The 58,020-nt window shown below is 36.6% G+C and overlaps 1 protein-coding gene across 2 annotated transcripts; it reads right to left on the reverse strand.

Annotated features, from left to right (window-relative positions):
* Positions 1-311: 311 nt before the first annotated feature.
* Positions 312-57,125, reverse strand: mindy3 (MINDY lysine 48 deubiquitinase 3). 2 transcript variants are annotated; one of them, XM_051130956.1, is made up of 16 exons: positions 56,905-57,125; positions 56,381-56,747; positions 56,024-56,103; positions 54,306-54,366; positions 52,867-53,043; positions 52,549-52,600; positions 52,198-52,312; positions 51,710-51,783; positions 49,305-49,384; positions 48,983-49,053; positions 45,083-45,163; positions 24,522-24,594; positions 20,457-20,529; positions 17,243-17,330; positions 14,316-14,387; positions 312-1,286 (listed from the first exon to the last, which is right to left on the reverse strand). In XM_051130956.1, exons 2-16 carry the CDS (start codon positions 56,472-56,474, stop codon positions 1,137-1,139), a joined length of 1,341 nt encoding a protein of 446 aa, XP_050986913.1. In that variant the 5' UTR covers positions 56,475-56,747; positions 56,905-57,125; the 3' UTR covers positions 312-1,136. The 2 variants fall into 2 exon arrangements, with proteins under 2 accessions (XP_050986913.1, XP_050986914.1); XM_051130957.1 differs by having other exon boundaries at positions 56,381-57,125.
* Between the last annotated feature and the right edge of the window lie 895 nt (positions 57,126-58,020).

Consider the following 58,020-nt stretch of genomic DNA (forward strand, 5'->3'; position numbering starts at 1 on the left):
TTCCTTTAACTTATTAATATTGGGGGCATCCAAGTTATTTGAGACACACACACACATATACATGTAGCAACTTTCCTGTAGTGGACAGTTATCATTCATAACATCACTACCATCTCATCTGCAGGTGTAGCCGCACGTTCCTAATGCTGTGGCTTCTATGCCAGGATCTTCTACTGCTTTCCCTACTGACAGCATAAGAAAACATGAAATCTGATTGACAAGGTTAGTTTTTCAGTGATTACCAATTTTTACTGTTATCTTATAGTCAGGAGCATTTCATCTTACACAAGACAAACACTACAGCCCAGACATGAAGAACAAAAGTGTTTATTTTAGTGAACCATCAGGGTCAGAATAAATAAAGGGTGAGCGTTTGTCAGTGTTATTCTTCTTCTCTTTCATGCAGAGAATCCCTCCTGGAGGGTTGTAACTTCAAAGTTTAAATACTAAAATTGCCCTATTCTCCCACTGTCGTTTGGTGCCCAGCATGGGGTTGTAGTGCATTCTTTTGTAAACCTGTCTAAACAGACTTCCTCTTAGGGCTGAGTGCTGCAGAACATGGCAGCTCCTCAGCTGACCACTGACAAACACAAATACTTTATGTCCAACCAGAAGCTTTGGTCAAATGATCCCTTAAATATTTACAACTACCAACAATGAAACTTCAAAATAAAAAAAACAAAAATAAATATTAACAATTCCATAAATTACTCATAAGATCATTACAGATGGTGTGCTAATTCAAAGATTTATCATTTCAGACCAGTAAACAAAATCATGTGGAAAGTTAACAAAAATAATATGAACACCTGCAAAAGCAAATACATTTGGTATTCACAACAGATGGCAACAGAAAGTAACATAATTTAGAAAAAAAACAAAAACATTTTTTTTTATTCAACCCCAGGGCTTTAAACACAAAATTAGCCCAATTATTAAGCCAGTTGAGATGTTTAAAAAGCAAACAAGAGGCTTTGTGTGAGTGCCAGGCGAAGAGCATCGTCTCTCATTTGAACTTCAGGCCCCATGTTGGCCTCCTAAATGTAGTGCAGAGAGAGTGAGGAGTCCTTTGAGCGTTCCTGAAGTCAGCGGGCTGTGTAGCCAGGGGTTGGCAGGTGAAAGGTGAGAGATGAAGGTTAATTGAGGGAGGGCGACCTTTCTGTGGTCCACAGGAGCTCGATGTAGGGCCATTTGGTCTGTAGACAGCGCTTGACCGGGGTGTCGTCCGTACGTACCATGGGGTCCTCAAAACCCATGACCAAAGCGGTGCCCTCGACGTAACTCACCTGGCACAAAGAAACACAAAGGGTGAACATGCAACACATTTGCGTATGTACAGTCACTCAAAATAAAACCATGGACCTTGTTTCTGGGAATGCCAATGTGTCTCTCTCTGTATGAGTCTCATTAGAGACCTGGCCTCTTGCTATGACATCATCAGACATGAGACAGTCAATGGCTTCCATATGGAGGGCGTCATATTGCCAGGAAGGAATCTGCCTTTGACAAAGTGTCTTGATAAACATGCATCCTCATTTTTTTGTGTCTCTTTTGTGTTGCTGTTGTACATTGCGGGACAAACCTGAGAATCCACAGGTTTCACAGGTTTCATTAATGGCAATACTGGAGATCCATTGACCCCTGATGACCTTTAAAATTAGGAATTAAGCTGTGCTGTCCACAATTATGAAGCCTTGGAGTCAATCTTTCCACATAGAGACAATCATCGCCCTTTAGGCACCGCTTAATTCAACCCAGTCTTGAGTAAAAGCCATAAAGCTCCATGGCGCTCCCTCTGGTGGCAGCCACAAACATCTCTACACCAACATCACCAGCCCATTATGCAGCGAGGCTCAGACATGCTAACAGCGGAAACCAGTCTGTCCAAGCCATTGGGAAGCAGATCACACACACTTGTAAGACTCCACTTGTCATTTTTCTTCTGAGTAGCCAACTAACCTCCGCTCAACCTTGTGTTTTTAGCAAAAAAGTTGCTTTTGTCATCAACCATGAGTGTTTTTCGGCTTTCCCAGAGTTAAGAGAACCATCCATGAAAACAAACACACACTGATGCTGACTACAGGGAGATGTTAGATTGATTTAAAGAGATAGTTTACCTAAAAATGAAAATTCTGTCATTAATTCCTCACCCTCACGTTGTTCCAAACCTGTAAGACCTTTGTTCATCTTCAGAACACAAATTAAGATAATTTAGATGAAATCAGAGAGCTTTCTGACCCTGCATAGACAGCAACTCAACTGAAATATTCAAGACCCAGAAAGGTAAGGACATTGATAAAATAGTGAATGTGACATCAACGGTTCAACTGTAATTTTATGAAGCTACAAGAATACTTTTTGTGCACAAAGAAAACAAAAATAATGACTTAATTCAACAAATTCTTCTCTTCTGTGTCAGTCTTTGATGCACGTTCACATAGGGCTGGGTGATAAAGTGAAGACGATAATTATTGCACATTATAAATTTCCTCAATAAAAAATGTTCGATATAATGTTTATGCGGCAGAGGCGGAACGAAAGAGCGCTAGTCATTTGAAGCGCGCCATTCTTACAGTTTATCCACTCGGGTCAAAATCCAAATGCCTGCGTGGTGCAGAAGGCTTTTAATCTACAAATCACAATCATTTACCATAGATTTACTGTAGTAGCACTAACTGCATCATGGTATTGTGTCAGAAATGTTGGTATTCTTGTTGGATGTTATTATATAATTAATGTAGACCTGTATTAAATGTATTGAAAGGAGTGATGGAATATAGTTACAGTATTTTTTGTGACTAAGCTATAGCGTTTATGCATTTATACTAAATGTATTTAGACTACTGTTTTTCATATTACATTTTTACTATGGTACTGAGGTGCTACATTTGTGGTTTTAACTGTGAGTATCATGATCTAAATGTATGCTACCATGGAAGACCAATGGTTAATAATAATAATAAAAAAAAAACCCTCAAACAGTCAGTATAATTAAATTTCACCATTTCAAAATAAGGTTGCTAGAATTTTTACCAATATTACTGATTTTGATGATGAACATAAATCTACATCTGCATCCTAACTCAAGCTACTATTAAATGTGTACTTCTAAGAGACAAAATATATATATTATTATTAATATAATGAGGCAACACAAACCTGTTTCTTGATTTAAAACAATTTGTCTCATTAAAACATAGAACTAAGAATTTTTTTTTTATTTTTTATTTATTTTTTGTAAAGTGTAAAAAATTCAAAAACGTTAAGTGTTTGTCATGTTCTAAACATAAATAATAGTTTAAAACCACAAACAATCATCTGGTTTTTATAACTTTTACATTGGAGCAAAAATCTGCCTTTAAACCTAAAAAAATAAAAATGTAACATTTATCATGATAATTATCGATAGACTAATCGTGATAATTTTTTTGTTCATGTCGCCCTACATTCACAAGAGTACACAACACATTCTCGTATCTTCGTAAAATTAAGGTTGAACCACTGATGTCACATGGACTGTTTTATCAATGTCTTTACTACCTTTCTGGGCCTTGAATGTGGTAATAAGAGGGTGAGTAATTAATGGCAGAATTTTCATTTTTGGGTGAACTATCACTTTAAGACCAGCCAATAGGCAGGTGAAGAAAAGGACGTTAAGAGATGATCTCTTCGAGATCTTTCAGATCTGAATTTTCAAAATCTTCAAACCACCTTACTGTACCACTTCAATTACTTCCATATTTCTCAAGCTCCCCATTTTACCCAAGCCCATCAATCCCTATTTTACAGCTGTACTTTTGCTCTTGGCAATAGAATGCAATGGAAGGAAGAGCGACATCCTCCAGCTGACTAAACTGTGAACCATTACCAGCCATTTCAAGGCACAATAAAGCTCTACATCTTGTTAGAACTATAAGGCACACATTCATCATCACAGCCAGTCAACTCTTGTCGCGTGGCCCAGCGGGTTCTCCATGTTAGACGGAACATGCCTTTCATAAAACTTGTCAACACTCTATGTATGTTTACTTGAAATAACCCAAATATTTTCACTGGTCAGCCAGATTGCATGTTCTAAAGGTTTTTGGCCTGTTCGGCTGAAGATAACAGTCTGCTGCTGGTTAACTGGGATTGGGTTCAGCTCTAATTCTAAGTTTTTAAATAAACATTTCTTTATATTCAGACTAAAACAAATGCATGTGTGCTCATAATCAGTCAGAGAATGTCAGTCCGACTGTACACACAAACTCAATAAAGAACTGACTGATCCAATATAAAGCCGATAGGCCTAAATAACACCACACTATTTAATTTACAAGGAGTAAATATAACATGCATAATTTCAGCAATTAAATTAAATTGTAATTATAATTAATAATATTTAATGAAAGAATCAGAAATGAATAATCTGAAAATGATACACTTAAAAAATTCATCATATGAACCTAAAAATAAATCTAAAATAATTCTAAATTAATTGTATATTTATAATTTAATGTATTTTAAATATGTTTAAATAAGTTTATTTTAAATTGTATTGAATGTGTCATACAGGTGCATATAAGGGTAAACTATGACAGAATTTGTATTTTTGGGTGAACTGTTCCTTTAAGACTGCTGCAGCCCCAACAGTAGCTGAAACAATTAAATTATCTGAAATATCTAACAAGGAATGAGCCACAGTGTTCAAATCCTGTGAAAACCTGCATATTTAGCCAAGCAAACATCTTATGAATGTGTACTGAATTACATCCAGCAGTAATTAATTTAATAAAATAAACTTTTTGTCAAAGTGCTCTGATGATAAAAACACAAAATTGTTACTGAATCATGCTGACAGCAATGCAAAAGTGGTCCAGAATGCACAAGTGACATGAAGCAGGAGTGCTGGAGGAAGACGGAATGAGAGCAGATCCCTTCGGATGATTGTATGACTTGAGCAGAAAGGCAATCTGGCTTTGGCTTCCAAGTGCCAGTATGGTCTACGTTATAGCCAGAGGAGCTCTTTACATTTTGCAAGGTGTTTGGTTCCTGAGAAAGGGCCCCTGTGAATATACGAGTGGCACAGAGGAAACCTCAACAACAAAGGCTGCACACTTTACTGCTGCTACTAATGCGTTTGCCAGAGTAATGAAGAGTAACCTGTGTGTCCTCAGGGGTCTGATGTGGCAGTTCCTACCCATTATCTCTAAACTTCTGTCAATCTCCTTCTCACACACACGCACTTCCGTTAAGCAGTATATGGTCACGCACACACTCTCTGTGATCAATGAACGTACAAGGCGGTCAGGGGTGCGTTCTCTAGTGCTAAAGGATGGCATGTGTAAATGTCATTAGCACTCTTTATGGGGATGTGTATGGAATACAGGCAATGGTTCACAATGGTTAGAAAAAGCACTTAACTACCGGTGGCAATATAGAGAACATGGGATGAGAATAAGCACCTGGAACAACATCAGAGTTAATATTAAAAGTATATAAGGAGTCTTTGTTTTAAAGGAGAAGTCCACTTACAGAACAAAAAATGATAGATAATGTACTCACCCCTTGTCATCCAAGATGTTCAAGTCTTTCTTTCTCCATATAAATGAACTGGTATGGTGCCCCGATTTTGAAATTCCTAAATGCAGTTTAAACGCGTCTTCAAACGATTCTAAATGCGGTTGTTAATGGATCCCAGCTGAGGAAGAAGGGTCTTATCTAGCGAAACGATGGGTATGTTTTAATAAAAATAATACACTTTATATACTTTTTAATGTCAAATGCTCATCTTGTCTTACTCTGCCTGAGCTGTTTGACAGGTTAGGGTATGTCGAAAAATTGCCATCTCTTGTTCTCCCTCAACTTCAACATCGTCTTAGAACACTGTTTTACCTTTTTTGTTAAGGGTGTTTGATCTTCTTTGCATGTTCACTTTGCAAAGACTGGGTCGGTACTTCTGCAGCGATGTAGGATGATTTTGAAATGATTTTTTAAGTTGAGGGAGAAAATACGATTGGAGTTTTTCAACATACCCTAAATGTCTTGAGCCAGAATACACAGAGTTTCAATGAGAGCAAGACAAGACGAGCGTTTGAGATGATAAAAAAAAAAAAAATAAATAAATAAATAAATGTATTTATTATTTTTTTTTAATGAAAATAACCGATCGTTTCGTATGAAAATAAAAGATTGTTTTCGCATTTGGGATCGTCTGAAGCTGCATTTAAACTGCATTTTGGAAGTTCAAAATCTGGGCACCATAACAGTCCATTATATGGAGAAAAATCCTGAAAGTTTAACTCAAAAAACATAATTTCTTTAAGGCTAAAGAGAGAGAAGAAAACAAAAAAAAAAAAAAAAAAGACAAACATCTTGGATGACAAGGGGGTGAGTACATTTCTGTTCTTGACATGGACTTCTAGTTTAAGTGTTTTTTAAAAACTTATTTTAACTAGCAAAACAAACTACTAGCAGGGGTGTGCGATATATATATTGTCTACGACAATATTGCATTGTTTGTCATTATCGAGTATATCACAAAAACACAGAGTGTGCTTGCACAGACTTTGTGATGTAGACTACTGCTCTACTGTAGACTACTGCATGATTTAGACTATTAAAATACGTTTATTTTCCCGTTTCGTAGAAGATGGCAGCATAAGAGAAACGCTCCCCAGTCGACAATTATTCTCCCTTAATTCAAAGACATTTGATACGAAGTATCATTATAAATAACATGGCAGAGGGGGAGAAACACATGAAAACGCGGGGAAAGTCGATTCTGAAACCCGAAAAAGATGGTAAAGCTGACGAAGATGGTGAACGACGAGGGCAGACAAATGAGAGAGATCAAGATGGCGATGCAAAAACGTCTTCGCAAATTACTGCCGCGATACAAGAGAGTATATCGGCAATTCACAGTCAGATTTCTGCGCTACGCTCTGATCTCAAAGATGACATGACTGACTTTCGTCAGAAAATAAGGGAGGACATCAGACACGACCTGACAGAATTTAAAGAAGAAATCAATCGAAAGATGAGCGAAGTGACGAAAACCCAGCAATCAACATCGGAAAGAGTGAATGAGATGGAAAAGAGAATCGCGGATCTGGAAGAGTGGGCCGTGGATGTGAGAGACGCGGTCAGCAACACTTTGAAAGTGCAAGAGAACTTGCAAGCCAAGTTATCTGACCTGGAAGGCCGCTCCCGACGCAATAATCTACGCATCTATGGGATGCCAGAAGGATGCGAGGGAAGCAATGTGAAGGAATTCGTTGCTGAATTTATTAAGTCCGAGCTAAACGGTCTACAGGACATTGACCTACAGATACAGAGAGCTCACAGAGCTCTTGTTCCAAAGCCCAGTCAAGAAGCACAGCCTAGATCATTGGTGATCTGCTTTCTTGAATATCGTGTCAAGGAAATGGTACTTCGAGCTGCATGGAACAAGAAAGATTTACGCTACCAGGGCCGGAGAATTTTTTTTGACCACGACTACGCGACAGAAATTCTTCAGCGCCGCAGGGAATACGCGGAAATAAAGAGAGCTCTCAAGAACAAGCAAATACGCTTCCAAACACCATATCCAGCGAAGCTGAAAGTATTCCTCGACAGCGGGATCAAGGTTTACAACAGCGCGACAGAGGCTTCGCGAGACCTGAAGAAGGAAGGAATCGCACTTGACCTAACTGAGCGCACTGGACAACCCAGCCGTCCGCTTTGGCAGAGTCTGCGATGGGAAAAAGAAACGTCAGCAAGGAGTAAACGCCAGCAGAATCGTCAGTCACAAATACGTGAAAAACTGAGGAGTTATCAACACATTCCCGGCTCGAAGAACGACAATGTGACTTTGTGAATTCAGGACTAATGGAGAAGTAATAAGTGGATATATCCTTTAAAGTTCTGGTAGCACAACGGGTGAAAGACAGTATGTTAATATGTTCACCTTAATATTTAAAGTCTAGTATTTTAGATCATTCATTTTCATTCATTTCTTAAATCGCCACTCTTGATTTTAAACCTCTAGCCTCGTCATGGGTAACCCCCTCCGCTTACTGTATGAGATCATATACATTGACGTAAGGGGACTAAATAATTCGGAACTTTCTCGTGATTGTTTACTAAATTTTGTTTATATTACGAGCTAAGAGGCCCTCACTAAAAGTGAGGATTTACCCTCTGTTGAGAGGGTTATAATTGTATAACCCTTAAGGTGGAAATCCTTGTTTAGAACTTCGGAATGATTTTGTTTTCAGTTATAAATAGTTTAGAAGTTGTTTTGGTTTTATATCACATTGTTCTGACTCTCATGGGTACCTTCAGTCAATACATAAAACTATGTTTAAGACATATCAGGAATATAAGATAATGACTCTTAATGTCAACGGGTTGCATAACGTGGTAAAAAGGAGCAAGGCCATAGCAAAAATTAAGAGAGAGAAAACAAACATCATATTTTGGCAGGAGACACATTTGTCCGATTTGGAACATGAAAAATTAAAAATATTGGGTTTTAAAAACTGTTACTTTTCATCACATCAGTCTGGTAGAAAACGAGGGGTAGCTATTTTGATACCTAATTCACAAACCTTTGAGTTTATGTCTGAACTTAGAGACAAAGAAGGAAGATTCATATTGGTAAAAGGAAAATTAGATCAAAAAATGGTTACTTTATTTAATGTCTATGCTCCCCCTGGCAGTGGGAAACAATTCTTTAAGAAAATATTCCAGTTGATAGCCTCAGAAACAAATGGTACGTTAATATGTGGAGGAGACTTGAATATCCATCTCCAACCTAAACTGGACCTGTCTAGCGTAAAAAGAACAAAGATAGTAACCTCACAGGCGTCTATGGTGAGGAAACTAATAAAAGAGTTAGGCCTAATTGACATCTGGAGGGAGTTAAACCCTAAAGGTAAACAGTATACATATTATTCAAATCCTCACTTAGTTTATTCCAGGATAGACTATTTCTTCACATTTAAATCAGACCTTCATATAGTTAAAGATTGTAGTATTGGCGTGAGAGATATATCAGATCATGCTGGTGTTTATCTAAAATTACGTTTAGATAACATGCCAAAAAACAGAATCTGGCGTTTAAACACAGGAATATTAAATGATACAACAGTACAGGAGGAACTGAAAATTGAATTTGAGCACTACCTACTGAACAATGATAATGGAGAGGTTTCACCTCATGTGTTATGGGATGCCTTTAAGGCAGTTATACGGGGGGAAAATTATCCTCTTGACTTCCATGCGGAAAAAGGCTAAACAGAAGAAGTTACAAGAACTACAAGAGAAAAAATAAAAAAATTAGAAGATGAGCATAGACAGAATAATAATTCAAATCTGCTGAATCAAATAAAGATGCTGAGAGATGAAATTAATAAAATATATGAAGACGATGTAGAAAAACAGGCCAAATTTACTAAACAAAGATTCTATGAAACTGGGCCCAAAGCCATGAAACTTTTAGCTTGGCGTCTCTGCAAACAAAGAACAAAAAACATAGTAAAAAATATTAAAAACCCAATTACAGGGAAAATAAGTAATTGTATAAAGGATATTCAAAATTCTTTTGAACATTTTTATAAAATTCTTTATTCTCAACCATCTCAAACAAATTCGCAAATGATTTCAAATTTTCTTGACTCATTGGACTTACCATCAATTGGCTCAGAACAAAACAAAACATTAACAGCAGAACTAACACAAGATGAATTAGATAAAGCAATAAATAGTTTAAAGACAAATAAGTCTCCCGGAACTGATGGATATCCATCTGAATGGTATAAAATATTTCACTCTGAATTAACACCCTTACTTCTCAGATCATTTAACCATACACTTAAAGAGGGAGAGCTTCCGCAGTCTTGGAAAGAGGCTATCATATCGGTGATACATAAACAAGGAAAGGACAGTAAAGAATGTAGTTCATATAGACCCATCTCAGTTCTTAATGTAGATTATAAACTGTATACTTCAATCCTAGCAAAAAGATTAGAAACCATTCTACCAGATTTAATAGACCATGATCAGACCGGGTTTATTCAAAACAGACAGACCCATGATAATATTAGACGTACACTTCAAATAATGAGTCATATTACCAAAAACAAAATTAGTTCAGTCTTTCTTAGCCTAGACGCAGAGAAAGCCTTCGACTCTGTGAGCTGGCTATACTTATATCAAGTGCTACATAGGTTTGGTTTCAATGAGAAATTTATTAATTCTATTAAAACATTATATTCGGCTCCCACTGCAATATTAAAAATAAATGGTCATTTATCTCAGAGAATTACCTTGGAGAGAGGAACTCGACAGGGATGCCCACTGTCCCCATCCTTATTTGCGCTATTTATTGAACCCCTCGCCCAATTAATCAGAGAAAATATGGACATACAGGGCATAAATATTAAAGGTAAAGAAGAGAAGATAAGTCTTTATGCTGATGACATCCTTGTTTATTTGAGCAACCCTGAAAATACAATACCCAGGTTGTGGTCCTCTCTCAAGGCATTTGGGAGTCTCTCTGGCTATTCTTTAAATGTTACCAAAACACAAATCTTGACATTTAATTTCTCACCCCCCCAGGCTTTAAAAAAGATGTATAATTTTAAATGGGATTCTAAGAGCATTAAGTACTTAGGGGTAAACATACCAAAGGATCCTACTTCAATATATAAATACAATTATGTCCCCATTAACAAGTCAATAGAAACAGATGTGAATAGATGGACATTACTGCCATTAGATATGAGCAGTAGAGTAGAATCAGTTAAAATGAATATAGTCCCTCGTCTATTGTATTTATTTCAGGCCTTACCAGTTGAAATTCCCCAAAAGCAATTTAACAACTGGGACAGAATAATTTCTAGATTTATTTGGAATAGCAAGAAACCACGGATTAAATTTAAAACTCTACAGTTAGCAAAAGAAAAAGGTGGACGGTCCCTGCCATGCCTGCAAGACTACTATATTGCTGCCCAACTGAGAAATTTGGTGTGTTGCTGCGATTCAACCTATACTGCCAATTGGAAACAATTGGAAATCTTGCAAAGCCCAATCCCAGTTCAGTCACTTTTAGGTGATATCAATAAATTTAAGGAGATATCTGAAAACTTAACTCAGTGGACAAAATGTGGTTTAGAACTATGGTATAAATTGATGAGAAAGTTCAAACTAGAGTATCAGATGAGAATATTAACCTGGATTGGTTATGATTCTCAGTTCCTCCCCGCTCAGATGGATAAAAGGTTTCAAAGCTGGGCACAAAAAGGAATAACTGCTTTCTGTTCTATTACATCAAAGGGGGAAATTCAGGATTTTCAGAACTTAAAGATCAAATATGATTTGGAAAAACAGGATTTTTATAGATTTTTACAAGTTCGACATTATTATGATATGAAAATCAGAAGAGTTACAAATGACTATTCCCCTTTGATAAATATGTTTATTAAAGTGTATAATACAAATACTTGTGAAAAACGATTAATATCTGGCTTATATAACTGCATTCAAGATATTAAAGGGCATTCTACTCAGTATATCAAAGAAAAGTGGGAAAAGGAAATGCAAATTTGTATTCCAGCTGAAGAATGGTTGAACTTATGGCATTCACAGTGTGTGACTAGTAATTCTAGGGCTCTAAGGGAATTTTGTTGGAAAAATACAATTCGTTTCTTCATTACGCCCAAAGTAAAAGCAAAACAGAAAGGAATGACAAATCAGGGCACTTGCTGGAGGCAATGTGGGACATTATTGGCTGATCATGTACATGTCTTCTGGTCTTGTCCAGTCTTGAATCTGTTTTGGTCAGAAATACATTCAGGCATAGAGGAAATATTGGAAATTAAGATTGAAAAAACAGCTTATATTCTATTTCTTGGCAATATACCTGATTCAGTTAATAAGATGAACAAATATTTACTCAGGATTCTACTAGCAGCAGCAAAAAAAGCAATCACTCGTCTATGGCTTCAGCAGCCTCCCCCAACAAGAACTCAGTGGGAACAAATAGTTACAGAAATTTACAAGATGGAAAGATTAACATTCAGACTGAGACTGCAAGAAGAGACTTTTAAGAAGCATTGGGGAAAATGGACAATCTACACATCAAAACAGAGAGAAGTCAGATAAATCCCAAAGTGGAATATGTGCACTTATTATTGTAAATATATGTAACTAGGATCAATGGCTGCTTGGTAGTACTCCTACAGAAATAAGTATCATGTCTATGAATGTACGACCACAAATATTCTCATATACATGCTTACAAATATTTGCTTATTTTGTAACCAGTTGACCAGGCTGAAATTTATTCAATTTATTTTTCACTTATTGTGTTATACTTTGGAAAAATATTTATGTATGTACCCATGAAGGAGTGTTGTTTGTTTGTTATTGTGTTGAAGTTTATAAAAATAAAGTAAAAAAAAAAAAAAAAAAAAAACAAGTGGCTGCCCACATTCGCTCTGCATATCCTTGATGACCATGTAAACAATAACATCATGCTCATTTATTGCATCTCATTTCAGAGGCTAATTTAAGAAAAGTAACCGTTAAATCGCAAAGTAAACAAAGAAATGACAGCATTTTTACATCCCCTCTTGAATAAGACATTCGTGATAACGTAAGCAGCCTGAATGTTCATGTGACGTTTTTAGTTGTGTAGTGTAGACAGAGGCCGTTTCTGAAACGCAGTAAAAATGGAGGTGAAGACGAGGATCATTTTCATTTTAAAACAAAAATTCACTAGTGTAAACAGGGCCCAAGTGACTTACATTTTGAACACAACAGTTCGTTTTTTTTTCTGAATTTCGACAACGAAAAGAGTTTCTAACAAAGCCACAGCAGATCTGTTTTGCATCTCTGAGCAACACACGACGGTGTTTCATTACTGAACTAATCAGTCATTTGAACAAATTGGGGACTCAAAAATTCACTAGCCACCTAGTAGGGATTTCAGGTTTCCATTTACAGTATATTTTTCCTTCCTCCCCTCCAAATTATTTCAAATACCAATATTCAACTTTTTTTAAAACAAAGCATTAATTATGCATTTGTAACTGCAGGTATACTATATTTATGCCCTGCATTAAACTGTGTGAATGCATCTAAATGCCATTTCAAATGCAGATTCTGTGTCACCTTTGCATTACAAACACAAATTTTGTTGACATCGATTTCATTTGATTGGTAACAGCCGTATAATGTCTTACTATATAAATGTATTAATATGCATACATTTAATTAGGTTAGAAAAAAATATGGTAAAAATTCCCATTAAAAAAAAACTTAATTTCTGTTACTCCAGAAGTAACCACCCCATGAATACGAAGAATATCAAAGGCTTTGGGCATTTAAACCTTTTACCAGCACAATAACACGCTCAGCAAAATATTGCCTAATTATCGTTATCAACAAAATTCCAGAAAAACATCAAGATATTTTTTTAAATCATTATCACACTCCTAACTACTAGTTTAAATGCTTTTGTGTAAATTCAATAAAATTAATTTCTAAAAGAATATACAGATGCAATAAACCATTAAAATATTCAAAAATGTATAGTAAAAAAATGTTAATTTTAATTTGACAACTAAAAATGTAACTAATATCAAAAATAACAATGCACAAACATTCAATTGCTTCCTCTTGCTTTTTAAAAATTCTATCAGGTTTTGCCAATTTAATATTGGAGATGCGTGAGAACCAGAGATGATTCTTAATGTTTTCTTTTCTGTTCCACAGAAGAAAGAAAATCTCTTATGGGGTTTGTGGAACGACATAAGGGTGAATAAATGATGACAACTTCATTATTTCTGTAGCTATAATTGCTAAAACTAATATAAAAATTAGACCAGAAAATAAAACTGAACAAAGACTAATAAAACCACAGAAGAAACTAAACTGAAACTAAAAGTCAAACCTGAAAATAATATTACACTAAAATGCATTTGACCATGTGTTTTTTAAATGATGCAAATCATCTTGCCTGGTTTGACTTTATATAAACACAAATGAAAATAAAGAGAACCAAGAGCCTGAGACATTAGTCCAGTAAAACGGTTTCAGATTTTTGTGGCTTCAATATACTCTGCCCAGTCTCGAAAGCTGTCGACACTCACAGGAATGACTTGGAAGGCTAGTAGGAGAGCTTGTAGTGGTGTGGGCCGTAGGACGGGGTGGCTCACAGACTCCACATCCCAGGGATCAGACAGGATAAGACTGACCCACCAGGGCTTTCATGCCAGCATGGGTAATATGTGCTATTAAAGTGTGCTTGCATGCGTAGGCATTAGAAAATGAGCATGCGTGTGTTTTACCTTCTCATTGTGGTTGGACTGCTTCAGGCCATTATAGTGATACACAGGAAATGAGTCTGGGATCACAGAATCCTGGAAAAGTGAGACGACACGTGTCAGCGTGGACATGTACATCATCAGGTCTGTGGAACATCAGCAAACAGCTCACTGTGACATATACTGCCTAGATCTGACTCCATCCATAGGATGCCAGAAAAACTTTTCCATGAGTTGAGACAACTTAACCAAATATCCAATTCCAACTCAAACACATCAAAACACACTCCATAAACTTGAACAAGAGAGCCTAAAACAGCGGTTCAGTAAATGGTTTTAGACGTAATGACATGTTCAAAACTGGCTGATACATTGCTTTAAGTCTAAAACAATCACATACACACACCCCCCCCATGCAGCTGCTGAAAAGACCTGATTGCAAACCATTGCCAGAACTCTGCAGACCAACTCAAACCAGCAGCAAAACCCAAGCACAGAGTCTTGACAGGAGCCAAATACCTCTGTCTAGCCCCCATACCGCATGCCTTCCTCGCTGCCAAAACTACAACAGCGGGCTGTGTGTGCGTGTGTGTTTGAGTGGGCCTGAAATAGGGTTAGAGTGTTTGATTTGATGGTAAATTGAGGCCTTTTTGCATGTATCCCTAAAGCCCTAATCTATTTAACACAGAGCAGTGCAAGTCCATGCCAAATATAACCATCAGCTTCTCCCCCACCTCTCTCTCTCTTTCTGAGGGGCTACATGTACATAGATTTAATCTGGGGCTGATTGTAGGTTTATTTGAACGTAATGAAAAAACAGCAAGAAAAAGCAAACAACGTTGAGCAAGAGCAAGAATCAAGGGGGAGAAAAAAAAAGACCGCAGGATAGCCATGATAAGAGAAGTAGCTATGTTCTAAAACACAGTGAGCTGCCTAGCTGTCTGTTGCTTTCATAGGCATCTTTCTAACCAATGAACCTCATAAAATACTGATTTTAAACTACATAGGCAGCCACTCTGAGTACCACACAAATACTCAACTCACAGTTGATACAGATATTCAATCGAGTTTGAGCTTAGCATGTTAAAGAGATAGCTCACCCCAAAATGAAAATTCTGTCATTAATTACTCACCCTCATGTCATTCCAAACCCATAAGAATTAGTTTATCTTCGAAACACAAATGAAGATATTTTTGATGAATCCCAGAGCTTTATGACCTGCATAGACAGCAACGCAACTGACACTGCCTGTTCAAGGCCCAGAAAGGTAGTAAGGACATCTTTAAAATAGTCCATGTAAAATCAGTGGTTCAGCCTTAATTTTATGAAGCTAGAAAAATAACTTTACTCAACAATTTCTTCTCTTCTGTGTCAATCACACAGAGACTGATGCAGAAGAAAAGAAATTGTTGAATAAATCATTATTTTTGTTTACTTTGCACACAAAAGTATTATCGAAGCGAAAAACCTAGGACTAGTTCTCAAAAGCAGGTTTTGTTTTTTTTTTTAATCATTTAACAAATGGTTTGTTTGACAGCAGTGGTTCTAGAAGCAAAGCTGTTTGGAATGAGGAGGTCTGTCGTATCATACGAATATTGTGCGTATGTGTGAAAACAAACAAACAAACAAAAAAAAAAGAAAAAAAAGAAAGAAGCACAATATACAATCGTTTACGCCTTTGAAAAATGCGGCATCATCCCCCAGGAACTGATTACTTTCAAATTTCTCACAAATCAGGGTCATGAGTCAAACAGGCCCACTGAGTTATTTTGATCGACCTCCGTTAACCTTGTCTAACAGGTGCTCAAAGTTCATCGGCCAATGGCGGCCATGTTTTTTGAGATACGCAAATGTCCTTATAGTCACTTATGGCACACTGGACCAAGACCATGCTTTATATGGTTTATCCCCTCTTACAGCGCCACCAAGTGGCCAAGCTCTGCAACTTTTTTCACGTGACCTCAGATTTAGCTCTTACATGCGCTTTGTGAGTCTGGTGAAGATACCTCATTCTGTTCAAAAGTTATAGCAGTAGAGAGTCGAAAGTCAACTTTTTTTTGGATAATTATTGATATTCACTCTCCAGAGAATCTTCCTGCACTTGTTTGGTTCTGATCGGGTGAAAGACTAGTTCACAAAAGTAGGTTTAAAAAAAAAAAAAAAAACACCCCAAAATTTTAAGGGTGACTGATGGATCCGAGGCATAAGCCATGCATTCCTACAACATAAGACACTTACGACAAACAGTTTAGGAGTTTGATTTTGTACTTTTGCTGCTGTAGCGCCCCCGTCAGGCCAGTTGGCGCAAGCCTTGGTGACGCTGTGAGTACTACCATCCTTCCATCCTTCCAAACCGTAAGTCCCTATGACTTACGGTTTGGTCCACCCAATCAGTTGTACGTGGAGATTGACCATTCTAACAATTACAATAGGGTTTTCAGCGTTATGTGCTTGAACAACTAAAAAAATAAGGCATCTTAGGTGGCAGCTTGATGTGCATTGAAGACTAACAAAAGAGTTGAGAACAATTTGTTGAATAAAATCTTTATTTTTATTTTTTTTGCACACAAAAAGTATTCTTATAGCTTTATAATATTACGGTTTAACCACTGATGTCACATGGACTATTTTAATGATGTCCTTACTACCTTTCTGGGCCTTGAACATGTCAGTTGCTTTGCTGTCTATGCAGGGTTAGAAAGCTTGCGAATTTCATCAGAAATCTCTTCATTTGTGTTCTGAAGATAAACTAAGGTCTTTGGAACAAAATGAAGGTGAGTAATTAATGACAGAATTTTCATTTTTGGGTGAACTTTTTCACTTTAACAAGGAGGAGACAATTTATGATCGTCTCAAAGCCTAGAGAGCTGTCAACTTACATGGCAATTTGCTTTTTGTAAACATGTTTAAACATTCAACCTCAAATAGAGAGACACGATGCATGTATTACCTGATCAGGGAAGAACTCCTGTAGAAACTGACCTAACAGAATAATACCCAACCCCTCTGGATCCAGCTTACTCTTCATCAGATTCACACTATGAAAGAGAGAGAGAGGGAGAGAGAAAGAGTGAGAAAGAGAGATAGCGATGAGGGACCATGAAAGGATGTAGCTTGTGTGTCCTCACATGGCATGTTTTCTGCATGTTTTGCTCATTGGCATCCTTGAGCAGTGAAATGTGTTGTCTGAGGCTGTCATCAAAATGAGCTATAATCATGAATTATGATCAGATACTAAACATATAACAGTGAGTAATGCTTGGAATCTGACTAATATTGTTTTAAAAACAACCTCAGCGATGTTAAACCGGGGCAGACTTTTCCTTTTAAAGTCATACAGCGAGACTTGATAACATTACTAACTCTCTCCCACACAAAATCAGTAACCAGAGGATGATAAATGCTCTCTGATGTGATCACAGGTCACTTTAACATACACATAAAAATTGGCAATTGCCAAAACACTGATTACATTGTATGTCATTTCAGAAGAGGCCAAAGGATCAGACTTCATCGACACTTGACCAAACTGCTTTTGACAGAATAGGGTACTGTGTAAAAACAAACACATGACCTAAACTTTATTTAGTCAATTTAACTTTAATATAACAACCCCTTTGAGAGGCTGAAGTTGTCTTTCAAGTTGTCAAAGGTTGATGTAAGAAAGCAGGTGGTTCAAAATTACTCAGATTTCAGTGGGAAACTGTTCAAGAGGTGAAGGTTTCAAAGGGACTATGGTGGGTGTCTTTAAACTGGCTTTAGATGGAATGTCGAGACTTTACTCTCTTTTCCTCCTCTTTGCTCTACAAAGAGTAATGAGTGAATTTGAATGGCATGTGAACCCAAATTATGCAAATAGTGGGAGCAAATACAAATGTCACCTTGCTATGTTAGAAGTAAGTGATATAATGTTTGCTTTTCATAATACATTTTAACAATAAATAAATAAATAAATAAATATATATATATATATATATATATATATATATATATATATATATTACATTACACACACACACACACACACACACTACCAGTCAAAAGATTTTAGTCTTTTCTGCTCACCAAGCCTGCATTTATTTGATCAAAGTACAGCAGTAAAATTGTTAAATATTTGTATTATTTAAAATAACTGCTTTCTATTTGGAAATATTTTAAAATGTAATTTATTTTTGTGATCAAAGCTAAATTTTTAGCATCATTACTCCAGTCTTCAGTGTCACATGATCCTGCAGAAATCATTCTAATATGCTGATTTACTGTTCAAGATTGTTTTTAAATTATTATTATCAATATTTAAAATTGCTGAGTATATTTTCTTCAGGATTCTTTGATGAATAGAAAGATCCAATGATCAGCATTTATCTGAAATAAAAAGCTTTTGTAACATTATACAGTATATACAGTTGGAGTCAGTATATTTTTTTGTAAAGAAATTTTAGAAATATACACTTTTATTTAGCAATAAAAATGTATGCTTCAACTTAATTAAAAGTGATGATAAAGACATTTATAATGTTACAAAAGATTTCTATTTTAGATATCAAAGAAACCTGAAAAAAAAAAAAAAAAATTTACTCAGTTGTTTTCAACATAATAATAATAAATGTTTTTGAGCAGCAAATCAGAATATTAGAATGATTTCTGAAGAGTCATGTGACTGGAGTAATTATGCTAAAAAAAAAAAACTTTGAAATCACAGGAATAAATTACATTTTAAAATATATTCAACAAGAAAACAGTTATATTACATAGTAAATATTTCAAATATTTCAAAATGTTACTGTTTTTGCTGTACTGTCGATCATATAAATGCAGGCTAGGTGAGAAAAAAAAAAAAATTACTGTACAAAAACTTTTGACTGGTAGTGTATTACAATGTAAAAAAAACAAATTATATATATATTTAAATATAAAAAAATATATATAAACATATAAAAATATAAAAAAATATATATATATATTACAAATATAAAAAATATAAGGTAAATATTAAAGGAGAGTCCACTTCTAGAACCAAAATTTACATATAATGTACTCACCCTCTTGTCATCCAAGATGTTCATGTCTTTCTTTCTTCAGCTGTAAAGAAATTATGTTTTTTGAGGGAAACATTTCAGGATTTTTCACCATATAATGGACTGATATGGTGCCCCGATTTTGAACTTTCAAAATGCAGTTTAAATGCAGCTTCAAACGATCCCAAATGCGGTTGTAAACGATCCCAGCCGAGGAAGAAGGGTCTTATCTAGCGAAACGATTGGTTATTTTCATTAAAAAAAAATACAATTTAAATACTTTTTACTCTCAAACTCTCTTAATCTTGTGTTGCTCTCCCGAACATCGCTGCATAAGTACCGACCCAGTCTTTGCAAAGTGAACATGCAAAGAAGATCAAACACCCTTAACAAAAAAGGTAAAACAGCGATATAGGACGATTTCGAAGTTGAGGGAGAACATGAGATGGGAGTTTTTCGACATACCCTAACTGTTATGAACTGGAAAAAAACAGTCGAGGCAGAGTAAGACAAGACGAGCGTTTGACATTAAAAGGTATATAAATTGTATTATTTTTATGAAAATAACTGATCATTTCACTAGATAAGAACCTTTCTGCCCTGCTGGGATAGTTTACAACTACATTTGGGATAATTTGAAACAGCATTTAAACTGCATTTTGTAAGTTCAAAATCGGGGCACCACATCAGTCCATTATATGGAGAAAAACCCTGAAATGTTGCCCTCAAAAAACACAGTTTCTTTACAGCTGAAGAAAGAAAGACATGAAAGACACGATCTTGGATGACAAGGGGGCGAGTACATTATCTGTTAATTTTTGTTCTGGAAGTGGACTTCTCCTTTAAAGTGTTTGGGGAAGGTACTTTTTTTTTTTTTTAATGCTTTTTTCTTACACAATAATCAGTGAAAACAGTTGTGCTGTTGAATATTTTTGTGGAAACAGTGATGCATTTTTTAAGGATTTTTTTTCCAACAATTTAATGCATCCTTGTAATTAGGTATTACTTTCTTTCAGAATTAAAAATTTAGCACTGCTTGAACACTGTACTGACCGATCAGCATCCAGGACTGATCTTGATCTGTTTTATAATCAAAAACATTGTATACACTCACTTCACATACACTTACTACACACACAAACTTACTAGTCTGGCTCGGAAACGAGATCCAACGCTTTCATAACATCTTCAAGCAGTGTGTCTGGAATGAACCCATTATCTAAAGATGAGGAAAAAAAGAAAAGAAGCAGATGGTTAGAGCTTCTGCGAGTCTTTATCACCACCCACACCACTGGTGTCTTATGCCCAACATAAAACATGAGTTTAATCTCTCTAATTAAAGCCATTCTACCGACCACGCGCACATATGCGCATAAACACGCTCAGACAATGGCTGATAAATGGATGGATGAGTGGTGTATGTTGTTTTTCCTCCTCTCTGGTCTCCAAGTGTCAGACAGGATGTTTGCAGAGCAGCTGGTATGCTAACTCTTTTCCGTTCGCTATAAAATGAACTCTCTGCTTAAACTTTCCAGCAGTGACTGGATTAAGAACAATAAATATCTGTACCACAGCATGAAATTAGATACACTCAGACGTTTTGAATAATGCATTAGAAACTTAGGCTAAAGTAGCTTCTATACTATTGACATAAAAGGTATTCACAAAATATTACTTTTGTAATGCGATATATTTCTGAGTGGGAAATAATGTGGGGTGGCACCATCCATCAGGGTTTAACTGAATCATGAATGTCAGCTATATATATTATTGCCTAATATAATTTGATTCACAACGCACCTTGGAGTTGCTTTTTAAAACAATCCACTGATTAATAGTAAGGAGGAGGGCATTTATTAGCAAAGTAAACAGGGTTAATTTTAGCATAAAATTACGCTACGTAACCAGACTGTCTGAAGCATTAGGCACTTTTCCTTTCTCCTTTGGACAAATGAAATGCATGTGAAAGATCTCATTTAGTGCTTAAACTGTCTGTGTTTGGAGTCGTTATAAACACATTCAAAGTGCTAGTAAATGAAATTGAGCTAAAATACACAGACGCTCTCTCATCACGCGCACATACACAGTATTGTTCTTATTAACACAAGGAACAGGAATGTTGTTTACGACATTAAAAGGCAAGGAGATGCCAAGCAAGACCATCTAATCTTGTTCTTGGTGACACTTTGAGTGTGTGCTGTAAATTAGACGCTTTAAATCAAAACTTTGGAAGAACACTTACTTTCTCACTGTGACACATTCAGTGATATATATACACACAATCCTCGTCTACCTGACAGATATGAGTGCAGTGGGCGAGCTCTGCTCCAGGTTCTCATTTCTTCCATCAAATGCCTTCTCTACCTATTCTCTATACTATCATCAGGAGTCTTAGGTTTGATACAAGAGCGATAAATATTAGTGGAAAAAATAAGGGAGGCAAATATAAGTTCATGCAACAGATTCTGGGAACAACACAAATAGGATCTACAGGCAAAGATATACTACACTACATATGACTAAGGGAGCATCAGTGGTTTGTTCAGAAAGCTGTATTGCTGACTTTGCAATCTGAGCACACTGACTATCTTAAATCATAATGAATCATCATGTGAGATCTCAACAAATAAAACACTGCTCGCCGTTAATCATATATGGGCCATTCTACAGAACTGGTGCAAACTGCTATCCCACAACCAAAAAAAAAAAAAATCTTAAATGTTTACTAAGATCCTTCCATTATTTATTGAAACTCACAATAATATTTTATTTTGTCAGTAAGCTTAATAAACATGAAATCATCATTTATTGAGTACTTTCAATTGGGAGGTGGCTGTCCCAAACCCTAACCCCTAAATTTCAACTTATGAAAATGATATTAAAAATCTCTTTTGTATTTTTTTCCACTGTTGTTTCTAAAAGTGTCTTCATGATTCTTAAAAAAAAAAAAAAGGAGCTCCCTCTCTCTCCTTCTATATTTATTGTATTAGTTCTTTGTAAATTATGAAAATTTATGTTATAAAAAAAAACTGTGATCACATTTTTCGTGTCACTACTGAAACACTGTATTTTTTAGTCCATTGGCTGAGACTGATTTTAACTGCAGAAGTTACTAAATTATGATCAGGAAATATTCCTGTGTCCCACTCTCTCATGGTAAGTAGATAGGCCCCACCATTTTGAGGTAAATGTGTTTAAAAGTCTGAATTGTTTTTTTTTTTTTTTTTTTGCAATTTTCTGGGAATACTGTTCAGAACTGTGCTAGCTAACCATGCACTGATTAGCATCTTTGAGCTAGTTTCAAAAGTATCTAAAATTGTCACTACCGAAAGAGTCATGACCGAAACGTCATCATCATCATCATCATTTCGGTAGTGACAAAAGGGAACACATAATCCTTCATTTAAGGGAAATAAACAAATTTTTGTACAGTTATGCAATTTTTTTTTCTGGAGTGTCTATTTACATTAAGTGCAAATAGCCCACCTTGTTGGCAGAGGCTATTTTGTCTAACTCCACCCACCAATGTGTGATTAGGCTAGTCAACACTACAAAACACGGCTGTCAATCATCAGCTCCAGTGGTGCAGAGGATAAAGCCCTTGTTCTACTCTTTTCAACACGATCGACTCTGGTTCGAATCTGCCTTCTGGCAAGCCTTTCTTCTCCCTTGTCAAAACTCATATCATATCGGAAAGGCAATTATTTTCAATAAAAATGAAGGAAATAATCGAAAAGTTGAACAAGTATCAGTTAGGGTTAGGGTAGGTGTAGGGAGGGCTTATTGTTCCAATAAAGCAGCATCCATTTAATAAACTGAATAAAAACTATCATTTACACTCAATACGTAATTACTGCATACTGTTTTAATGTACTACAATATTGAGGTGCAGATTTTAAGTGTAAATAGAATCTATCGTTGAGAAAATATGCTATTATCACTTAGTGTAAAATTTTTTTTGTATTTTACTGTTTTAGTATGCAAGTTAACATTCTGTAATGTGATGTGGTCGCTACTGAAAATGTGCAGTCACTACCGAAACATGGGATGTTTTGTCAGAAATAAAGTGTACTGAATTATTAACTAAGATGTTATGCTTTTGGTTCGATGTATATTCAAACTAATACATACTTAACTTGGAAATCAGTATGATCAATTTTTTGCCTTTTACAAAAGAAAAACTGAATTCAAAATACAACAAATCTCATAAATTTCACATGAAATATTGTTAAAAATGTAACTGTTATTGATTTACCTTTTTAAAAAAAATAGCAAAAATATATATATATTTTTAATGTAGATGTAAGCAAACTCTTAACAGGTTTTAACACTCTTAATATGACCCTTCTAATGAAACTATTATTACTGTTTCGGTAGTGACAAATATGGGGAGTTGACAAATATATTACCAAATTTTCTGAAAATACATTTTGAGAAATAAATGCACAATTACTAGAAGTGTGTACCTTGGATATTATACAGTTTGCATACATACAATTTTTATTTGGAAAAATACTTTTTTTTTTTTTTTCCTTCTCTTTCAAGACACTTCCAACTCTGACGTTGGACCAATTCTGTAGAATGGCCCATACAGGACATAGTGACATTCAGTCTAAAATCATTACTATACTAAATATCAGATAAACTGTGGAGTCTACACAATGTTCAAAATTTTTGGCTTGTCAACTGAAGCTCGTTTAAACAGTGGCAGTGAAACCGTATGTTGGTGGATGTGAGGGAGTGTGCGAGTGTGTAGTCTGGTCTTTCTGACTGATAACTGGTTGTGTAAAGAGATAGTGTGGGAGAGTCATCAAAAAGAATGAAGGGCTTAACCTTAAACCAGAAAAATTTTGCCACCGAACAACATAACTGATTCACACTCACACTCCCTTGTCGGAGAAAATTGCTGCTCTTTTACCCCACTGAAATAACGCCTTAGTATCAGATCAAATGTAGTCTTTTCTTTCTCATTTCCTACTCTCTCTTCAGTTACAGTAAAGTATAAACAAACACAGTAAGCGTTGGATCTTTGCACTGGCTGATAAGCTGCAGAGATAATAAACTCGCTCTGGGTTTTGTGGAGCTAAAGCACATCTTCCTCTCGGTGAAGGACAAGTTGACTCAGCTGCTGGGGTTGAGTTGACATTTTGAGCTTCTTCTCACTCACAAACACACATAACAGATAAAACACTTCCTTTTTAATCATTTTACCTTCTGGGTCAAATGTCTGGAAGACTCTTCTGGCCTGTTCTGAAGGGGACTCAGGGGCCACCAAAGCCATCTCCTAGAAAGAGAAGGAAATATGAAAGAGAAAAGAGAGTTATGGCATGGGGAACATCATTTGAGAGAAGCTAAATACTTCTATTTCAAATTTAGAGATAATGAGTCAAGCATAAGGTGATTTTTTTCTGAGAGGATGAGGGACAGCTGACCTCAAATGACCTGAGTGTGAGCATTCACACGGTGATGCAATGTGTTTTATAGGCCTTTGCTGAAATACACGACAATAAAAAAAAAATCAGAAAATGTTTATATGAACCGTACTTGCTTCAATTAGATTATGTTTGTGTGTGTTTGCAAAGGGACTGAGTGTGCGATTATGTTTTGGGTGTGTGTATGAGTATAACTGATCTAGAGATAAACTCATAAATGGCAAAATTGCCCTTCCATCAAGCAATCTCACAGATCTTTTAATGAAAACAATCTTCTATCTCTCTCCCACACGAGCCAAACTCACAAACAGGCTGCGAACTTTGCTGATTAATAGAAAACAAACCAAGATCCATGTGTGTTTGTTCATGTTTGAGTTACAGCGGGATCACTGCCCCATCAATATGTGTTGCCTGATGGACTTGGGACAACAAAACACATCTGTATGTGTGTAAAAACGACTCAAGCTGGAAAATATGCAGAGTCAGCATACACAGCTGAATCACGTACAACTAAAAACAGTTCACAGAGTTTTCCTTCTACATTCCAATAATGTTCAGGGTGCCATTTAGTTTAATCAAGCTTCATACCTAGACAGCATTTTTGGGAATCATAGATGCATTTGAATATTTAATACAATCTTCATCTACTATGAAGCATTTCAATCTTCATTTTGTGAACAACCATTTAGTGATCAGTGAGTTTCAGCTTAAAAGTGACATATTGTGAAAATCTGATTTTTTTCCATGTTTAAGTGCAATAATTGGGTCGCTGGTGCATCCACCAACCCAGAAAATGTGAAAAAGGACAACCCAGTTTTTTTTTGGTACCATTCAGATTTTGCTACTCTCGTGACGTAGGAAGGAAAGAGAGCTGTCACTGTGTTTTTCGTAAGTGATAATGGTGTACCAGTGCTAACGCCATGTCAAAAGTTTGAGCAAAGCATGCTAACTGTTCTGTCATTGGCTGCACAGATGACTATTTAGAGTTCTAGCCTCAGAGGAGACTAGACAGCCGTGGATTTATTGATTTATTTACTGTATATTACGCTGCTACCACAGAGACTCAATATAAACATGCAATTTCTTTCCCAGCTGTTTACCTTCACAGACACAACCGACTGTTTTTGTAACTTGTGTGTTTTTAACATAAACTTGTATGCATTTGCCAATTTAAGTGCAATAAGACATGAAAGAGAACTTAGTTTAGTACTCACATGCCGTGTGACAGCTGCTTTCTGTGTGAGTACGTTTAAACTAATATGGTTTAAAACGCATAATTTCAATGCGAGAGACATGATAATCAAAACCAAACATGTTTTTTAGCAGAATATCTGAGCTATGAGCTGTAAGGGCACAGCACTCTTCTGAAAAAGGGGGTGGGGAGCAGCAACTCATTTGCATTTAAAGAGACATGCACGAAAATGGCGCATTTCTACTTCCACCCAAAATAGGCATTTTCAAAATGATATAATAAATGATCTGTGGAGTATTTTGAGCTGAAACTTCAAAGACACATTCTGGGGACACCTGAGACATGGGCCACGTTCACACAGCAGCAGAATACGGTTGTCAGTCCTGTATTTGAGTCCTTAATACGGTTATGTTCACACACAGTACAGTTATTTGCGAGTGTAACAACCGCGTTCTATAACCAAACTCACACCTGTAGATTTTCAGGACTCACAACTGCATTTTTGGAACACATGCACTGTGTGAACAGAACAAGACCGGATAACTAGTTGTCCGTCACGTCATTCAGTGTGAGAGAGCCGCTCAACCTCACTAACGTGGGTCTACCGTACGTTGCATACTTTAATTTGTGGTTTCAGTAACTTACAATGAGCTGTGCATCATCTGAAAGTTTTATATCCAGTCTCCGCTGGAGTTGCTCCAGTTAGTTTTGTGTTCTGTGTGAGACTCAAATGCTCCGCACCCAAATTTAAAAGCTGTGGTTGGTTAAGGAAGGTTTGATGAATAAACTTGCAGCGTTAACTGGACTCTTGTCGTGCCAGAAAGGGATAAGACTTTCATTTTTGGTATTACTTTGTTCACTGTTGCTGTTGTTATTCGAGATGCTTCTGTAAGCTGCTGTGTGAACAGGTAATTTCGAGACTCACACCTGTAAGTTAATGTGGTTGTCAATCCCAAAAACTGACAGTCTGAATGCAGCCTTATATTACATCTTGTAAAAAAGGGAATAATAGGTCTCCTTTAAAAAAGCAGCTGCCTATATTTTTTGGAACAGTGTTTGAGTGCTTCAAACTTCTGACCTGCCCCCTCATTTGAACCCATTCACTTTAAGATCTCTTCCTCGCCATCTGCGTTTCACAAGCTCTGATTCTCATTATTAGAAAGGAAGGTGGTGGATTAAGGGGTTAACTAGTTCTCACGGTGACTGAGGATGAGAACAAGGTCACGTTATCAAAACTCGGCATGGGAAATTCGTCAATACTCTTCAAATGGGAAGCATAATGAAAGCTAGATGAGTGTGTGAGTGTTTGAAAGAGCTCTATTTTGTTTAAATGACAGTGTCATCAAATGATTGCCAGTAAACTTGCGCTGGTGCTCATACACACTGGCATATTAATATTTTGCATACTAAGAGATCTGATCACACCACTAATCTAGGGGTTTCTGTGAAGCAGAAAATATGGATAGAATCACGGAACAGTCATTAAAATTAAATTTACCGTGTAACACAAAATGTCTCCGAATTTGGCAAATTTTGGATTAATAAATCAAAAGTAGGGCTGCAGAATTAATCACATTCAAGTAGCGTTAGGGACTACTGTCTGTGATTATAAAAACCACAAAAAGACTGCTGTTTAAATATGAACTCCACATGTTCTGTGTGTCTCAGAGTGAAAAAGAAGTTTTCATAGTATTTCACAGGGCTTTACTAACTCGAAGCTCGCCTCACACATTTTAAGCGAAGTACATAAAAGATGGCTCATTTCATATGGCTTGCTGAGAGATGTGCCATTACTGAAATAACGAGAAATAAAATCTATGTCTGTCAGACTCAGAATACCTTGGCACACCCTGGCAACTACACTCTCACATTAAAAACTTCTCACGTTTTCTTCAGCATAGTCAAATATAACGTGTTTTACTGCAATTGAGAAGAACAAACATTAGCGATGAACATACAAACATGGTCACGGAAGAGTGAATATAAACACAGCCCGTATACTTTCACAGTATGGTTTCAGTGTAACACTCACAAATATCTCCTCTTATTTCACAGAGTAAATATACAGCTCACAGTCACACCACGAAAGAGGGACACAGCAACAGAGGAGATAAAATGAGAAAAAAATGAGGTACTAAAGAATGAGAAAGTAGATGACAGGGAGAAGTTGCAGCTGGATACTGTTTGTCTTAATACCACAATCTGAGCTAGTACTCCACACAGTCAAACCGGACACCTTTCCACAGTCCAATGGCAGGTAGTCAACACAAAACTAAACTTTCAGAGCTCTTGCCTAAGGCCATGTGGAGGTATAAACCCTCATTCCTCAGGTAATGAAAAAGATTTGTTAGTTTTTAACGTATAGCAGTTGCACGAAGCTCAGCGGAGACAAAAGACAGAGAAAAATGGAACTAATTAAGTGCTTAATTATACTAGTGAGAAGTTTTAATAGGTAAAACATCTGCAATGAGCAGTTAAACTCTTAAAGAGTTTAACTGCTCCATAAACATGGGTCAAACAATCTGATAGCGTAACGCAATTCTGAGAAATTAAGTCAGTATTGTGAGATATAAACGTGCATTTCTGACTTTTTTCCTTAGAATTGAAAGTGAACCTAAAGATACCGAACCTCAAGGCATACGCTGTTACGTTGATGCAGTGATACGTTCACAACTTGATTGGTCAGGTTGAATGACTTATATTTCGTGACTGAACTCCAAACAAAAGGAAAAGGCGTATGACATCTAATTACCCATTCAGTGATCGGTCTGCTCAGTGCCCCTTAGGTGAAATACACCTAATGCTGTCTGCTCGACTCAGCTCGCTCATTGTTGCATGTACATAAGATTTTATTTTCACCACCTGCGAACTTATGAAAAGCTCACAAAAGGCTCTTTTTCTCTTTTTTGTTGCTCCACGTTTGCTCTCTGCTCATTTTGTTTTGAATACACCGCTTGTTCCCTTTGTGAAATCATGTTGCATAGTGTTGCATCTTGTCATTACTTCCTGTTTTTGGTTTGTTTAGAACAGGGATAGGCAACGGTGGTCCTGGAGTGCCAATGACCTGCAGAGTTCAGGGTTGGAACTAAACGCTGAAGGACATCGGCACTGCAGGACTGACGTTGCCTATCCCTGGTTTAGAAGTATTTAGTTCTTCATATTTCATTCTTTTTAGCTTTTTAGCTGTCTCGGTCCACTTGTTTGGTGCGCACCAGGGTTTGGATGGCAGCGTTCATACATACTCAAATGAACTGCACCAACAGAGCAATCAAACCAGAATTCGTTTTAACCAAACCAAATATAAGTGTGAACACAACCTAACTCACAACTGAGAGTTATAAAGTCAGAATAGAACCTCGCAATTGCGAGATAAACTCACAATTCTGACTTTGTCAGAATTGCAAGTTTTAAATCCTTGAATTCTGAGTCTTTTTCTCGCATTTGCAAGTTTATATCATGCAATATTGACTTTATAACTCACAGCTGTGACTGTATTTCATGCATTTTGAGAAAAAAAGATCAGAACTGTGAGTTTATATGTCGTGATTCTGACTTCATATCTCAGAAATGGGAGTTTTATTGTAATTGAGGAAAAAACTCAGAATTGTGAGGTCACTTTTTTTTTTTTTTTTTCCTCAGTGGTGTTTCATTAAAACACAAAGGTTAAAAAAAATGTAAGGGTTATTATTTAGTATTGTATGGTATTTATTTTAAAAGGTCATTCTTCTTTTTTTGGACAGCTTAAAGTCATTGTATGGTTTTATTGTACGCCAAAGAGTACCAGGAGAAAACTGTTTTAAAAATATTTTTTAAAATGACTTCGGATTATTGATTTGATAAATGACTTGATGATTATTTTACAATGTATTACATTGTTATATTACACTGAAGAAATGTACGGTTACTATTTAACAATTTAATGCATTCTCCCTGAAGTATTAATTTCTTTAAAATATAAAATCAATCAATCTTATCGCTAAATTTTGAAGGCTAATATATAATGTTTTTTTTACTTGGTTATGAAAGTAATTTTGTAAGTAAGTGAATGCTGTATATTAAAAGTTGTAAATTACACAGGAATTTAAATTAAAACATTGTTAATATTACAAAAAACTTTTTAAAAATGAACAACAATCTGTGCAGTTCAATTGCCATTTGTTTATCAGAAATTAATAAACAACCAAAAACTGCTTGGTGAATATCAACTGAAGTAAACAGAATTTCTTATACATATTATTTTTATGTTTTTTATATCATTTAAAACAATGCTAACTTGAGGTTGATTCAATGTATGCAATGCATGCTTTAACTGTATGCAAGATCAGAAGATCAGAATTTCTTCAAAATTCCTTGTTTTCTTCATGTTCCACTGAACATAGAAATTCAGGCTGGTTTGGAATGACATGAAGGTGACACAGGCCAGTCATTGTGGAGAACGTCAATGAAGCAGAATGTTTTGTTGGTTAGAAATCACAACATGCTTGCAAACATCATCCTTTTTTGTGTGTGTGCACTGACATCAAGTATATCAGTCATGACACGTGTTTGTGCACATAAACCCTCCACATTACCGTCTTCACACACAAACATGCGCTGTGGCTCCACGCTAATAGCAAATGAGTGCATGTCTTGTTATAAAGTCTGACCCCTGGTGACAAAAACAACATGCTGTTCCGCTGATGTTTACACTGTGGATTCACAACAATGCAACCAGTCCTTTAATCAACCCTGCTTAGTCAGCGTTTCTCCGTTGCTCTCTCACACACATTCTAATAGAGGGGAATTACAGAGCAGTGCGTCGGGTAAAGACTTCAGCTCGAGGCGGGATGGTTCTGCGCGATGAGTGATCTGACCCAGACGGACGCGTGGAGCCACGCTAAAGTCAGATTCTCCACACAGACCTACTATCCTGGATGGTTTTACATTTCAGGGACAGAAAAAAATAAAGCCTCATTTATTAACCCAAAAAAGAAACAGTCTAAAATGGTTTTAAATTACACTTAGTCAAGTCACACAGGTGTTTTCAGCTAAGTGCTTTGAGCATTTCTGTCCAGGAATCAGTAATATTTCCAAATGCACTCTGTGCACTTAGATACAGTGATATTATATATGCCCGTTTATCAACAGGCTCAGTGAGCAAACTTTTTCAACATATCTGTAAAGCAGACTCACAGGTTAAGAATCCTGAGTCTGGCTTTCATTATTTTCTTGAGACCCAAATACACGCGCACACATACGCCGTAGAAGGCAACAGTCAGAGGTAATGAGATAAAGAAAGAAAGAAACAGAGACCTCATCCTCACTTCTAAGAAAGCCATATGATTAAACAAAGTATCAAATCTGTGATAAGGAGAGCCATATACAGATGACAGATGAGAGGAAAAGAGTGTGGTCCACTCTATTTTTGTAAAGCTCATAAAAAAGCACCGTTTAACCTTAAAAGGGGATGTGAGATTGTTCATTAGACTGAACAAGCGTTTTTTACACTCCTGTCATCCACACAAACAGCAGGCTAGCCTGATACATTCCAGCTCTAGTGAGGTAAAAATTGTAAGGTGAAATCCAAATCAGATTCAAGTTATTTTATCGTGCACTATCTCCATTTCACAACTTAACTGTAATAAGATTTAAATGGGCGTTCATGCGGACACTGATCACTTAAGAGTTGTCAATTTTAAGTGAGTTGAGTTTCAAATTTATCCAAATGTGTAGCGACACAATGAGGAAACTATCAGTGGAAGTGTAGACAATGACGCTCGTCTTGTTATGCCCTAACGGAGGGCTCTATGATTTCTGTGATGCAGAAAACGCAGACGCATTTAAATGGAATTTGTATAATGTCACAGAATGTCACCAATTTTTGAATCAATAAATCAAAAGTAGGTCAGTGCACTTAAAAACACAATATGCACTAGTGTCTTTGAATATTAAACTGCAAAAAAGACTGTTTACTGTAAATATGAATCCTGCATGTTTGTGTGTCTCTGCCTGAATGAATGGCATAGACGCGTGGTTTCGTTTACTACGCACATACTGAAGGGCATGTGAAGCATGTGAAGGCCGTTTTCAGCCTATGCCGCCGCAACATTCATGAACACAAACAATCTCTAGAACCACTCTAAAAGTGAGTTCATGAGAATTTTACAGTTTCTTTTGAAAAAAAAAAAAATTTTTTTTTTTTAAAACTATTGTCATATATACACACACAGATACTTCAAGGTCTTCACAGTAAGCCGTCAAAATAAAAATTTGGTTTAACTTGAAGAAACTGTGACAGAAATATATTACTCAATATAATGGTAGTACTACTACTAATAATAAAATGATTAGAACATTATTTTATTAGGAATATTTACAAGAAAAATTATTTACCAGAATTTATTTACCAGAAAAATGTAAAAATAAAAACAACAAACAAATAAATAAATACATTTAAAAAAAAAAATAAAATCAGTTAATTAGAGATGCTTTTGATTATTACAATTTAATGAAACCATAAATGGAAATTCAGTTAATAGAAAACACACACAAAAAAAACTAACTAAATAAAATAAAAATAAATAACCATTAAGACAAAACAGAATCCAGAAAAAACAAACAAACAAACAAAAAAAACAAACAGAATTTGAAAAAATAAAAATAAAATAATAATAATAATAATAATAATAATAATAATAATAATAAATACTGATTTCATTCGGCCCTACCTAACATAGCTGATTTCATTTAGTTAGCATTGTTTACAAAAATACAAACAAAAACAAAACAAAACAAAAACAACAGCAAATTAGAATGATTTCTGAAGTATCATTTGACACTAAAGTCCACTGTAATGGCTGTTGAAATTGTTTTATTTAATATGATGTTGCTAACATTATTTTGTGTATTTGGTTTAATTTTTTTTGTGTAAATTCGGCAACACTAAAGCTCCAAAAGTATCAAAAATGTATTTGAAAAACTTCTGCATCGCTTTTTTAAAAATAAATTTGATACTTTTGCCGTTGCAGAAAAAATCTACTTGATTTTACAAAAAATCTATTGTTTTTACTTCTACTTTTTTTTTTTTTTTTTTTTTTTTTTTTTAATTTAAGCCCTTATTTGAGATTAATGTGTGTGCTTTTGTTTGCTTTTTGTATTTGCTGTAATGCAATGTGTTTACAACATTCAAAAAACACATTTTTGTTGCTCCTCTCTGTCCCGGCTTTTCTGAAATGCGATGAGGCATTTGTTGCAACCATTGAGGACATAATTACGGATTATAATGACTTATATTGTCTTTTTATGCACTGCGCCATGGGGACCATACTATGGGTACATAAAACCATGTCTGCATTTGTGATCGCAGAAATGACAAACAAGCGCTACTCTACACTGCTCAAAACTCGTGTTTGAATAGTCAGTAGCAAATTATTTAAATATGAAAAACATACAGGCTGTGAGTCAGAAGTGCCAGACTGTCCTAGCAAAGTTGGAAGGACAGCAAACTCTCCCAGGTTCAGTGAACAGTCCTCTGTAAAATGCGCTGCACACACGCAAATATTTGGGTTGCACTGTTCTGGAACAGTGTTTAACCACTGATTTCTAGCCATGTCCTCTTTTGGGAGCCCAAACTAAGTAGCTTTGCTTTCACAATGAAACACACAGCGTCTCCAACATGGTGGCGGCTGCAACAATACTACAGTGAGAATAAGTGTTAAGCCTTTTTTTTTTGCATATACATTTGGGCAGTGTTATGCAAATCTTCCCACACAGTGACGCAGATTTGCGGGGGTGTGCTTTAATGAGCCGTTTTAGGAAGGCGAGGTTAAGTCTTAACTTTTATAAAGAATATTTTTGGATTTGAGACTTTAATCTGTGCGCCTTTACGGATCTTATATATGCATGAACAGCTTCTAACACTCCAAAGACAAAAGGAAACATGAAATCACATCATATGACCCCATTAAATGTTAACAATATTTCACAATATTACCGTTTTACTGTATTTTTAAATCAAATAAATATAGCTTTGGTGAGCATAAGATATTTTTCAAAAAGAAACACTAAAAAAATCTTACTGGCCCCAAACTTTTCATTGCTAATATAACCTAAATGAATCAGAATGAAATCAAATTGAAAGCTTGTTGAATCAGAATAACCTGGGCAAAAGAGAGGATAATTTGCACCTAATAAAGCTGAATACTGCAAGCAGGAACACTTAATAGCAACCAACAGTAGTGCGGCATTGTAAACCATTTTAAACAAAACAATCCTACTTCTGAATTGACTGTGCTTTGTAAAAGACCTGTTGTCACTGAAACTTTCAACCAAATGCGATTAATCTTAAAGGAAAGATTGGTATCTCTGAGAAAGTCTGGTTCAGGTGCAAAGGTTCATGGGTTTTGAGGTGAAAACCCATTCATGGAGCTCCTCTCAGCAGTCAACCTCCAAACAACAAGCACAGTGTTTAACCAACATCAAAGCAGCAGCAACAATTACACAGTTACATTAGCCACATTACCAATGACGGCAACCAGACCACTGTAACTCAAACTACGGGTAGATCTGCTTCTCTGAAGTTCTCTACGACAGAGAAAATGTCACCAGCATCAGACAGCAGAGGTTTAGACACCCGATACATCAGAGCTGGCTGGGTCACTGACTAGACTATCACATCCACTCTTTACTCCCTCTGGCGTCTCGCTCTTCAAGTCGAGGTCTGTCCGTTTCTACATTTAACACTATCTCCACATCTCCTTGTCGTTCTCTCTTTGTGTCCACGTCTTTTGTTGGTGAAGTATTCCCTATACAGGCGTCAGCGTTAGTGAGAGGCTGCTGAAGAGGCCATTGTTGTGGGTTAAGAGAGGATGTGAGGCCCTACATGTATTACGAGCCCCTTGGGGATGAAGTAGTGCGTGTATGTTTGTCCATACAGCCATGTAGAGCCTTGATAGACATGAAATTTAAGGCAGGACTGATGATGGCACATGTACAATTATACAACTGATGAACAATAAAAACAGCCAATCAGAATTGACTTGACTTCAAAACGTGATTGGCGTAGATGCCATTTAGTAATCATTTTTGGGCCTTCAGAGATTATATCTAATTCTCAGAGAATTGCTGGTGCAGTCATATACATGTGCGTAAGTGCGGCACTACAAAGCTGAATTGTGTATAATAGATCAGATCCCACAAAAGGAATGATTAATGATATGTCAAGACAGCACAATGCCTCTGAGAGACAACTGTCTGATGAAACTGGAAACACACACAGTGTCTGATGAGACTGGAATCTATTAAGCGATATTATTTTTCTTCCTTCCTATTCAGTTCCTTTACATATGTTAGTGTATATCCCACTGTGCCATCCTTTCATGGAAGACATAAGAACGTGATGATTGAAGTCTTTCAGGCTGACAGAAATCAGAGCCTGTGCTGGTTTCGGGTCACATTCAGTGTTGCGCTATCGCTGTGAGAACACGGTGGTCCTACGTGGCGGTACAAAAGATCGAGAGCTCCTCACGGTAGCAGAGCAGGGCTCTACAGAAGCACGGCTGCTGCGGTGAGGCGAGCTCCTGTGGGACTCACAAAAGTAAGGCGAGTGTTTGTGTTTGGGGGCATGGAGTCAGTAAATTAGCAGAGGATGACAGAGCCCTGGGGTGCACCGGACGACTTTACCAGCATTGCGGTTTCTTTTTCCTCTTAAAAAGCTCTGTTCTAAAACCTAGTGAGATGACGCTGGCTATTACCTGAATAGGCAGCTGCCTTCTAAGGCAACATCCTAACTGTTACAGAACCTTATGAGTAGGGCTGGGTATCATTCCAATATTTTGAGATAATCACAATACTTATTGAGATACTAAAATTAATTTTAACAAAATTACATTACTTCAAAAATGTTTAAAAGAAAAACTTTTATTTTAAAAAACTTTTTTTTTTTTAGCTTGACATTTTTACAGACTCAAAGACTCATTTCCTGAGCCACTGTACAAACAAACAAAAGCACGTAACAAAAAGTAACAGTTTCCACATTTATTAAGCTGTTTACACTAGTGCGTTTTCGCATGACAGTATATGATTTGTTTGTGATTTTCGTAATAATCTGCATATTTTTAAAACAATACAGGGCTTTTACATGAGAAAGGCTAACCAGGTGTAGCAATTATTTTGATATAAAAGGCTCAAATGACATTTCAGCAAAATGGCCAAAACACACATTAGATCGCAGTGGAAGTCATTACAAACACTCAATGGTGGTTTTCGGTCGTGCAGATATTTTCTGAAACGCAGTGGAATCGCTAGTATGGGCGAGGATCGTTTTCATTTTAAAACGCTGTTTTCGAAAGCAAAATTTGGTACTGAACAACAAGAGATTTTTCAATACTCTATGGTAGAGGCAATCCGGTTGGTGCCAAAAAAGTAATCAATCTCGATACCCAGCCCTACTTATAAGTGACTAACTTAAAATGCTCCACGTTGATTTTAATAGGTTGATAACTGTATGTTGCTAAACTATAAATAAAGGGTAAAATTATCCATGTTAACTACAGTTTACATCACTACTTATAACAATATTTTAGTATGAAGTGTTAATGTTGACCCTCAGACCCCCAGCATAGCAGAATAATTTTTGTAGTCATGGGAAAAGGCATATTAAAATTCTAATGGTGGGAAAAGGTATATGTGACCCTGGACCACAAAACCAGTCATAAGGATCAATTTTTCAAAATTGAGATTTATACATAATCTGAAAGCTTAATAAATAAGCTTTCCATTGATGTATGGTATGTTATTATGATAGGACAATATTTGGCAGAGATACAACTATTTGAATATATGGAATCTGAGGGTGCAAAAATAAATAAATAAATAAATAAAAATGTTGAGAAAAGTCACCTTTAAAGTTGTCCAAATTAAGTTCTTAATAATGCATATTACTAATCAAAAATTAAGTTGAGATATATTTATGGTAGGAAATTAAAAAAAAAAATCTTAATGGAACATAATCTTTACTTAATTTCCTGATGAAAGAAAAAGAAAGAAAAATCAATAATTTTGACCCATACAATGTATTTTTGGCTACTTCTACTAATATACCTCAGCAACTTAAGACTGGTTTTGTGGTCCAATTCAATGGGACTCTTGTCCATTGGGACAGCTTAATTTCTTTACCGAACTCATATGAGTTTGACTGCGTTTATTAGATTATTTATCTTTCCAGGAGAAAGCAAAGCCTTTATGTCAACAAGCAAATACCTTCTCCATAGGTAGTTCACTACGTTTTGGAACAGAGCCATTAACTTCCAACCCTCGTTTTTGTAGCGCCATCATTTACAAGTATTTTGCACCGAGCAGGGGGCCGAATTGGAAATTGGACGAAAACAGCTTTGTGAGCTAAGGGCCGGTTGCACTGGTTTGTAGGTATAAGAAGGGATCAGGCCCCTGAAGGGTGGACAGGAAGGAGAAGAGGACCAAGGGATCCGTAAAGAAATGAGGATGTTAACCTCATCAGATCCGAGACAGAACGTGGTCTGATGAGTGGAACGAGGAAACGAGGGACGAGGAGAAGGTTAACATCCCATACTTAGATACAGACAAAGAGCCTCCAGAGAGACAGAGCAGGATGGAAGGAAATAAGGGATGTGAAGCTCATCACCTCAAATCAAAGAAGCTTGAAAGCAGCTATAAGAGGAGAGGTAAAAAAGTGAAAGCATTCAAAAAAAGGACACCATCATCTTGGTGTCCAACACAGGCAACAGCATCCGTAGACCCATTAATCACCTTACGAGTGGGTGGGTGAGCAAAAGCAGCATCAGATTTGGTATAAACAGGGGTACTGTGGTTCAGTAGTCACGGATCGTGTTTCTCTGCATTATACACGGTTATAGTTACCAGCGCGCTGTGCTAAAAGCTGCTATTCCATTACTCACTGTCCTCAGGGTGTGTGTGGCTGTTCATCCACTGGGACCTGAGATCATTCCTTTAGTGTCCACTGCTGTGTCTGTGTGTGTGTCCGTGGCCCTCTCAGGACCTCTGTGAAAGGTCATTTGTGTAGTGTCTGCTGCTTTGTGTGCACGCAAATCAGATAAGAGGGGAACACAAACCCTATTAGAGGCTAAAAGCAGAGACACCGAGACAAACAAAGACAGTAACGGGAGTATGGATCCGCTGGGAGATGGGTTTCCACACAGAGAGGGGGAAAAAAGCCACCTTCCATGACACATTACAAACAAACTGCGTTAACAGACAAATCCCATTAGAGAGAAATCTTTAGGGCTAAAAATAAACTTTCAGGAAACCACTGACAGAACAGGTTACCAAAAATTAGACCAGCAAAACCACAAAATCATATTAAATTCTCCACACCTAATGAGCAGCTGTCAAATTTGAGGATAATGTGTTGATATTACTGTTTTAATTACTATTACTATTATAATACTATGAAAGTTGGATATTTAATTTTATCCACCTTTACTAAATAATCAACCAAATATGAGAATGTTGGACAACACAGATACGCTGATCTGATTTCAGCTTAAGATTGGATCAAAACTTGATAATGGGTTGCTCAAAAGAAAAAATTCTGAAATTGGATTAGACCACAAAATTGATCTGGATCAAATGGTCAGTTTGTGTTGTGCAAAACTTTTTAGTAACATTAGGATAACTTAATAAAACAATATTAAACAAAGTTTTTTTTGTGTAAATGCAAAGCAAAACTTTTCTGAAAGAATGCAAAGACACCGACATACAGTTGAGGTCAAAAGTTTACTTACAGCTTGCAGAATCTGTAAAATGCTATTTATTTTACCAAAACAAGTGGGATCATAAAAACTGCATGTTGTTTTTTGGTTAGTACTGACCTGAATAAGATATTTCACATAGAAGATGTTTACATATAGTGCACAAGAGAAAATAATAATTAAAATTATAAAAGTGACCCCATTCAAAAGTTGACTGATCCACAGTTTTGTTTTGTTTTTTTGTTTAGTGATGTTTTGTTTAGTAGTTTTGTTTTGTTCACGAGTCCCTTGTTTGTCCTGAACAGTTAAACTGCCTGCTGTTCTTCAGAAAAATCCTTCATGTTCCACAAATTCTTTGGCTTTTCAGCATTTTTGTGTATTTGAACCCTTTCCAACAGTGACTGTATGATTTTGAGATCCATCTTTTCACACTGAGGACAACTGAGGAACTCGTACGCAACTACTACAGAAGGTTCAACAGCTCACTGATGCTTCAGACAGAAAAACTAAGCATTAAGAGCCAGGAGTGAATTTTTTTTTTTTTTTTTTTTAATTTTGCCTAAATATTACTTTTTTTTTTTTTCATTTATTACTGCCCTTCAGGAGCTACAGAAGATACTTACATGTTTCCCAGAAGACAAAAGTTAAATTTACCATGATCTTTAAATTTAGAAAGTTTTCACCCCTCCAGCTCTTAATGCATTGTTTTTTCTTCTGAAGCATCAGTGAGCTTTTGAACCTCCTGTAATAGTTGCATATGAGTCCCCCAGTTGTCATCAGTGTGAAAAGATGGATCTAAAAATCATATAGTCATTGTTGGAAATAGGGCTGCAACAAATGATTATTTTGATGAGCGATTAATCAACTAATCGGATAATTAAGTTTTTTGTGGTAATAAAAATAGACCTATGTGAAGAAGAGCTTTTAAAATTACCTAAAATACATACATGATAGCAGTGAAGTAATAATAGTTCAAATAACGTATCAAAAGCAAGTAATCGTGATTTTATTGAACAAAATTAAAATACATAGTGTGCTATGAAGAATGGAGCTAAAATACATTACCCATAACAAATGCCAGTACATTATAATAAACCCAAACTCACACCAACATGCAAAGATGGAGTCTGAGATGCTCCACACATGTAAAAGAAATGGGTTTAATATATCATGCAGCCTTGGAAAACGGTCTAATAATGTGTTTCATGGCTTTTTGTCCGTGAAGTGTGCCACTGAAATCGAGGATTTTTTTTTGCAGCCCTAGTTGGAAAGGGTTCAAATATTTGAAAATGCTGAAAAAACCAAGGAATTTGTGGGACCTGAAGGATTTTTCTAAAGAACAGGGGGCAGTTTACCTGTTCAGGACAAACAACGGACTCATGAACAACTCACCAAACAAACAAACAAACAAACAAACAAACAAACAACAACGAAAAAAAAACACAGCTGTGGATCATTCAGGTAACAACATAGTATTGAGAATCAAGTGTATGTAAACTTTTGAACGGGGTCATTTTTATAAATTCAACTATTATTTTCTCTTGTGGACTATATGTAAATATCTTTTATATGAAATATGTTATTCAGGTCAGTACTAAATAAAAAAATAGCATGCATTTTGTATGATCCCTCTTATGTTTGTAGAATAATTAACATTTTGCAGATTATTTATTTTTATTTCTTTTTTCTGTTTGCATTACCATGTCTCTTTAGGGGTTCCGTGCTAGTGCTAGTAATCCAGATTTGGTAATCTTGCTTTAAATTTTGCTTTAAAAAAAACAGCAGAAAAGTAAGATGGACTACCTGATCCTTGACTGCAAAAACATTTCCAAATCCAGATCATTCTGACCTAGATCACGCCTTTTTAACAACTGGCCTCTAATGATTAAAACAACATCAGGCTGTTTCAAGACAATCAAAAGGTCAAATAAACTACATTTTTATCACGAAGCATGTTAACTAGGCAATACAAGCTCAACCTAATTAGTCCAAAAGCTTTAGTGTGCATCCTGTTAACAGCTGCTCTTCGAGTTGTCGCCTGAGAGCTTTTTCCCTCTCGGAGGGCTTGGCAGAGTGGCTGACTCTACTGGTGACTCCATCGGGAAAACTAAACCAGATGGACACACAGAGAGCTCTAGGGGGGAAAAGATCGGCTTTCATACCGGAAATCGTGGCATTGCTCACCTGAGGCTATACTCCGTTAACCAGCCCCAGAGAAAAGGCTGAGAGAGAAAAGTAGGAGCCCTGTGAGAACATAAGGGTTAAACTGATTGTGTGTGTGTGCGTGTGTGTACTGAACAGGGCTGCTGTTTGTATAAGAGAGCAGAGAGTAACAGGCTCTTAAATCAGTAAGATCTTCTAAAGCTCATGGGAATGGAGCAGCTCTGAGTTTGAGAATGTGTAAAATCTACCAGAGGTTGAAATATAAGCAGTTAAGCTCTCCACCAAGATGCTTCATCTTCAATATTATTGAATAAAAATCTAAATGGAAAAGCTAGTGAGAAACCGCATATCTGCACAGTGTTGGAGAAACATCTTTGAAACTGATGCTTGACAACCTCAAGAGGCTCACAAATTAAAAGCACATATTCTTTCTTCATATTCAAGTATTTCCTGAATAAATAAAAAGACATGAAATATTTCGACTGTAATCATTGTATTATGTGAAAAGAAAGAGACCAGAGTGATGAGAAACATTAAAGTAGCATGTAGGAAATGCCTGGAACGATGGTTATAACTATCTAGTGCAGCAGTCATCATATAAAAACATTTGACCACAGAACGCCACGACTGACCAATTAGAATGAAGTATTCCAAACAGCTGTGAAATAAATAGTGAGAACCAAAACAGCATTTTATTAAATTATTATTTTACGAGAAATGGAAGATTAAATACAGCACAAAGAATTCTGGGAACACTGAGAAACAACTACATGAATCAATGAATCTGTGAACTGAATCAAGCAATTTGACAGAAATACTATTATGAAAGCAGCTGAACTGTCATATTACTGAAGAATGCAACTATGTTTGGAGCACAGCTGCTTTTGGTTACTTCCCAAAAGTGCATCTGACTACAGTGTGGCTAACAGATTATACTGTAGTCAAGCTTAGATTCGGTCTAAAGGTCACTGCACATTGAGTCTGAAATTTTTGCATGTTAAAAAAACAAATACGGCCTCACGCTGTGTCAATCACGTTCGTCTCCGAAACTTTCATCCGTCATAAAAAAAATTAGAATCACGTTCGATTTCTTGTAATTTTGCATCCGTAGCAAGCATTTTGATAGAAAAGGATGACCAATATGAAAAAACCCCCCCCAAAAAACGTATACGAAAATTTCGGACTCAGTGTGCAATGACCTGAAGAAACTTAGGAAGCAGCTTAGGTGTCTGGAAAAGCAGAAGCAAAGGATGGGGAAACTATTAGTGTGTAATGACTTAGATGTTATGGATACTTACCGTAAATTTTACTTTAAGAGCTCTTATGTAGAAAATCTCTACACCGACTATATAGTTACTATACTAACAGACTATAACACAGTACTACCAGCCTACACACAGGAACAATGAAGGGTGATTCATGGGCAGAAGTATGAGATGAGCCTTTGTTAACCCTGAGGATTTTGATCCTGCAGCTCTAATCAGGATGAGAAACATCAATCATGAAAGACTCAGTCAAATACACTTTTAAAAGCACTGCTGCTCCAAACCCATTATGCTTTAACGGTAAATCAACCAGCCCTGTTCAGAGACGTGTCTATTTCTAAATAATACATGAATACATTCTAAGTATAAACATAGAGCAACATTATACTGCCTGAAGTATAGCAACATGGTAACACTGGCACTATCGCACTGGCTATTTTGTAACTCTACAATTCTGGCTGCATTTTGTGATATTTGAGGGAAACATGCACTGCAAGAATCAAAATTGTAAACAAACCTTTTGGATACACTGGATCTGCATTACAAACTTGGCTAGTTTAAAGTTCCAAATACAATTAATAAAAATGATAAGAGTACTCCATCACTGTCAGAAATTTCCTGAACAGGAAGGAAACGAATCATGGACAAAAAGAGTCTCTAGTGCGCACCCTCTCTCAGCACACGCACAAACGCCGGATGAGGATAATGTACTGACAGTAAATGGCCTTAAGTGTAAGACTATGATTAATGCTCGCTGTCAATCTCATTTGCCTCCAGGTGGAAACCTTTATTAGAAACAAGCATTTCCTCTGTTGAGTAAACGGATAAAACACATACCACACTCGCACAAAACTCAGTAAACACTGTAATCCAGTGGGTTTTAAAAAGTCTTGCTCCTATGTAATTGAATAAAGCTTTAAGGCATGATGACATATTACAATGGCAACAACAGCAATTAGGGACATGCCTCAATCTGAAAACCGTGAAAGGAAATGCAGTGTACAAGGAACCCTTAAAGAGAATAAATACAAGATGGGAGGAAAAAAACAAAAAACAAAAAAAAAAACAACTTTTTAATGCTTTCTCTAATTACACTTTATATAAATCGCAGGCATCATTGAGCTGCTATTAATATGTGGGGCATTGAAATTGCTTCTGAATGTGTTCGCTTTTTACTTTCACTTTCGAGATTCGCGATCGCAAACAGGCTTGTCACGGTAACTTTTTGTTGTGCGATATATTACCCCAAAAATAACTGCGATAAGCGATATTGTCATTTTAAGACCATTTTATGCCGCTGAATAAATAATCATAATATAACAGCATAATGCAAGGCGGCCTACAAACTTTCAAATGACAACAAACTTTTAATTTTTAAGAACATTTAGCAGATTGTGTTTTCCATGATAAGTTTTCCATTTTAATGGTTTCATTAAATTGTAATAATCAAAAGCATCTCTAAATAACAGATTTTATTTAAAAACTAATGTATTATTACTATCGCTGTGAAGACCTATGAGTGTCTGTTCGGATATATTATATGACGATAGTTTTTGCCACAATAAATGGTAAAATGTTTACAGAATGACTCTCAGAGCAGTCGTGGAGACTGTTTATGTGTACGTGTACATGTACATTGTGGCGGCAGAGACTGAAAACATCGCGAGTTTCACATGCTTCAGTTTGTGCGTAGGAAATGAAACCACACGTCTGTGCCATTCATTCACACATGAAGAACATGCAGGGTTCATATTTAAATTGTATTTTTGCGGCCTAATATTCATACACGCTAGTCCATATCACGTTTTGATTGAAGCGTACTGACCTACCCTGGATTTATTCACCCAAAATTTGGCAAACTCAGAAACCATAGGGCCCTACTAACAGAATACGCTACTGCTTATACATACAGTCCGAAGGTGGAACGTACCCCTATCCTCAAGTATTAAACCTCAGGGCATAATGTGTCCCATACCATTTGTGCTGTGGACATGAATAATACCTCAAATAGTGCAGCTTGAGGTGTGCTATTACTTTTCCAAGCAATGGGACAACGGTTTTCAACTGGGCAACAATAAAATGGCTAAAAAAAAAAAAAAAAAAAAAAAAAAAAAAAACACACTGAAAGACCGACCTAGGCCATATCTAGGGACCACAATATCACAGAGACTTGGAGTGGGATGTTTTGACATTGGCCAATAAGCAAGTACCAATAACAGTCTAGCAACTAGGACTGGGCGATATGGCCAAAAATATTACAACAATATTTTTCTTATATCATACGGTAACAATTGAACTCTACAGAGTATGCTACCTTTTCATTTAGGGCCCTACAAAATCCATTTTATTTTTTTCCTAAATTCGGTGTGGCCCACTTCTTCATGCAGACTTATTAGCGACACGCACTGACTAGCTGTTGTCAGGTTTATTTCGGCTGTGTGACAGACTGTCAGATGAATGCATACAGAATAAAAATGTCCAGAACTTATCGTCGTTAACAATATAAAGTGATATCGTTTAACGCCCATCACTAGCAGCACCACTCTGTACGGCTGTGAAATCAGCATCTACAGTTCTCACATCCATCATACGGACATGCTTTAACTCCAAGTACTACAGTTACATGAACTGACATTTCCACTCAGATCCGAGATACACCTCACATTAGGCGATCTCTCTCTGTGAACATGTTGAAGTGCCAAATCTGACCGCATGCCGCGTGGGCCGAAGCCAGGACACCACACTGGATGCCTTATAAGTCCAAAAACCTCTTTCTGCCTCTCATCATCCATCCCATACTCCCCCTCTCTTTCTTGTTTTCTCTTCCAGAAGACGTCTAAAGCACTAAATCTATTAGCTAGCACATTCTTGTGTTTTTGAGTCTTCACTCAATAACGAAATAAAAGAAAAGCAAACTGCCAGACTGTTTCAGATAAGAACGAGAGAGAGTTGAAGAGCGAGGAAAAGAAGAAAGGAGCTTATTTTCTTAACTCACCTTAGAGAAGAATACTGAGAGATGAGTCTCGCTGCCAAGGATCCAAATAGGGAACTTTGGAGATTTGAGAAATGCGCCAACCTTTAAAAGCAGAAAAAAGAAACAGCGGTTGAGCGCCAATCTCCATACCGATGCCATGACGGCCAGCTTCATTCCAGAATCCTCACAAACAGGTTGATTCACTGTGATAAGATGATTGCTAATACTTACAGGAACTGCCAACTATTCAATCACTCAGCTTATGAAAATGTTTGAAGATATTCCACACACAAACACTAGAACGTTCACTATAACTAATTATGAATGGCTGATTGTATTATATGAATACTGAAACATGTTCTACATCAGGGATGGGAGACATCAACTCCTGGCCATATATGGCCTCAGAGACCATTTAAATACTCCTTGATTTTATTATAACTAAAAAAAAAAAAAAAAAAGTACTTCAAAGGATTAGATCACTCCTGAACTGAAATTTCCTTCTAATTTACCCACCCACATGTCATCCAAGATATTCATGTCTTTCTTTCTTCAGTTGAAAAGAAACTAAGGTTTTTGAGGAAAACATTCAAGGACTTCTCCATATAGTGGACTTCAATGGGGATCAACAGGTTGAAGGTTCAAATTGCCGTTTCAGTGCAGCTTCAAAAGGCTCTACACAATCCCAGTTGAGGAATAACACCGTGTCTTAACTACAGGCGATGCGACAAGACAAGACTCCAGCAACAAGCAAACTGGGTGTCCACACCACACGCGATGCAACAGTTATCACAGTCATTCAGAAGGGCAGAAGTGCACTGCATTTCCAATGAAATGGGCAAGTTTATGATCTAATTCTTAAAAAAATAACCTTTTTAACATTATTAAATGTACATACTGAGCGACTGATATTGTCTTTGTTATGGAATACACTTATTGGTTCGCACTGAGTTCAGTTTTAATGTACATCTTCTTGCTTTCATTTATTTTTAAGATCTGAGGTAAGCTTTCTGTTGTTGCTTTCAGTATGCCTATAAAGGTCTCACAAAATGATATTCAAATTCACATTACACAACTTTAAATAAAGCACATAATCCATATCTGAGATTAACACTGTCATTGTATGTTGTTGTTCCAGTCGCGACGTTGCGGAAATAGAAATCGTTTCTAAAATAGAAATTTTGCATTTTGCCGTCACGGCTAGTTAGGACAAAAACTCTATTTCAGAATTAACAGAATTAACATTGCGTGCCGCAGTGCCCATAGTTAGGACACGGTGTAAGGGTCTTATCTATCAAAGCGATCGGTCAGTTAAAAAAAAAAAAAAAAAAATTTAATATACTTTTTAACCACAAATGCTCATCTTGCACTAGCTTTGCAATGTGCGTCTACGACTACATGCATTATGTAATCATGCTGGAACTTAGAAAGGTCACGCGTGGTTAGCTCTTCATCGGTGTACTTTGGTTCAAAAAGGTAGGGTAGGGTGAAAAACTCCATTTCATTTTCTTCTCCAACTTCAAAATCATCCAACATCAGTGTTTTACCTTGTTTTGTAAAGGGCATTTGACTTTGGGTCGGTACTTCCGCCTACATCATGCATGACCTTTCCAAATTTTAAGTAATGCATGAAGTCATGGATGCAGAGCTACTGCAAGATGTGCATTTGTGGTTAAAAAGTATATACATTTTTATTTATTTTTCCGAAAATAAATTATTTTTCACTACATAAGACCCTTGGCTGGGATCATGTAGAGCCCTTTGAAGTAGGGATGGACGATATTTTATCGTTTGCGATATACCGGTAAAAATTTTCCCTACAATAAGAATTAGACTTCCCGCGATAACGACGATAAAGTCTAGTTGTTGACATATTTCTGTGTGCGACAGTGCAGCGTGACATGTTGAAGGCAGACGTGAAACTAGTATATGGCTTTACAAACCTGTTGTTATTGGCATGGTTTTTCTCCAAATTAACTTCACCACATAGTCAAGTGTTTAAAACGACCTTTTGTGATCAGCCGTGGTTTCATATCACAGAATAGGGCTGAAATCATACTATATTATAGTATTATAAAGGCTATGTCGAATAGCATTGCATCGTAAATATACTTTATCCTTATAAAAATACCCAAGATTGGTACACAGACAACACAGAACACAGACAAACCATTGTAGCAATCGTATGTTTATTGTCTTCACTTTTCCTCAGTTAAAATTCCTCTATCCTCGTTTTATTCAGCTACAGCAATAACTGGATTAGAGATTCCTGAAGCAACCCCTGTACTACTACTTCTGCTATAAAGCATATGTGGAGTTTCTGCGCAAGGGCGCCTTCCGGCTTCCGAATCAGAAAGAGCTTTAATGCCAAGTGTGTTTTACACACAAGGAACTCGTCTTAATGTTAGGAGCTTCCAGCACAGAAATTACAAACAATTTAATTCACATATTTTCCTTAAAAACCTTAGCTTCTTTTAGAATGAAGAAAGACAGACGTGAACATCTTGGATAACATGGGGGTGAGTAAATTATTAGGAAATTCTGCAGGCACACAAACCACATCCACCAATCAAAACCAAATTAAATGGAACAAGACGAGAGTCAGCAGTTTTAACACAAGACAGCAGAAAATTCAAGAACACAGAGTTCAAAGTGGAGCTCTGCACACTCTACCTACAGCTCAATCTCCAGCAGTGCATACAAACACTAAAAGCCCTCACACTCAGCTCACATCACTCAACAGGTGAGTATCAGCAGCAGATTTAGGCGGGAAGGCGTTCCAGGGGTGGATGGATTAAAGTGATCATGAATATTGTGATGGGGGCTCGGATGGTTCTAAATATGAGGCGATACATTCCTGCATTCCTCTAGTCCAAACACAGCTCACTGCACATATCCTGAAGCTCTGCTTAGCACATTTGCCATTCAAAACAAAGCACCTTCTTAATTACTTTCTCCACAGGTTAAAACAATACAGCCATTCCTGCCCAGGCTCATAAAACATACAGGATGTGTGCACTAGGTGCCAGATCTCTGATGCTCGCCCTTTAGAGGGCAACAAATTGGTTATGGAGCAGGGAAGCATTTAGCTTCAGAAAAAAAAAAAAAAGTCAGTGTCATTTCTCCCCCTGAAACGCTAGACAAATGTTTAAAAGTATATTTAGATTTATTGACTGCTAGACTGAGCATGCACAGAATATATTTAGTGCTATTATTGGCAAGATGTGATTTGCTGGATGTGATGACACATACTTAAAAAAATAAGCAAAGTAGAACACTTTATCTGATTTACATTTATATGAAGTATCCCTTGAAACATAATAAATGGCATTTGCTTAACAGCGAAGCATGCTGAATAATGATGTTTTGTTAAAAGACTTGAGAAAAAATAAAAGAGAAAGAATCAATAAATTGTAAACAGAAGAAAAAAAAAAAAAAAAAGGAAGGTCATGAAAAAGACAAGCCCAAGAACAGCCAAAAAGAAAAAAAAAGACCGCAGAATTTCTGTTGTCCTACACTGAATTTCCATAATTGCTTTGTGTGTGAGAACAAACCTAGAGAATGTTTGTTCCAAATCATAAAAATTCTTCAAACCCCCCCCAAAAAAAAAAAAAAATAGCAAAACAGCCCGTCAGAGTGATGACTGTGACGCCAGTCTGTTCAATGCAGTCAGTATTTCAGTAGGTAATTACATTTCACAAACTCCCTGTGAGATGTACAGCTGGAAAACAGCAAAACCACCAAAGAAACTGTGAGCTTTGGCATCTGGACACTCCGCATCTTTCACACAACACTTGCCAAAATTGGTTTCCAGATTTATCTACACTGTCAACAGTGAGAACACCATCTATACCACATAAATGATAAATCTAACTACAGTATTTTAAGCTCCTGTGAGGGTGCTCATGAGTAGACACCCACCTTGCAATAGCGCAGCGACTCCATTAGTGTGAGGAAGCCAACAGAGGCCTGCTGATGGATGCCACGAAGCTCTAGAGAAAGCGAAAATAAAATAATTAAATTCCTCTGTCAACTGTACAAGAATAAACAGCCTAACATAAAACACTCTTTGAAACCTAATGACCTACGCATTCTCTCAGCAAGCATTTTGAAGCATGCTAAATCTTGAGGAAAATATTAGATAATGCTGCCACCAAGTGGTCTGCAACAACAGCACAACTGTGGCCTACTGTTACTCAAAAGATGCCAATACATTATTATATAGTAAAAATATGAAGCATACTCATTCCAGAACATTCTCTGTCACCGTCCCACACGTTAGACACAGCATGACCCGTCACCAGCAGGTTGATTAGACTTTGGCTAAAAAGTATGGAAAGAAAAAAACTTGATAAAATATAAACACAATCAACACAAAACTGTCAGTGTTCATTATAAATGTACATTTCAGCTTAATATATTGTTACATGTTATAATGAACAGTGCTACAGACTAGGGATGTAACGATACAAAAACTTCACTGTACGATAAATATCACAATATGAAGTCCACGATGCAATATTATTGCGATATTTAAAAAAAAAAAAAGAAGAGAAAATTTTGGACATTTTAAAGTTTAATTATTCTATCTAATGCATTTTGAGAGTTCAAAATTAAGAGATCCAACCCATATTCTTACCCAAGAAAACAAAAGAGAAGTTCACTTCCAGAACAGAAATTTACAGACAAATTACTCACCCCCTTGTCATCTAAGATATTTGTGTCTTTCTTTCTTTAATCGATAAGAAATTATGTTTCTTCTCCAAGTTTGAACATCCAAAATGAACTCTGGTTTTTTCCCGGGTCAATATGGTCAATACAGTTAGGGTACACTGAAAAACTCCCATCTAGTTTTCTTCCCCAACTTCAAAATCACCCTACATCGCCGCAGAAGTACCGACCCAGTGTTTACAAAGTGGACATACAAAGAACATCAAACACCCTTTACAAAAAACGGTAAAATAGCGATGTAGGACGATTTTGACGTTAAAGAGGAAAACGAGACGGGACTTTTTCAACCTACCCTAACTACTGACCCGGATTACGCAGACTACGCATTCGCATCGCAGAGACGGGACAAGACGAGCATTTGAGGTTAAAAAGTATATAAATTGTCAATTTGTTTTGAAAATGATTGATTGTTTCTCTAAATAAAACCCTGCTTCCTCAGCCGGGACCTTTTAGAGCCATTTGAAACTGCATTTTGGAAGTTCAAACTGGAAATTCTGGAATGTTTTCTTCATGAAACATAATTTCTTTATGACACACACATCTTGGATGACAAGGGGGTGAGTAAATTATTTTTACATTTTTGTTCTGGAAGTGAACTTCTCCTTTAAGTCAGAAAAAGTCAGTAAATTCACTTGTACCTAAACTTTAAATATGAAATCAACCTTCTTTCTATTTGTGGTATACCATCTCTTACAATGGCGTTTTAGGAAGTCAAACAAATGCTAAACACGTGCTAAACTCACAGCACATGCAATAAACGAGTTCACTGCATTCACTGTGAACTGGGCCGTTCTGAGTGCGAAAAACATTGAGTCATGAGCTGATCGCCTGTACAAAGTGCACGCTTCGCTTTGAAACTTGCCGTGAAAACAGACTTGAAGGGATTAAGCCATATTGTGCTTTCAATTTCAGTTCGCTTGACAGATACCGTGTCAAAGGAAATTATGTTTCTTGAGGAAAAAACTTCAAGAATTATCTCCATATAATGGATTTCAATGGTGCCGCCAAGTTTGAACTTCCAAAATGCAGTTTAAATGCAGCTTCAATGCAGCTTCAAATGGCTCTAAATGATCCCAGCCGAGGAAGAAGGGTCTTATCTAACAAACCAATCAGTCATTTTCAAAACAAATTGACAATTTATATACTTTTTAACCTCAAATGCTCATCTTGTCTAAGTCTGAACACTTTTTTTCTGGTTCAATACAGTCAAGACCATTAGGGTAAGTTGAAAAACTCCCACATCGTCCTACATTTTGACGTTTAAGAAGAAAACGAGACGGGAATTTTTCGACATATCCTAACTGTGTTGACCAAGGTTACACAGACTACACATGCGTGTCACAGAGACGAGACAAGACAAGCATTTGAGGTTAAAAAGTATACAAGTTGTCAATTTGTTTTGAAATCGACAGATCATTTCGCTAGATAAGACCCATCTTCCTCGGCTGGGATCATTTAGAGCCCTTTGAAGCCGCATTTAAACTGCATTTTGGACGTTCAAACTTGGGGGCACCATTGAAGTCCATTATATGGAGAAAATTCCTGTTTTCCTTAAGAAACATAATTTCTAACTGACTTATTAAAGAAAGAAAGACACAAACATCTTGGATGACAATGGGGTGAGTAAATTATCTGTAAATTTTTGTTCTGGAAGTGGACTTAAATATATTTTAACAACTACACTTTTTGCCCTGAAGACCTATCGTTTCATATCGTCATGTGACCACGATAATATTGAGACAGTTTTGCTGTCACAATGCCACAATATTGATAATACCGTTACATCCCTACTACAAACCAGCATTATACAACACAAAACACATCTATCAGAACACAATCCAATGTTTACAACAGCTGCCTAAAAGTCACATGATCAAATATATTGCTAAGAACTTGAACTCCCATGATGCATTTTACCTGCCGTGGCCATATACAGGGTCAATCAGCGGTTCAGAGGTGTCTTCAATCTCATTCTTTATGTTTTCAATTCCCTTCAAGTTGAAGTCAAGCCATAAATACAAACACACAGACACATGGATGAGCATGGCTTGCAAACGACATGCTACAAAGGGCACAATTTGCCATGTAAACTATCGTTCAAAAGTGTGGCGTCAGTACGATTTTTTTCATTTGGCTTCTGAAAATTCTGCTTTGCCAACAGAATATATTAAACTTTTAAAATGTATTAATATTAATATAAAACAATTATTTTAAATTTAATTAATATTAAACAATATTACTGTTCTCACTGTATTTTTATGATGAGCATATGAGACTTCTTTCAAAAAAAAACACTTACCCCACACTTTTAAACAATAGTGTAGATGAGAAATTGTTGCATTATCTTCTTGCTTTTAAAAGGAATTTTCAAAAACTTTTCATGGGTGGGAAATGTAAAGTTATACCTTTGTAAGTATGACAGAATAGAGGAACAGCAGGACCCCAAATTTGTTCTTCCAAGTGTCATACAGTGACAACACCGCCTCTTTCAACTCGGCAACAGTCCTAAGACTCCTCTTCCTGGGAAAGGAGTAACCACAACATCACTATCAATTAGGAAAGATCCTTACTGACTTACAAGTGTACCCAGAGCTGCGCCCCTTATTTAATTGTGAAATTAGTTGCTTCTGCACTACTGAAGTTTTCTGCCAGGAATTTACATATTTGAAACACGAGAACGAAAGGGTAAGTCAGTGAAGACATAAGGAAAGAGAAGCACAGGTGACGTGGTGTGGAAAGAGAGTTTGTGCACTTACTGTATGATGCTGTGAAACCTCTCAAAGCCAAGCTCCTCAGCAGCCAAAGCAGCTACACACACACCATGCAAAAACACAAATGCATTTAAAAAGACATCCGGAGAAAATTATTTATAAGATCACAGTTAATAAGAAAACACATCTTTGCAAGTTTACACTAGCATGCTGTGTTGGATCATCTACTGCAAATTTAAGCATTCACTGTGAAAAGGGAGTTAAAATATACCAAACATTACACATCAGTGTTAGGTATTATTAAAACTGTCTCTTGGCTCTGATCTGTACAACATCAAGAATGACTGTTGTTAATTTTCTTACTCGGCGTGTCAGTAGGTTGGCTGGACTCGGGCTCTGGGTGGCTGTCAGTGATGTCACTGCTGTCTGTGATTTTAGCACGAGGCAAGGTGGCCAGGTGAAAGGCCTGTGTCTTATTGAGGCAGGCAGACTCCAGGATCTCACTGAGGGTGGAGCACAGGACTGTCCTCTGCTCTTCCTCTGTAAGAATACACAATGCATATTTTAAGCCATGCATCTGAATGCCGTGGTACACCAAGTGAATGCAGTTTTGCAATGAGTAGTCATGCTAGAAAATACTTTTCTCTATAACTGTGTCCCACTGTAGCTGCATGCCATTAACTTTAACTGGCATCAGCCAAATATACTGGGAATTGCCCAAAATTTAAGTGCACAACTGCACACTGTAAACAAACCAGGCATCTGAAATCAGACATCTTAATTGCATTTGCTTTCAAATTCAAATGTCTTGCAAAACCCCATGAAACTAATATAGAGATTAAACAAATTTAAGTTGGTAGGACATGATTGTTCTTTCTGTTATGACGATCAAGCAGCCTTCCTAGCAGGATATCAAATTTACATGGTTATGAGGGCAACAGTTAGCTGTTAGAATGTCAAATATGATCATTACAAAGGTGTAAGGAGGAGACGATGGGAGGAGAAGAAAACAAACAAACAAACAAACAAACAAAAAAAAAATCACGTCAGCTATAAAACAAAAGGACACAATGGCACAACGCTGTCACATGTTCTTTAATTTAAAGTGATCTAAAAAAATAGACCAGAAAAGCCGTAGTATTATGGTTGACAGGTAAGAAAGGTTTTAAAGAACGCTACTTTAATAATTGGACTGCAGGAAGACATAGGGTCAGATTTATGAAACGGGGCGAATTAGCATGAGAGCACAATCCTATGAAAGCGCTGATGGGAGTAGTTCTGCGGGTGATTTATTAACGATGCACAAAGTAAAGAACGTGACCTTAATGACCAGCACAAGCTACGAAGAGCTGCACATACAAGCAGAGTTGATAATAATAATACGTGTGTAATCTACTAACTACACTGGTGCAAATGGGTTAAGACATGCTTTTTTGAGTGGTAAATTATTGAGCAAACACCAGTTAATTTGACTAGTGCAAGTATTTTTTTTTTAAACCAAAACAGGGTTTTTGCTGGTGCAAGCGGTTAGTAAATCTGGCCCATAGTGAAGCACTACTTTCTCCACTTTCAGGCACACAGTAAGACTACAATGTACAAAGCGTAACAAAACTTACAATATGCTTATGTTCATTATTCCACTTACAAGCTATTACATGCTCTAGGAAAAGAATATACTACAACGACTTTGGATTCAGAAAATGACTACGTTTGAGATGCTTATAAATGGCTGGCCTGAGTGTTATCGAGTGGACAAAAGTAGAAACAGGCTGGAAATCCCTTTAAAATAATGCACAACAAACCTGAGATATCTTTCCAGTTTGAGCCTTCAGTGTTAAACAAAATGTTCTTCAACAGGAAAGCCTGAGAAATAACACAAACAAAACACATATCACTAGGGCTCAACTTAACCAGCCGAAAGGTACAATGTGACAACATAGCACATGTCAACACATTCATATCAGTTCAGACAGCAAATGCACCACAATGTTACAAAGAGTTTAAGAATAGGGTAGAACATCCTGTGAATGCACAAATCAGACAGTATTTGTCATAGAAATAGACTGGCTAAAGGCTGGAATACACAAAACAACTTAAAATCTGAACAGATTTTAAAACAGTAGGCATTACCCGTGCCAACTTTATAAATGGTTATAAAGAAAACGTGGGCAAACACTAAACAACTAAAGATCACACAATAGCAACCATTCAAGTTACAAACTCAAAAAAACTCTTCCATTGATGTGTGGTTTGTTAGGATAGGACAATATTTGGCCGGGATAAAACAATTTGAAAATATGGGGGAAAAAAAAAAAATTACAATATTGAGAAAATTGCCTTTAAAGTTGTCCAAATGAAGTTTTTAGCAATGCATGGTAATAATAAAAATTATGTGTATATATTTATACAATTATGGTAGGAAATTTAGAAAATATCTTCATGGAACATGATCTTTACTTTATATCCTAATGATTTTGGCATAAAAGAAAAATAAATAATTTTGATCTAAATAATGTATTTTTGGCTATTGCTACAAATATACTCATGCTACTTATGTGTTTTGTGCAGGGTCACATATGTTCTAAAACTGTCAAAATATCAAACATATTTCATACCCTCCAACTACATTGCATCATAGTCTGAAAAAATAAAAAATCTGAATCTGTGCCCATCGTACACTATGCAACTTTCTGCAAAAATCAGTCAACTGCCTAAAATCTGCAAACCGGCTCTGACTTTTGGCAGCTAGCATTGACTCATCCAGACTGCAAATTGGGACAAAATTCCAGCAAAAGTCGTGTGGTCTACTTAAGCCTTAAATTACTGTGATATAAAGACAGGTCAGAAATTAAAGGAGAAACTTGAAGCACTTTACTAAGGTGTTGGGCAAACATGTGCCACCACAACTGCTCCAATGCACCCTGGCAGTGATTCTACAAAACTCTGGAACTCTACTGAAGGCATGAAATACCATACTGATAATAATAACATATTATGAAGATATAAGATATTCCATCATGTGGTGTTATATAAAATCAAGGTGTTTGGGGGGGATGTCATTATGCTTTGGTCTGGATAATGATATTGTTATTGTTCTTGATGAACGGGTCTTTCAAGTATTTACACTGACATACACTGTATACACGCCCTAGATCGCATGTAATTTAAGTGTTTATCTAATAAAAGCATTTTTGGACAAGGTTGTTAAACAACAGTACAAGCCACTGAATACACTGCAGTTCTGTACCTCCCACCCTCATTTCACTGCTGTCAAAAATTACCCAGCAAACCAATCAGTGACCCCTTGCGTCCTATGGATGGGGTCACTGTCATCCTGGAAGAGAACAGTCCCATGAAGACAGGATAAAGGCAATCACAACATGCCAGCATGATTCTGGTTCATCTAGAATTTTCCTTTAATTTGTCACCAACGTGTATATTACATCACTGCAACGCAGTCATTATATTTCTGATTTCACAAAGGCGTGGATGTAGGCGTGCTTCATTATAAGGCGAATACCTGCACAGGTGCAATGACAGCACACGGTCCACCTTCAAACTGCTCCAGGGCAGAGCGTTCAGCCTCACTGAACACAAAGCCTATAGAAACAAAAAACAGTGAACACAAACCAGAGTCAATGTCACAAGTCTCAGTTTAGCAATTCATCACAATTTATAACCGGGCAAGCAGTCAGGAAGAAGTAACACAGACTTGGCATTGGTCTTCTATGCTGACCACTGCAGATTTATGTTTGCAATACAAGTAATGGATGTATATCCTTTAAACTGAGAGTTTCAACCTTGGAATTCTGAGTCAGCATTAGTAAGACTTCTTTAAATAGCTATTAAAGCATCAAGAACTCTCGAGAACGCTTACCTTGTGACCACCTGCGGAAGAGCGATGAAGGGACTCCCCCGCCACTGGGTCTGCCCCAAACCAGATCCACTACTTCTTTATTAGTATCTGACATTTCTGCTCTTGATTTCCGTTAGTATTAACTCAAACCATGCATCGAGACAAATGGAGATCCTTATGACAGCTAACCGCTGTAGTGAACGCGACGTGGCTAGCGCACTCGTCCTGGCCTGCTTTTGAATTCCGCTGAATCTTAAAGATTTGGTTTTGGTGAGCAGGTGGCATTGGCCACAGATGCTCTACTGATGTGTAAACTGTCCCACAAGCGATGAGTGACCGAACGCTGGCGCCAAAAACGTTAAGGAACGTTAGCTTTTGAATACGCAGCCTGTAACAACAACACACAACAGCTCTATTAACCTCATACAGATTCGGTTTGTGTCTTTTATATTACGTCTTATCTAGTATTCGATTTCTTAATTCAAGGTTTCCCTTCTGTCTATCTGGACAGGCCTGTTATGTCCTGAAGTAACTCACTCACTCACCATACGGTCTGTAGCTTGTTACGTTACCAAACGACCAAAACAAACGTTTAGCTCGTTCCTCCGACAGCCAGTTTTAAAAGCAGCCAACGACTGTCAACGCCACTCGACAACACCCAGAGAAAATACGGAGCAATTCAATGAAAAATGCTCGCTGAGGTAACTGCAGATTGCTCTCTGAACCATTCAGTTTATTTACTACGTGCCTCCACCTCAAGTTCGACTTTGTGAGACATTGGTTCAAATCGAGAAGGTTCTGGTGACGTCGAGCAAGGGAGAAGTTTGATTGGTTTTTCCGCCCATCAATCATACGACAACGTGTGTTGTGCCCGCCTACCATAAGGAGGCTGAGCTTGAATATACAGAAAGCTTGGCAAAGCAATGTTATATAAGAAAGAGATTAGGCAGCCATACATTTTTAACATACCAACCGTGAAGTAGGCGCGCCCACAAAAGCTATAGTGTTGTCTTGTAAACAGTGTAATCTAACAAAGTGTGCAATGAATAGATGGTCAAAAGATACAATTTCTTCTAGATGTATTACCACCTATACATTGTAAATATAGATAAACACTAAATATTTGCACTGCACCATGCAGCAACTTAGAATAACAAGTCAATTTTATGCGCACATGATGAGTATAAATTGGCTTATAATTAAAAATGACTAAATAAATTTAAAAATGTATATAATTAGATAATTAGTGTTATAAAATTACATAACATTTTTATTTATTTATTTATTTTTAAAACTCATTTTCACTACAAAAATTTAAATTAATAAAATAAACTGTATTTAATTAATTCCTTCTCATTGTTGTACAATGTTGCATTCAAACAATATACATACACACACACATACTGCCGCTCAAAAGTTTGGGATCAGTTAGATATTTATTGTTTTTTAAGCCGTTTCTTATGCTCATCAAGGCTCAAAAATACCGAAAAAAAATGTAATGTTGTAAAATATATTATTATGATGTAAAACAATGTTTTTTCTATATTAATATACATTAAAATTTAATTTATATCTGCAATTAAAGTTAAATTTTCAGAATCATTACTCCAGTCTTCAGTGTCAGTGTCAAAACTTATTCTAATACGCTGATTTAGAAACGG

Source organism: Labeo rohita, chromosome 16 (genome assembly GCF_022985175.1).
Source record: "Labeo rohita strain BAU-BD-2019 chromosome 16, IGBB_LRoh.1.0, whole genome shotgun sequence".
NCBI classification, from domain to species: Eukaryota; Metazoa; Chordata; class Actinopteri; order Cypriniformes; family Cyprinidae; genus Labeo; species Labeo rohita.

Excerpts from the sequence above, each read along its gene's own strand:
- mindy3 (XM_051130956.1), bottom strand. The coding sequence starts at position 56,474 with ATGTCAGATACTAATAAAGAAGTAGTGGATCTGGTTTGGGGCAGACCC. Across the intron at positions 52,313-52,548 it reads AGGTTTCACAGCATCATACA|GAAGAGGAGTCTTAGGACTG; the intron begins GTAAGTGCACAA and ends CTCCTTTCCCAG. Across the intron at positions 49,385-51,709 it reads CCTGTATATGGCCACGGCAG|CCAAAGTCTAATCAACCTGC; the intron begins GTAAAATGCATC and ends CATACTTTTTAG.